Raw genomic sequence first — 60,329 nt, forward strand, 5'->3', positions numbered from 1 at the left:
TTTTTTTTTTTTTTTTTTTTTTTTTTTTTTTTGCATATTTTAGGATATAATTAGCTTCTCAGTTAATTTTGAACCACTATTAATTAAAATTAATAGTGTTTGATTAATCAGATTTTTGTAACTATTCTAAAATGTTAAAATTAAAATAGTTATTCAAAGTAATATTTTTCTTCAATTTTTTAAAAAATAAATCACCCACATTTTACAATAATAAGTTATTTGCTAACAATCAGCTTAGTCAAACCGACTAGCTTAACTCCATTGGTGTTTTTGTTTACTAAAATTCCCAAAGTTCAAACCCGGAAACGTCGTTTGTGTTTAGTTCTATTCACAAAGTTTAAACCCGAAACCTGAGAATCATTGTGGTTTTCATCTTCTTGTAGGTTCCACTCGGTGGCATATCTCCAGCAAATCTGGTGGTTTGAAGTCGACGGGGAGGTGGAGTTTCCATTTCCGGCGGGATCTTACGCCGTCTTCTTCAGACTGCACTTGGGTCGTGTCTCCAAGAGATTTTACGGTCGAGTTTGCAACTCCGAGCACGTTCACGGGTGGGACAAAAAGCCGGTGAGGTTTCAGCTTTCGTCGTCGGACGGCCAGCAAGCGACGACGGAGTGTTACCTGAGTGAAGCCGGGAAATGGGTTTACCAGCACGCCGGAGATTTTGTGGTGTCGGATTCTGGGAAAACGATGAAACTGAAAGTTTCAATGACTCAGATTGATTGCACGCACACGAAAGGCGGCCTTTGTGTAGACTCTCTTCTTGTTTGCCCTGCCGAGTATAAACCCAGGTTAAAGCGTTTGTAAATTTTGAGGTTAGCATCTTCTTTTTATGCGTGCCATGGCCTAAACCTGTGTATTTTCTGGGATTTCTCGGCTGTTTGGTTCAGTTTTCTATTCTCTTGTGTATTCTCTGTTTTTTAATGAGAAAAATTATGACAGTATCAAGGTAATTTTCCTCTTTTAATTTTAGTCAACAAAGGACTACAAGAGTCAAGAGGTAAATCAGCCTAGTTGTTATAGTTAATATAATTGACTCAAATTAAAAAAAGTTACGGAGTAATATATTGTCGAAGTTAAACTTGTGACATTGCAATTACCAATTTAGCTAAGTTGCCCTTTTGTTTTCTATTTATTTATGATAGTGAAAAATTCATAGTCACTATTCAAAGGTTGCATTGAGTAATTCTAGACTTGTGATCCCAGCAAGTAAAGAACCATAAAAGGTAAATTAGTCTAATTGTTCATAGCTGACCAATTCAAACTAAGGTAAATTAGTCAATTAGTTTAGCATCTGTTCAAACCAACTTAATAAGTCACCATAGTTAAATTTGTAACATTATAATTACCAAGTTATCACAATAGTTAAATTTGTAACATTATAATTACCAAATTATCAGCATGATCAACTTGGTTAGATTGCCTCACTGTTCTCTAGTTTTGATTCTCAGAATAATAAGAATAGTTATCTAACTCAGAATAATAAGAATAGTTATCTAACATCATTATTAAACTTGTAATATTGTAATTACCAAGATAAGAATAGTTATCTAAACTTGTAATATTGTAATTACCAAGATAAGAATAGTTATCTAACCTTGTAATATTGTAATTACCAAGATAAGAATAGTTATCTAACTCAGAATAATAAGAATAGTTATCTAACATCATTATTAAACTTGTAATATTGTAATTACCAAGATAAGAATAGTTATCTAAACTTGTAATATTGTAATTACCAAGATAAGAATAGTTATCTAACCTTGTAATATTGTAATTACCAAGATAAGAATAGTTATCTAACATCATAATTAAACTTGTAATATTGTAATTACCAAATTAATAGCACAACCAAATTTGATTCTCAGAATAATAAGAATAATTATCTAATATTGTAATTACCAAGTTAACAGCCCAACCCAACTTGGTTGGGTTGTCTAGCTGTTCTCTAGTTTTTATTCTCAGAATTGTAAGAATAGTTTCGGAATCTGACATACCTTTGATGAAAACCATGAACTATGAAGAACATTTAGCTTTAGCCTTTAGGCAACATAAAAACAGTACTATGTAATTTTGTCTATGTCATTCTGGTAATAAAAATGGTATGAACATTTGGAGTAACTCCGGTTGTCCTTTAAATCTGCTCCTGAAACCTTGGCTCGACCTTGACAGACATCTTTACCTTCGACGAAGAGCTGTTGAAGGCAGCCTTGCACATCTCGGGGCCGCTTAGTTGAGCGTTGGCTATTAGGTTTAGGTTTGCTTGCGCGATGGCCAGCACGGTTGCATTCTCACCGAAATTCATAGCGTTAGCTAGCATGATGGTGTCGCTTATCTGAGGCCAGGCGCCACTCGTGGCTGTTCCACTGGCTTCGCTCCCTGTCCCCGCGCTGATAGCGTTTCCCAAACTGTTTGCTCTAACGGTAGCTTCCTTCGTGGAAAGCAGCTTATCAACTGTGTGTTCTATTGACTTCATGCGCTCATTGACGGTGAGCTCATTGGCGGTGAACTGCAAGAAGGGAAAACGCGAAATTGGAGTTATACAATGTCTATAGAAGCAAGTAGGGGAAACACGAAATGGATGTTATAGACTGTCTATAGCAAAGTTTCTATAGCTGCAAGAAGAGAACACTCGAAATGGAAGTTATAGAATGTCTATAGCGAATTACTCTCTCTGTCCCATTTTACATGTCTTGAAGACTCTTTGTCCCATTTTACATGTCTTGTTTACTTCAGCTGAGCATTGTTAACCGAATTAGACATAATATATTTTACATGTCTTGTTTACTTCAGTTGAGCCTCGTTAATCGAACTAGACAGAAAATGGGACAGAGCCTCGTTAACCGAACTAGACAGAAAATGGGACCGAGAGAGTAATAGAATGTCTATAGCTCAAAGAAGGGAAAACACAAAATGGAAGTTATAGAATGCCTATAGATGAAGACCCAAGGGTTTAGAGCTGACCTCGAGTTGGCTGGAGTTAGCGGTAGAGTACGACGGTTGCAGTACTTGTGTCCTTGCAACTGAACTACGAGGGCCTTGTCTGAGCAGTCGAGAGTAACTGTTATCAGCTGCCAGCCCGCCATCATCGGTGCTGGTTACCACACTCTGAGTCATGCTTAGCTCCTTCATTTCCTTCAACCGATGATAGTTCTTTAAGCTCTCTACAAAAAAGTTTGTATTGACATAAACAATGTCAGCAAATACAATGTATATGGAAAAACAAAAGAAGCTTTCGAGATTGCGTCTCCATATATATACCAATTGGTCCAACACCAAGTTCATGGCTGATAGTGATTAAATCCGTCATGCTACCGATGATTTCAGCTATCTGTTGATCCCCGAACAAAACGATAATTATCGGATACTAGTTCTAGTTTGCACAAACAATGGTTTTGATTTGAAAACGAATGAATCTTAAATACCTGTAAACACCTAAAATGTTTCTTGGAGAATCCTAACGCGTTAACCAATGGCAGATCCACATTCCTTGCAAGCTCGAGCTCTGCTTTTAGAAACCTATGCATTGACATTGACAAAAGACGAGAGTGAATCGTTTTTTCCGTATCTACGAGAGTTCAAAGGTCACAGCTACTTTGAAATAGCAGTTTGGGAAGAGGGGAAGAAGGTTCACTAATCACTATCCCGACTCACATATCGCAACATGATTGTATGCCCTCTGAAGTAGCCCCGGCGGAGTTAGTGATAGTACTTCTGTATTTTTCAGCCGCCTCGACAAAATGGTCAATCTGCACATTGGAAAAAGACTTGGCAGATAGATCCTATATATAATATATGTCCATTAAAACGATCAATTGGATTATTGATTCCAGGCATTGGTCACACGCACTAATGAATTTCAATTCTCGTTTTCACTATCAACAGGCAATATATATGTTCTTTTGTATGAATTTGAACAATTTATCTAGTTTTAGCGTGTGGAATTAATGAAGATCAAGTCATGTATCAGGCATACACGTTCATCGCTTCTATCAAATGCCCCCGGGATAGGATATGGTACCTGTCTAGCAACGGATTGATACTGCAAAAGCTCTTCATGGCGTTGTACACAGAATTCCCAAGAAAATATCTGAGAACGTAGAGGAAAATAAGAATACGACGGGGGAGACAAATACACACAACACAACGAAAAAATTGTGATTTTTTTTGAACGCAATTCCTACTAGCTGTAGAGCTTACCTTCAAGTCAGGTCTGAAGATCACACGAAGTATACCTTCATGAACAATGCGAAAATTTTCATAGATACTCTCCTGAACCACTTTGCCATACTCCAACAATAAAAGCCCAGAAGGAAATCTATGCTCCCGAGGCCACCCCAGGAATAAGACCTCGTCCAGGATGCTGCTCTCAAATTTGGTTTTGAAAAGCCTCGGGAGAGTTTCATATATTACTTCTGGTAAAGGTAGAAGGAAAACGACCCATTAGATTAACATCAACGGTGGTATTTAGACACACAAGAATACTCGAAAGCAGTTTACTTTGATACTGAAGGAAGAAATTCAAATAACCGAGTGCAAGTGACGCATAAGCATGTGAAAGTTATCATATGAAAATAAGAAATTATGAAGTTCTTCATTACATAGAGAGCAAGAATCCTATATATGATAAGACTTGCTTAATGTTTAGATCACACAAAACTTACCAAATCCTCTTGATGATTTCGAAGCACAAATACTACAGCACCAAGATTCCTGCTTATTAATTAAGAACAAAAGGTTAATTAGTATCAGAGTTACCAGCCATACTTGCATCAAACAAAATTCTAAGTCTGTATGGACTAACCAAGGCTGCCTCGGTGAAAAGATTTAGAGCTTGTTGGCCAACATTATCACATGTAGAAAAACACAACCTCTGCTTAGCACAAGGAGCATAATATTCAGAAACAAACTTCTTCCAGTAAGTCATGTCATTATTCTGCAGAAAAACAATCCCGAGTTTGATGTTCCACAATGCTTATTATAGTATATATGAGATAAAATTTTCATTTTTGGTTTAAAAAACTAACAGTTGGGCGACTCCTCATATGATATAAGTACTGAGTTAGGCGTCGGTTACAGATACTGGCATCAAGGCAAGGCAGAGAAGAGATTTGGGCCTGATTTTGCGAAAGCTCCCATTGGTCTGGTTGAAACTGCTGTCCCAGCGCGTCCTCGGTGCCCAAAAGAGAAAGCTGTTTATGCAGCTCGTTCTGCTGTCTCTGCTGCTCCAGCAGCATCTTCAGCACTGAATTCTTTTCCTGCAATTGCAGGAGGCTCTTGTCGAAATGCTGATTAATCTCGGGGAGCAGCAACGCATCCTTGGTAGCATCCAGTCTGGGCTTTTTCGATAACTGAGTCTCGGTCTCGATTCCAATCCCCATTTGGTAAACATCAAACCCTGCAGGTTCTGCTCCAGCAAAACTCATCATTGATCCTAATTGTTGCCTCTTACACCCTTGCCTATGGCTCTGATTGGAATGGGACGAAACCTTGTTCAGCCCGGGATAACTATCCCTCATTCCAGTATTAACTAAACCAGAAGGATAACTATCCCCTATTCCAGAATTAACTAAACCAGCGGGATAACTATCCCCCATTCCAATACCCAATAAACCATTGTTATTGGGTGCAAACGAGAGAAACCCGGGGTCACTATCATGAATGCCGGGAATTTGCAAGAATGCAGTGCTTGGCAGCAGCAAATTGGCATCATTGACAACATAATTAGCACAAAAACTCGGCACCAACGAATCCAATAATGATTTATTCACAACTGTTGTGTTCACTTCATTATAATCCAACTGTACATTATTCCCCTGCAACATGGCTGTAGAAGTTGATGATAATAAGCTTCCAAATGAATAACTTAAAGGCTCCACCTGGTTCCTCGAGGAGCTCTCTGACACCCAAGACTCAAGAAAATCTCCATATCCATATGAACCTGATGAGCTTCCTCCCATTTCCATTTCTCACTAACTTCCACACAAATAAAAAAAAAATCCCTGCAAATTAAAAACATTCATCAAACCCCAGAATGGTGAATAAATAGTACAAAAACCTCATTCAAAAAAAAAAGTGTCTTCAATTTATACCAAGAAGGAATGAACCCAAGAAACTATTTACTATTATATGGAAATGTAACTTAGACTAGACACTAGCATACGCAAACAGATTAAAAAGCATCCAATTTTTTCAGCTTCAAAGCTGACAAGAAAGAAAGCAGGCTAGAATGCCATAGGCATGACATTATTGTCTAAAAATAGAAACAAAAGAAAAAGGTTAGTAAAATTTGGGAAAAAAGAAATGGGTAAAAATAGAAAGAAGGGAAAAAAAGGACATTTCATTTTCATATCACACCGTACGATGTCACGACGTTGCAGAATTCATGTGTGTGTATATGCATGTATAGATATACCTAAAGATAAGAAGTACTCCATGAAATGTCAATCAAACAACAGTTTCAGAATCATGATAGATTTTACAGAAACTAACAGCAAAATCAAAGAAGCAAAAAGAGAGAGAAAAAAAAAACTATATATATATATGATCGTCGGCAACTAACATACATTCCCATTTGATTAATTTCATTGAAATGTCGAAACCGAAGTAATGATTCGCCCACTCCTAGAGTGGGAGACAATCAGAGATAGAAGCAAAACCTCAAATTACTACTTTTTCACTGTTGAAAACAAGAAAATTTGCCAACTTGATGATGATGATCACACCACTCTAGCTAGATTTTCCCACCCACACAACAAATCCCAAAACCGGAAAAAAAAATCTTCTGTTTTTTCCCCGCCGAGGGACTGAAAGGTCTGAAACCGGCCGGCCGCCGGACGTTAAATCTGCTCGGAAAAGCAGCAAAAAACAGCGGATTTCGTGAATTTCCGACCAATGCACAAGACAGAAAGGGAAAACAGACAGAGAAGAATGCATGTGAGGAAAAAAGAGAGAAACCCAAACCCTAAAGACAGAAGCTTTAGAGAGTTTTCGGCTTCGGAGTCGCCATTGCTGCGATGGAATTGCTTAGCGAAGTCGAAGACTGGAAGTGATGTTTTCCAAAGCACCGTACCGAACGTTTTTATTTCGGGCTCGCGGGGGAGAGTGAGTGACCGGGGACAGCCGGTAACCGGGCCCACATAAATGGACACGCGTAGACGCCAGGTTCCACCGTGTGTGAACGCTGCATGCAGCGGTGCGATGACGCCATTGTTTTTGGTGGGAATCTTTCCGTTTCGGAAGTGACGTCATCCGCCATTAAACTCATGATAAATTGCTCAAATCTTGGTTGTAATCTCACTGTAATTCTATAAATTTGTTTAAAATTTTGTTTATAATTTAAAATTGATTATATATGATGTTTTTTTGGGAGTTTTATTTTAAATTTTTATTGTATAAAGTAGACATATTTATACATTATATTTATAAAAACAAATTGATTTTAAGATTTTTTTTTAAATAATTAGTGTTTAATTTAACAAAGCCAGATTATGTTAGATTTCTGGAATTTGAAAGTAATTGAATATAATTGTTATAAGATGCAAAGGTTTTTGGAATTAAATGGTCAAAGTGTCAAACATTAAAAGTTTGGAATAATTTTGATGCATAATGGGATATAATTGTTATAAAATATAAAGATTTAGTTTATATTGCTAAATTTTAAAAGATTGAATATAATTGTGGTAAAGTATAAATTTAAGTTTTTCTTAACTAATAAGAATTTAATTTTATTCATTAATTTTTATCTTAGTATACCTTCGATTCCTATGTGGATAATAAATTTCATGTTGACTTTTAACTTACACATCTAATAATTTTATGTTAATCTATCAAGATTTTGAGATGAGTTTTAACTCATACAAACAAAAATTATATTATAACACAAGTGAGAGTAGAGCTAGGTGCACATACATTATGCTAGACCTTGAGGACAGGAAAATATACAAGTGGCGGATAGCTACATTGAATGCCTAAAACAATGGTATAGCATTATGTTACTTTAGTTTTTGTTGTTCCTTATGACTCCATTCTCAAAAATGCAAGATAAGAACAACTCCAATTAGGAGTTTTATTTGTTTACACAAACATCCCTAATTCCCTATTGAGGTTTTTTTTTTCTTTTTTTTTTTTTTAAGAAACAAATTATTTTTTTATTATCAATATAAAGTTGGGTTTTTTAGGAAAGAAAAAATTAGGTTATTTTATAAGAATAAAGTTTTTGGATTAAGAAAAAATATTGTGCATGAAATACATAGATGGAACCTAGCAAGTGCGTGCATCGTACGTGCTTGTTAGGTGCTTAGCGTGGTCATTAGCTTGCTAACCATGCCACTTCATTCCCCATTTTTCCTCTCCCTTTTCTGTTTCATATTTAATGATTTCTTGAAACAAAAAGCAAAGATCATTCCTTAAGATTGTTTTGATGTAAATTTATAGATTAATTTTTATAGTATATTATTTAAATTCAAATTTTTTAATTTTTTAATTTAAGTACAAATTATAATTAAATTTATAATTTTTTATATTTGACGATTATAAATCAAATATTTTTTTAATTTAATTACAAATTATAATTAAATTTATAATTTTTTATAGAGCAAATTGCCATTTTGGTCCACTGACTATAGGGGTCCTCTTAATTTCAGTCCACGACTTTCAAAAGTGTTAATTGCATATCATGACTTTTCAATTTGTATCAATTTTGGTCACTCCGGCCAAATTTAGCCGGGAAATTTTAAAAGTTAAAATAATGAGGGTATTTTAGTCATTTCACATTTTTTTCTTTTTCTCCGGCGAATTTTTCTTCTCCGGTGACTTCTTCTTTTCCGACGATGCAAACTTAGGTTTTTTTTAATCTTGGTTATTCATCCATGTGAAATGACTACCGTCGCCGCCGCAGAGCACAATAACCGGGTTAAATGGCGAGCGGTCACCGCCGCCGTTCCTCCGGCTCCTCCTCACGCTTGGACTAGAGGGCGGCGCGTTCTGATCCGAGCTCTACATCACGAACGCAGCCGACGCTGCGAAACGGCTTCGGCGAGACTCCAAGAGCAAGGATCGGGTCGGAGTATCGATTTCCTCGATAAACCCACTGAAACAATCCGGGCAAGCCACGGAATCCTCCTGGTCCCACACTCGCACAAACCTATCGCATCTGTAACACCAATACGTAAAAGACACCGACATCTCCATTTATCAAGTGAATTCAACACACAAATTTCAGATTACAGAAATAATTCCTCAAATTCAGGCCTCAGATCTTCAAATCACAACAAATTTTCAGTAAATCCAATCAAAAACTGCAGAGATCAGTGCAAAGATCTTCAAATCAAAACAAATTTAAGCACCATGCCATTTTAGTCATTTCACATGGATGAATAACCAAGATTAAAAAAAACCTAAGTTTGCATCGGAGAAGAAGAAGTCACCGGAGAAGAAGAAGAATTCGCCGGAGAAGAAGAAAAAAATGTGAAATGACTAAAATACCCTCATTATTTTAACTTTTAAAATTTTCCGGCGAAATTTGGCCGGCAATTTGGCCGGAGTGACCAAAATTGATACAAATTGAAAAGTCATGGTATGCAATTAACACTTTTGAAAGTCGTGGATTGAAATTAAGTGGACTCCTATAGTCAGTGGACCAAAATGGCAATTTGGGCTCTTTTTTATATTTTACGATTATAAATAAATTATAATTTATAATAATTATTAATATAAAATAGAAAGACAATAAATAAATAAAATAATAATAAATGATACCCACTATGTTGCTAGGGAGGCCTTTTTCTGTGTCAGGTTGTGATGAGTTGTTTGATACCCCTCAGCTCCTTTGTTTTTTGTTGACGTTCTTGTTGATGATTCAATGAATTAAGTTTTTCTTCTAAAAAAAAGAATAATAAATGATAGTTGATGTGAAATGGGCACGGTGGATCTAGAGCAAATTGAGAAAAAACTTTACCATTGAAAAATGTTGAATGAGTGAAAAAGTTTTTTGAGATAGTGGTCAATATTGATATAGAATATTAGGGCCTACAAATATAAGAAAAAAAAAAAACACTAACCATTGGGATTGTTCTAATGAAGGAAAATATTGGAACATTATATTGCTCAACTTCAAAAAGTTTGAATATAATTTTCAAAAGTATGAGGATTTTAAGTTTTTTTTTTTTAAAAACCAAATTGAACTTTAATTTTTTTTCAACAATTTTTATCTTAGTTGGGATGGCATTGGATCATTTTTCGAATAAAAATATCTATTGGACTTTTAAGTATACATTTCATAGCTTTCAAAAAAAAAAGTATACATTTCATAGATTTATCTTAAGCTATTGAGTTTTATTAAATTTTCCATTGGAGTTTTTGAAGAGAGAGAAAATTTGATTAATTTGACAAAAATTAAATTTTGGGGAACAAAAGTCACGTATGAAATTCACATAGGGTACTAGCAAACGCGTGCGATGCACGTGCTCACTAGTTGCGTGGAGTGGTCCACTCCCTATATCTCCTTCCCTTTTCCCATTACCTTTCTCATGATTTATCGGGACCCAAAGCAACTACATTTTTCATTCAATTTATTGCTCAAAGCTCAATTACTATAATCTCAATGTAATTCTATAAATATGTCTAAATGTTTAAAATTTTATTTATAATTTAATATAAAAATCGGTCTCTTGTAGTAGTTTTTTTTTAGTTAATTCTAATCGTATTTATTACACTACAAATAATTCAATTTTTTTTATTTATTTATGTGTTAATGGGTAACTATAATATTCAAAATTGATTATATATGATGTTTTTCGGGAGTTTTTTTTTTTTTTTAAATTATTGTATAAGGTAGACATGTTGATACATTATATTTATAAAAATAAATTTATTTTTAGATTTTTTTTTGAAATAATTAGTGTTCAATTTAACAAAGCTAGATTATATTAGATTTTTTTAATTTGATATATTAATTGAATATAATTGTTATAAGAAGAAAAGATTTTTGGTATTAAATGGTCAAACATTAAAAGTGGATATAACTATGATGCATAATAGGATATAATTTTTTATAAAATATAAAGATTTAGTTTATATTTCTTAGATTTCAAAAGTTCGAATATAATTGTGGTAAAGTATAAAGATTTTTTTTTTAAACCAATAAGAATTTTGATTTTGAAATTGTATTGTGGGTCTTGAATGTACAATTTAGCTAAAAGTTCCAACTTTATTTTAAAGGAAATATTTATCTGAAAGAAATAAACTATAAAAAACAGATAAATAAACAACAAGAAAATAAAGCGATAAAAAGGAACCAGACACCAGAATTGATCACGCAGTTCGGAGCTCCACTCCTACATCTGCGGGGCACTTCACGTCAGCCCAATCCACTAGATAATCACAAGGGTTACAAGGAGTCACACAACAACCATCCTACACTAATGGTTACAAAAAGATACTCCTAGCTAAGCCTTCCTCATCTTTGAGCTGACACTGTGCAATTCATCAAGATTCACCAACACGGCTGTCTTCAAGCAACCGGGACAAGAACACGTGAAGAACTTGTGAGAAACCAGAATAAAAGCTTCTTATAAAGTCTGATTCGAGAGAGTAATGAAATAGGATTAGAATAGTAATCAAACTTGTCAAGAATCCCATGTGATTGAGCTATATTTATAGCCAAAATAATAACCAAACTTTCATCAAGATTTGCAGCTGAAAACCACTCAAAATAAGGATCAACCATAAGATTAGATCTGAGTAAAATGAGAATCATGATGACTGAATTCTGATTTGAATAAGTCCCGTCCACTGGACTGCTCGCTGGCGCTGCTCCAGAACTGTTCCAGCGAACTGACAAAACCACCTAATAAAAGAACCTATGTTTTTGACTAATAATTAAGCCAATTAAAGGTGGTCCAAATGTGTATCATTTGTACACTTACAGATTTTATTCAAAACAATTTTTTATCTTAATTTGCAAGGAAGTTACTATTGATCCCTATGTGAATAATAAAAGTTAGGTTGACTTTTAACTTACACATTTAATAGGTTTGTGTTAATCTGATCTATCAAGATTTCAGTTTGAGCTTTAGCTCATACTGACAAAAATTACATTATAACAGAAGTAGAAATAGAGTTGCGTGCACATACAATACGATAAATCTAAAGGGCAGTAAAATATACAAGTGGCAGATAGCTACATCGAAAGCCTAAAGCAGTGGACAACTTTAAACTTATAAGTGAAAGATATTGTATAACAGTTCGTCACGTTAGTCTTTAATTTTATTTTTGTTGTTGTTCCTCGTGACTCAATTCTCCAAAATGTAAGATAAGAACAACTCTAATTAAGAGTTTTATTTAGAGTTAATTCCAGAAATAGTCCTTCAACTATTGACTTTTACCAATTTTTGTCTTCGATTTTTAATTTTACTAAAGTTGGTCCCTTAACTATTGATTTTGTACCAATTTTGGTCATTCTGTTAAGTCTATGTTAAATAGGTGTTAAAATTGAGGGCAAAAATGTAAAATCAAATATTTTAACCTTTCTTCTTCATTTTGTTTCCCCTCCTTCATCGCAAGATTATATAGGGAAAAATGTGAGTCAATATAATTTTTTTTTTTTTTACATTTTATGTTAAATTGTTTCAAGTAATCAAATTTTTTTCCTGTATTTTTTTTTTATTTTTTTGGTTAACTGCAATGTAATATATACTCTGTAATATTTTTTATTTTTATTTTTATTTTTTGTAAGTTCTCTGGATGTGGAGTGTTATTTTATATTTTATTGTTGTATTAGGTGTTTTTTTTTATTTGATAGCAAAAATGGTAGAAAAAGGCACCACTAGGAGGGGAAACAAAGTGAAGAAGAAAGGTTAAAAATATTTGGTTTTACATTTTTCCCCCAATTTTAACACCTATTTAACATAGATTTAACAAAATGACCAAAATTATATTGGTACAAAATCAATAGTTAAGGGACCAATTTTGATAAAATTAAAAGTCGAGGATACAAATTGGTAAAAGTCAATAGTCGAAGGACCATTTCTGGAATTAACTCTTTTATTTACTTACACAAACATCCTCGTTGAGGCCTTTTAAAAAAAAATTAGAGTTAATTCCATTTTGGTCTTAGATTTATAGGTGACAATCCATTTTTAGTCTCTTTTTTTTTTTTTAATTTTTTAATTTTTTTAATCAAAACATCTTCATTTGGTCCTAGTATTATTGTGGTATGACCATTTTTTGTCCTTCGTCAAGAAAACCATTAAAATGTCGTTAAATACAATGACATTTTGATCTTTTTTATACAAAATAGTTTAACCTGCTATATTTTTTATGTTTATTTATTTTTTTTGGAAAAAGTCAAAATTGAAGACTGAAATGCTCTTGTATTTGACGAAATTTAAACTATTTTATTGAAGGATAAAAAATGATCATGTCACAATAATACATTAATACTAGGACCAAAAGCAGATGTTTTAAAAAAATGACTAAAACTGGACTGCCACCTATAAATCTATGACAAAAGATGGAATTAACTCATTTTTTTATTATCAACATAAAGTTGGGTAATTTAGGAAAGAAAAAAATTAGGTTATTTTAAAAGAATTGAGTTTTTGGAGTAAGAAAAAAATATGTGCATGAAATATATAGAGGGAACATAGCAAGCGCGTGCGTCGTATGTGCGCACTAGGTGCTTAGCGCGTGGTTATTATCTTGTCAATCATGCCACTCCGGCCATTTCGTATTTTTTATCCCCCTTTTCCGTTTCATTTTTCATGATTGCTTGAAACCAAAAGCAAAGACCAATTCTTACGATTGCTTTGGATTAATTTTTTAAAATTTTACTTATTATTAATAATAACTATAGATTAAATTTTAATAATATATTATTTAAATTCAATTTTTATAAGTTTTAAATTTAATTAAAAATTATAATTAAATTTATAAGTTTGAGGTTTATAAATAAATTATAAACTATAATAATTATTAATAGAAATTAGAAATGATAATAAATAAAAGAATATCAAATGATAGTTGATGTGAAATGAGTGGATCTAGAGAAAATTGAAAAAAAAAAAAATCTTTAACCATTGAAAAATGTTGCATAAGTGATTTTAAAGTTTTGAGATAGTGAATACTGATATAGAATATTAGGGCATACCGAAAAGAGAGAGAAAACACTAACCATTGAGATTGTTATAATGAAGGATAATATTGAGACATTATATTGCTAAATTTCAAAAAGTGTGAATATAATTTTCATAAGTACAAGGATTTAAGTTTTTATTATACAAAAAAAAAAACAAATTGAATTTTAATTTTATTCAACAATTTTTATCTTAGTGAGATGGCATTCGATCATATTTCAAATAAAAATTTCTATTCGAATTTTAACTATACGTTTAATAGATTTATCTTAAACTTTTGAATTTTATTAAATTTTTAATTTGAGTTTTTGAAGAGAGAGAAAATTTGATTAACTTAGCAAACACTTAAATTCTTGTGGAACAAAAATCACACATGAAATTCACATGAGGTACCAGCAAACGTGTGTGATGCACGTGCTTGCTAGTTGCGTTGAGCGGTCGCTAGGTGACTACTCCACTCCCCATATCTCTCCCCTTTTCTCATTATCTTTCTCATGATTTATAGACAAAAAAACAACTATCATTTTTCATTGCTCAAATCTGTCTGTAATTCTATAAATATGTCTAAATATTTTAAATTTTATTTAAAATTTAATATAAAAATTGGTCTCTTGTAGTTAATTCTAATTATATTTATTTAACACTAAAAATAATTCAATTTTTAATTTATGTATTAATGGGTAACTATAATATTCAAAATTAATTATATATGATAGATGTTCTTTGGGAGTTTTATGTTAAATTTTTTATTATATAAGTAGACATGTTGATACATTATATTTATAAAAATAAATTGATTTTAAGATTTTTTTTTGAAATAATTAGTGTTCAATTTAACAAAGCCAGATTATGTTAGATTTTTTGAATTTGATATAGTAATTGAATATAATTGTTATAAGATGAAAATATTTTTCACATTAAATGGTCAAACATTAAAAGTTTGGATATAATTGTTATAAAATATAAAGATTTAGTTTATATTGCTAACTTTCAAAAGTTTGAATATGATTGTGGTAAAGTATAAAGATTTAAGTTTTTTCTTTAACCAATAATAATTTTGATTTTATTCAACGATTTTTGGCTTAGTATACTTTTGATCCTAATGTGAATAATAAATTTCAGATTGACTTTTAACTTACACATACATTTAATAGTTTTATGCTAACTAGTATTTTCGCCCGTGCGTTGCATGGAATATATTTGCTATAATATTTTAAGAATATTTAGATCGATATAAAATTATATAAATTATAACATTAAATATTATATAGCGCAATTGATGAAATTTGTTGGACCGATTATGTTTTCTGATGTTTTCTACTTTTCCTTGAATTAGAGAAAATAATTGTCCAATTACCCGTGCGATCCACAGATAAATTTTTTATTATATATTTAAATAATAAAAATAAAGATAAAATTATAAAGAAAAAATAATATTGAACATGTACATTTATTTGATTATAAGATTTGTGCATATGAAAAAGTATTACTCAATTAATTGAATAATATATGACTTGTTTGTCTACAATTATCTTAAAAAGATCAATATGTAATATGACTTATGTAATTATATTATTACTAAAATAAATATGGGAAAATTTAGAAATAATTTAGTTATAATTATTATAAAAATAAATTCAAAGACCAATGTTTAGTTTAATTATCATAATAATTATTAGGCAATTATTAATAGTCAATTACACTAATATATGTGTAAGTATACTTTTATAACTTAAGTATATTCATGTTCACTATATCGCATTGAGTTTTTTTCTTCCTCATCGATATTTGAATGAATTAATTGTAATTATTATAAATAATCTAACAACCCATGTTTACTTAATTTTTTTCAAGTTTAAATAATTTAAATTTTTTAAAAGGAAAGTGTAATTAACTTTTTCAAAAGTTTTTTTAAAATTAATTTCCAGTCAATTAGTAATGTCCTTTTGTAACCCCTCGTCTTTTCCGATAAGTTTACGGGTTCGAAAAATATATTTTTAGGCTATGACATTTATGAGATAATCTCTCGGTTCTTCAGAAGGATTTTTTTTTAGAGAGGCTAGTTATTAATAAGCTACGATCTACGTACCGGTCGCGAACCGTAAAAATTTTAAGGATTTATATACAGTTCGAATTTTCCTAGAAAATGGATTATTGAGTATGATACGATTAAGCGTGAACTTCCTACTCAGTTCAAGTGAGAATTTAAACGGACTGTAAGAGTGAAATTGTTACGGACCTTCGTACCTGTATTTCGCGAGATACCGAAAAATTCCCAATTTTAGCGGTTAATGACGGGATTATTTTTAGGATAATTTTGGTGTTAGAATTTTCCCGAATCAAGTTATAATCCTCCGAACTTTTATCTGATTTAATCCCTAACTGGCAAAGGAGTCTTATTCTACAAGGCACACCATGGAATTTTGACAAGTGGCATCATTATTTACCACATGGTAATAAATAATTAATTAATGGGAAGAATGTGGGATAGCTAGCTAAGAAAATTGATCTCCAAGTCTTGCATTTCCTTCATCTTGGCCGAAAATATTAAGGGAAAGGAGAGAGAAAATAGATCTCATCTTCATCTTCATTCTTTGTTCAAGAACTCCATAGCCAAGTTCTTCACCAAGTTCTTCCATCCTAGGTAAGACTTTGGATTTTATTCGGTTAAAAGACTAGAATCCTTTCGCAGAACTTATTGTAAGCTAAGAATTCTTGGAAATATTGCTGTTATGGTGATTTTGTTTAGGATCTTCGGTGAAAGGTTTGAAGGAGTAGATCACCATCTTTCTACGGTTTAAAAAGATCTACTTGGGAGGTAAGGAATCCCTTAAGTTGGNACATTAAATGGTCAAACATTAAAAGTTTGGATATAATTGTTATAAAATATAAAGATTTAGTTTATATTGCTAACTTTCAAAAGTTTGAATATGATTGTGGTAAAGTATAAAGATTTAAGTTTTTTCTTTAACCAATAATAATTTTGATTTTATTCAACGATTTTTGGCTTAGTATACTTTTGATCCTAATGTGAATAATAAATTTCAGATTGACTTTTAACTTACACATACATTTAATAGTTTTATGCTAACTAGTATTTTCGCCCGTGCGTTGCATGGAATATATTTGCTATAATATTTTAAGAATATTTAGATCGATATAAAATTATATAAATTATAACATTAAATATTATATAGCGCAATTGATGAAATTTGTTGGACCGATTATGTTTTCTGATGTTTTCTACTTTTCCTTGAATTAGAGAAAATAATTGTCCAATTACCCGTGCGATCCACAGATAAATTTTTTATTATATATTTAAATAATAAAAATAAAGATAAAATTATAAAGAAAAAATAATATTGAACATGTACATTTATTTGATTATAAGATTTGTGCATATGAAAAAGTATTACTCAATTAATTGAATAATATATGACTTGTTTGTCTACAATTATCTTAAAAAGATCAATATGTAATATGACTTATGTAATTATATTATTACTAAAATAAATATGGGAAAATTTAGAAATAATTTAGTTATAATTATTATAAAAATAAATTCAAAGACCAATGTTTAGTTTAATTATCATAATAATTATTAGGCAATTATTAATAGTCAATTACACTAATATATGTGTAAGTATACTTTTATAACTTAAGTATATTCATGTTCACTATATCGCATTGAGTTTTTTTCTTCCTCATCGATATTTGAATGAATTAATTGTAATTATTATAAATAATCTAACAACCCATGTTTACTTAATTTTTTTCAAGTTTAAATAATTTAAATTTTTTAAAAGGAAAGTGTAATTAACTTTTTCAAAAGTTTTTTTAAAATTAATTTCCAGTCAATTAGTAATGTCCTTTTGTAACCCCTCGTCTTTTCCGATAAGTTTACGGGTTCGAAAAATATATTTTTAGGCTATGACATTTATGAGATAATCTCTCGGTTCTTCAGAAGGATTTTTTTTTAGAGAGGCTAGTTATTAATAAGCTACGATCTACGTACCGGTCGCGAACCGTAAAAATTTTAAGGATTTATATACAGTTCGAATTTTCCTAGAAAATGGATTATTGAGTATGATACGATTAAGCGTGAACTTCCTACTCAGTTCAAGTGAGAATTTAAACGGACTGTAAGAGTGAAATTGTTACGGACCTTCGTACCTGTATTTCGCGAGATACCGAAAAATTCCCAATTTTAGCGGTTAATGACGGGATTATTTTTAGGATAATTTTGGTGTTAGAATTTTCCCGAATCAAGTTATAATCCTCCGAACTTTTATCTGATTTAATCCCTAACTGGCAAAGGAGTCTTATTCTACAAGGCACACCATGGAATTTTGACAAGTGGCATCATTATTTACCACATGGTAATAAATAATTAATTAATGGGAAGAATGTGGGATAGCTAGCTAAGAAAATTGATCTCCAAGTCTTGCATTTCCTTCATCTTGGCCGAAAATATTAAGGGAAAGGAGAGAGAAAATAGATCTCATCTTCATCTTCATTCTTTGTTCAAGAACTCCATAGCCAAGTTCTTCACCAAGTTCTTCCATCCTAGGTAAGACTTTGGATTTTATTCGGTTAAAAGACTAGAATCCTTTCGCAGAACTTATTGTAAGCTAAGAATTCTTGGAAATATTGCTGTTATGGTGATTTTGTTTAGGATCTTCGGTGAAAGGTTTGAAGGAGTAGATCACCATCTTTCTACGGTTTAAAAAGATCTACTTGGGAGGTAAGGACATCTTTCTACGGTTTAAAAAGATCTACTTGGGAGGTAAGGAATCCCTTAAGTTGGTTTAGTCACTTGAATTGGGAGGTAAGGAATCCCTTAAGTTGGTTTAGTCACTTGAAGGTGTTCAAATGCTAGTAAATTATGGGACTAAGTCACTTGAAGGTGTTCAAATGCTAGTAAATTATGGGACTAAGATTTTTATTTAAAAATTACGTGTTAAGTTTATAGATCTACAAGTTAGCTCAAGAAACTACACTTTGGATTTTTGGTAATTTTTATATGCATGTTCATAGTTACTTTATGCATGTATATGTTGTGTTTATGTCCATATAGGCTTATGCTTGTGAAAATGGTGGAAAATCGGGACGTTACAACCCCGTTCTCGCGGCCCGAACTGGGCAGAATCGGATGGATGCGGTAGTGGACGCGCGTTCACCGTGCGTCCATCGCGGAAGAAGGCTTCGGCGTCACGGCCGAAAGGCCGGACGCAACCACGGACGCGCGTCCGCTGCGCGTCCGTGGCTTCCAGATTTCGGCGACAAATGCCGAACCAGCGGACGCGGCTCGGACGCACGCGTCCGCTGCTGCGGGCAATCGCAAGTCCGCGCGTCGCGGACTCGTTTTCGACCGAACTTTTCCCCGATGTTTTTGCTCCCGAGTATTATGGTGTTTGGAAGGCCTACGGGCAACCAAGTCAATTTTTGAAAGCTCAAATATTATTTTTGTAAATTATGTTCATTAACTTGGGGAAAAATTGTGTTTTTAAGAAATAAACGTGACTCTTGTCACTTGGATTTTTATGGTGAAAAATCATTAACAAGTATGTGTATTTTGGAAACACATTTGGATAAGTATGATCGTGTGAGTCATCACACGAATATACTAATTAAACCCAATGATCGTGTGAGTCATCACACGAATATACTAATTAAACCCAAAGATCGTGTGAGTCATCACACGAATATACTAATTAAACCCAAAGATTTGAAAACCTTAGTTTCTGGATAATGTTGTTGAGACATTGACTTCTTGGGAGGCTTGTGAGCCGGGGCCCGGAAGTTAGTGAAATGTTTGACTTTGTGGGAGGCCTGCGGGAGCCGTGGCCCCAAAGTTATTGAAGTGTTTGACTTTACGGGAGGCTTGCGGGAGCCGTGGCCCGAAAGTTATCGAGATGTTTGACTTCTTGGGAGGCTTGTGAGCCGGGGCCCGGAAGTTAGTGAAATGTTTGACTTTGCGGGAGGCTTGTGAGCCGGGGCCCCAAAGTTATTGAGATGTTTGACTTCGCGGGAGGCTTGTGAGCCGGGGCCCCGAAGTTATTGAGATGTTTGACCTGGGGAGGCATGAGTGCCGCGGCCCGAGGTTCTTGAAAACGTTCTAAGATCACCCTACACTTATCCAGAGAGAAACTAAGTAATTTTACTAACTATGAAAAATCTAGTTACTCCGTAACTAGATCGCAGAATAAAATGTCACGAGTTCTGAACAGTAAAGTGTGTGTTGTTAAACTCTCTATTTTGAGTTAAATGATGGAAATTCTCGGAAATGAAAGTTTTGCAAACTTGTCTGAAAGGACATGAAAATGTTTTGAGCGGCAGTTATGCCATTGTATTTAACTGAGAAAACTTTACATGATTTAACTCGTATACTCTGCTATACTTTCTTTTATTGATAATATGGTTACAGGTAGATTTTCAACTTATGGGAAGAGCTACAATTTTCTGAGTATTATGTTGTTTTGAAACCTTTGTTTACTTTCGAGTGACAATGGATTTCCTTACTTAGCCGTCGCGCTAACTACACTTCGATGTGTTTACAGATGTTGTCTAGTATGGGCTCCTGAAGCCCGATGAGCTCTGAATAGGATGGAAGTTGAGGTTGAGGACTACCCTATCCTAGAATAGACACCCTGGAAGAATTATTTCCATACGTACATATTTGTATGTTGACATGGTTATTTGAGGTTGTAAATTTAGCCTTAGCGTTTGGGTATAGGAGAGATACCTAAGCGTGGCGGTAACACCCAGTTTTCTGCTGGTTAGACGCTTCCGCAATGTATTGTATTATTAGGGATTTTGTAATAAATCCAAGTTGTGAAAATTGGGGTGTTACACCTTTTTATTTCCAATTTGCCTACTTTCCATTTCTTTTTTCGTTCGAATATCTTTTTATATTTTTAATCAATTAGTAAAATCAGTTTTCTTTTCCATTTTATCTTTGCTATTGTTTGGATGGAAATTTCACAAAGGATTATTTTATATTTATTATTAGTAGTATAGATATAGAAGTATAGATAAGTATTTGAATTATTATTATTGGTGTAAATAATAATTAATAAATTATTTTTTCTTATAAAATTAGGCCGAATTTGTTTTCATTATTCTCACAATTATAATGGTTTAATTATTCTCAGAATTTGGTAAATAAAATTTTGTTACCAATTAAACTTTATTAATTTTTTTACCAATTAATTAATAATATTAGTTTGTGCAGTATAGAACAAGTATAGTACAAAATTTTAAGAAGAATTTACCAAATAGTTGATTGCTATCCACTCCTCCGGGAGCCTTTAACGATCCAAAATCAATTATAATGGTTTAATTATTCTCAGAATTTGGTAAATAAAATTTTGTTACCAATTAAACTTTATTAATTTTTTTTACCAATTAATTAATAATATTAGTTTGTGCAGTATAGAACACATCCAGTATAGTACAAAATTTTAAGAAGAATTTACCAAATAGTTGATTGCTATCCACTCCTCCGGGAGCCTTTAACGATCCAAAATCTTTGAATCTGAACATGTGTTTGTAAATGGATGCAAGTTCCCCAAGGAAGATCATGAAATTTAAAAAACCAAGCAAAAAGCTGAAAAAACTCAAAAAAAAAAAAAAGCATCATACTAACAACATAAAAAATGCATAACAATAAATACAAAATAAAGCAATATGACCAAACATGACCATGATTTTATTTCTATTAAATAAAACAATATACAATTAAGCAATATTAAATAAAACAATATCTTGATCGCAACAACATAATTTGAAGATTTAAAAGTGGGGAGGTCTGGAATAATTGCACTGCGTTCTGCGTTTCTCTTTTAAAGTTCACAATATAGGATTAGGCGATCCAAAATCTTTGAATTTGAACATGTGTTTGTAAATGGATGCAAGTTCCCTAAGGAAGATCATGAAATTTAAAAAACCAAGCAAAAAGCTAAAAAAACTCAAAAAAAAAAAAAAGGTATCATACTAACAACATAAAAAAAGCATAACAATATATACAAAATAAAGCAATATGACCATGATTTTATTTCTATTAAATAAAACAATATACAATTGAGCAATATTAAATAAAACAATATCTTGATCGCAGCAACAGAATTTGCAGATTTGAAAGTGGGGAGGTCTGGAATAATTGCACTGCCTTATGCGTTTCTCTTTTAAAGTTCACAATATAGGATTATGGATTTATATAAGGTTGTATCTTATTACGATAGAATTGTAGTATGATAGGAATTGTGATACAATAGGAATAAAGATTAAAGTGAGGATTTTGTTTTTATATATATAAAGATTATATTATATTATAGATAGATTATAGATTATAGATAGATATAGATTTTATTGTTGATTCTAATTGATGACTGCATGTATACTAATACGAATGGGGGGAGTATTATAACAATGTACTAATCCTAATGTATAACAATGTTTTGATGCTATAGGATTTCGTGTTTTAATATTATTGCAGTTTTAATATTATTTTATTGTTTTAATTGTTTTAATGTACAATATTTTGGGCGGGAAATAGGATTTTGTTTTGGAGGATTTTGTTTTTATATATATAAAGATATAAAGATTATAGATTATAGATAGATATAGATTTTATTGTTGATTCTAATTGATGACTGCAGGTATATACTAATACAAATGGAGGGAGTATTATAACCAATGGCGGATCCAGCATGTGGGCAGTGGAGGAGCCCCCACTCCCCCACCCCATATATATAGTATATATACTCAGTATATCAATATTTACACAAAGGTTAATTTGTTTAGATGGTAAGGCTTGACTGATACCAAGTGAAATGGTCAATGTTTGAATCTTACCATTGGCATTGAATTGTGTTTTCTAAAATTTTTAGTATCAATAGTGAGATTTCAGTGTTTTCTAAAATTTTTAGTATCAATAGTGAGATTTCAGTGTATATTGTTCGAGACTATAGCATTAGCATTGAATTTTGTTTTCAATTTTTTTAATATCAAATAATTCTAATTGAATATTTTATTTATAATATTGTGAGTTTTTTTTTTATTTCTTAATATTAATAGTGAGATGAGTGAAAATTTTGTTTTTATCATTTTTTAAATATTAATAGTGAGAGTTCTAATTGAATTTTTTATTTGTAACATTGTGACTTCTTCTCTCTTTTTCCTTTTTTTTTTTTAATATTAATAGTCAGATGAGTGATTTATAATGTGTTTTCTATTCAAACTATTGTATCTGCTTAATTACTCCATATGTTTTATATTTTGTTTAAAATATTTTTTATCTTGATGTATTTTGATTTTTCATATCTAATTAACAATATTTATGACTCGATCTCTAAGTATTTTGTTTTTTTTTTTCATAACATCTCGTTAGTTTATATTTCGCCCCCACTGAGAAAATTTTCTGGATCCGCCACTGATTATAACATTGTACTAATCCTAATGTATAACAATGTTTTGATGCTATAGGATTTCGTGTTTTAATATTATTGTAGTGTTAATATTATTTTATTGTTTTAATTGTTTTAATGTACAATATTTTGGGCGGGAAATAGGATTTTGTTTTGGAGAATTTTGTTTTTATATATATAAAGATAAAGATTTATCAAGATTCCGATTTGAGTTTTAACTCATACGGACAAAAATTATATTATAACACAAGTGGGAGTAGAGCTACTATATGTGCACGTACAATATGCCAAACCTTGAGGACATTGAAATATACAAGTGGCGGATAACTACATTGAAAACCTAAAATAATAGACAAATTTAAAAGTATAAGTGAAAAACATGCAACTATATAGCACTCTATCACTTTAATCTTTTGTTACTTTTTTTTTTTTTTTTTTTGTTGTTCCTTATAACTCCATTCTCCAAAATGCAAGATAAGAACGAATCCAATTGGGAGTTTTATTTGCTTACACAATAAACATCCCCATTAAAGGGTTTTTTTTTTAATAAATATTTCTTTATTGTCAATTTAAAATTAAGTTTTTTAGGAAAGAAATATTAAGGTTATTTCATAGGAATTACGTTTTTGGATTAAGAAAAAAAATTGTGCATAAAATACAAAGAGGGAACCTAGCAAGCTAGTGCGTGCGTCATACGTGCTCGCTAGGTGCTTAGCGTGGTAATTTTTTGAATATCATTTTTATTCGAATTTCAACTATACATTAAATAGATTTAACTTAAGCTATTGAATTTTATTAAATTTTCAATTTAAGTTTGTGAAGATGGAGAAAATTTGATTAATTTAGCAACAAGTTAAATTTTTGGGGAACAAAAATCGCACATGAAATTCACATAGGGTACCAGCAAACGCGTGACATGACGCCATTCTTGTTTGATGGGAATCTTTCCGTTTCGAACGTGACGTCATCCGCCCAATAAACTAATAATACATTGCTCAAATCTGGAGTATAATCTCACTGTAATTCTATAAATTTGTTTAAATGTTTTAAATTTTATTTATAATTTAGAATTGATTATATATGATGTTTTTTTATTTGGAGTATTATTTTAAATCTTTTCTTGTATAAAGTAGACATATTTTTACAATATAATTATAAAAACAAATTCTATAAATGTCTAAATGTCTAAGAAAAAAATTTGTGCATAAAATACAAAGAGAGAACTGTCTAAGAAAAAAATTTGTGCATAAAATACAAAGAGAGAACCTAGCAAGCTAATGCATGCGTGCATCATACGTGCTCGCTACGTGCTTAGCGTGGTCATTTTTTGAATAAAATTTCTATTCAAATTTTAACCATTCATTTCTATTAAATTTTTTATTAATTTAGCAAAGATTTAAATTTTTGGGGAACAAAAATCACACATGAAATTCACATATGGTACCAGCAAACGCGTGAGATGACGTCATTCTTTTTTGGTGGGAATCTTTCCGTTTTAAACATGACATCATCCCCAAATTAAACTAATGATACATTGCTCAAATCTTGAGTGTAATCTCACTGTAATTCTATAAATTTGTTTAAATGTTTTAAATTTTATTTATAATTTAGAATTGATTATATATGATTTTTTTTATTTTAAATCTTTTATTGTATAAAGTCGACATATTTATACATTATATTTATAAAAAAAAATTCTATAAATGTCTAAATGTCTAAGAAAAAAATTTGTGCATAAAATACAAAGAGAGAACATAGCAAGCTAATGCATACGTGCATCATACGTGCTAGAGAACATAGCAAGCTAATGCATACGTGCATCATACGTGCTCACTAAGTGCTTAGCGTAGTCATTTTTTGAATAAAATTTCTATTCGAATTTTAACCATACATTTAATAGATTTAACCTAAGATATTGACTTTTATTAAATTTTAATTTGAGTTTGTAACGGAGAGAAAATTTGACTAATTTACCAAAAAGTTAAATTTTTGGGGAAAAAATCGCAAATGAAATTCACATAGGGTACCAGCAAACGCGTGAGATTACGCCATTCTTGTTTGGTGGGAATCTTTCCGTTTCGAACGTGACGTCATCCGCCCATTAAACTAGTGATACATTGCTCAAATCTTGAGTGCACTCTCACGGTAATTCTGTAAATTTGTTTAACTGTTTTAAATTTTATTTATAATTTAGAATTGATTATATATGATATTTTTTTTTGGAGTTTTATTTTAAATGTTTAATTGTATAAAGTAAACACATTTATACATTATATTTATAAAATAAAATTCTATAAATGTCTAAATGTCTAAGAAAATTTTTTTCCATAAAATACAAAGACGGAACCTAGCAAGCTAGTGCGTGCGTCATACGTGCTTAGCGTGGTCATTTTTTGAATAAAATTTCTATTCGAATTTTAACCTCACATTTCAATTGAGTTTTTGATTAATTTAGCAAAAATTTAAATTTTTGGGAAACAAAAATCGCACATGAAATTCACATAGGGTACCAGCAAACGCGTGAGATGACGTCATTCTTGTTTGGTGGGAATCTTTCCGTTTTAAACATGACATCATCCCCCCATTAAACTAATGATACAGTGCTCAAATATTGAGTGTAATCTCACTGTAATTCTATAAATTTGTTTAAATGTTTTAAATTTTATTTATAATTTAGAATTGATTATATATGATTTTTTTTTATTTTAAATCTTTTATTGTATAAAGTAGACATATTTATACATTATATTTATAAAAACAAATCCTATAAATGTCTAAATGTCTAAGAAAAAAATTTGTGCATAAAATACAAAGAGAGAACCTAGCAAGCTAATGCGTGCGTCATACGTGCTCGCTAGGTGCTTAGCGTGGTCATTTTTTGAATAAAATTTATATTCGAATTTTAACCATACATTTCTATTAAATTTTTGATTAATTTAGTAAACATTTTAATTTTTGAAGTACAAAAATCGCACATGAAATTCACATAGGGTACCAACAAACGCGTGATATGACGTCATTCTTGTTTGGTGGCAATCTTTCCGTTTTAAACGTGACGTCATCCGCCCATTAAACTAATGATATTTTTAATTTAGAATTGGTTATATATGATGTTTTTTTGGAATTTTATTTTAAATCTTTTACTGTATAAAGTAGACATATTTTTACATTATATTTATAAAAAAAAAATTCTATACATGTCTAAATGTCTAAGAAAAAAAAACTGTGCAGAAAATACAAAGAGTGAACCTAGCAAGCTATTGCGTGCATCATACGTGCTCGCTAGGTGCTTAGTGTGGTCATTTTTTGAATAAAATTTCTATTCGAATTTTAACTATACATTTAATAGATTTTACCTAAGCTATTGAATTTTATTAAATTTTAATTTGAGTTTGTGACGTAGAGAAAATTTGACTAATTTACCAAAAAGTTAAATTTTTGGGAAAAAAAAATCGAAAATGAAATTCAGATAGGTTACCAGCAAACGCGTGAGATTACGCCATTCTTGTTTGGTGGGAATCTTTCCGTTTCGAACGTGACGTCATCCGCCCATTAAACTAGTGATACATTGCTCAAATCTTGAGTGTAATCTCATTGTAATTCTTTAAATTTGTTTAACTGTTTTAAATTTTATTTAAATTTAGATTTGATTATATATGATGTTTTTTTTTGGAGTTTTATTTTAAATCTTTAATTGTATAAAGTAAACACATTTATACATTATATTTATAAAATCAAATTCTATAAATGTCTAAATGTCTAAGAAAAAAATTTGTGCATATAATACAAAGAGGGAACCTAGCAAACTAGTGCGTGCGTCATACGTGCTTAGCGTGGTCATTTTTTGAATAAAAATTCTATTCGAAAACCACACATTTCTATTGAGTTTTTGATTAATTTAGCAAAAATTTGAATTTTTTGGGAACAAAAATCGCACATGAAATTCACGTAGTGTACCAGCAAACGCGTGAGATGACGTCATTCTTGTTTGGTGGCAATCTTTCTGTTTTAAACGTGACGTCATCTGCCCATTAAACTAATGATACATTTCTCAAATCTTGAGTGTAATCTCACTATAATTCTATAAATTTGTTTGAATGTTTTAAATTTTATTTATAATTTAGAATTTATTATATATGATGTTTTTTTTGGAATTTTATTTTAAATCTTTTATTGTATAAAGTAGACATATTTTTACGTTATATTTATATAAAAAAAATTCTATACATGTCTAAATGTCTAAGAAAAAAAATTGTGCATAAAATACAAAGAGGGAACCTAGCAAGCTATTGTGTGCATCATACGTGCTCGCTAGGTGCTTAGTGTGGTCATTTTTTGAATAAAATTTATATTCGAATTTTAACCATACATTTAATAGATTTAACCTAAGCTATTGAATTTTATTAAAATTTAATTTGAGTTTGTGACGGAGGGAAAATTTGACTATTTTACCAAAAAGTTAAAATTTTGGGGTAAAAAAATCGCAAATGAAATTCACATAGGGTACCAGCAAACTCGTGAGATTACACCATTCTTGTTTAGTGGGAATCTTTCCGTTTCGAACGTGACGTCATCCGCCCATTAAACTAGTGATACATTGCTCAAATCTTGAGTGTAATCTCACTGTAATTCTGTAAATTTGTTTTAATGTTTTAAATGTTATTTATAATTTAGAATTGATTATATATAATTTTTTTTTGGAGTATTATTTTAAATCTTTTTTTGTATAAAGTAAACATATTTATACGTTACCTTTATAAAATCAAATTCTATAAATGTCTAAATGTCTAAGAAAAAAATTTGTGCATAAAATACAAAGAGGGTACCTAGCAAGCTAGTGCGTGCGTCATACGTGCTCACAAGGTACTTAGCGTGGTCATTTTTTGAATAAAATTTCTATTCGAATTTTAACAATACATTTCTATTGAATTTTTGATTAATTTAGCAAAAATTTAAATTTTTTAGGAACAAAAAGCACACATGAAATTCACTTAGGGTACCAGCAAACGCGTGAGATGACGTCATTCTTGTTTGGTGGGAATCTTTCCGTTTTAAACGTGACGTCATCAACCCATTAAACTAGTGATACATTGCTCAAATCTTGAGTGTAATATCACTCTAATTCTATAAATTTGTTTAAATGTTTTAAAATTTATTTATAATTTAGAATTGATAATATATGATGTTTTTTTTTGAGTTTTATTTTAAATCTTTTATTGTATAGACATATTTATACATTATATTTATAAAAACAAATTGTATAAATGTCTAAATGTCTAAGAAAAAAATTTATGCATAAAATACAAAAAGGGAACCTAGCAAGCTAGTGCGTGCGTCATACGTGCTCGCTAGGTGCTTAGTGTGGTCATTTTTTTAATAAAATTTCTATTCGAATTTTAACCATACATTAATAGATTTAACCTACGCTATTGAATTTTATAAAATTTTCAATTTGAGTTTGTGAAGAGAGAGAAAATTTGATTAATTTAGTAAAAAATTAATATTTTGGGAACAAAAGTCGCACATGAAATTCACATAGGGTACCAGCAAACGCGTGAGATGACGTCATTCTTGTTTGGTGGAATCTTTCCGTTTTAAACATGACATCATCCCCCCATTAAACTAATGATACATTGCTCAAATATTGAGTGTAATCTCACTATAATTCTATAAATTTGTTTAAATGTTTTAAATTTTATTTAGAATTTAGATTTGATTATATATGATTTTTTTTTTATCTTAAATCTTTTATTGTTTAAAGTAGACATACTTATACATTATATTTATAAAAACAAATTCTATAAGTATCTAAATGTCTAAGAAAAAAATTTGTGCATAAAATAAATAGAGAGAACCTTGCAAGCTAATGCATGCGTCATACGTGCTCACTAGGTGCTTAGCGTGGTCATTTTTTGAATAAAATTTCTATTCGAATTTTAACCATACATTTCTATTAAATTTTTGATTAATTTAGCAAAAATTTAAATTTTTAGAGTACAAAAATAGCACATGAAATTCATATTGGTATCAGCAAACGGGTGAAATGACGTCATTCTAGTTTTGTGGGAATCTTTCCGTTTCGAACGTGACGTCATCCGCCCATTAAACTAATGATACATTTCTCAAATCTTGAGTGTAATCTCACTATAATTCTATAAATTTGTTTGAATGTTTTAAATTTTATTTATAATTTAGAATTTATTATATATGATGTTTTTTTTTGGAATTTTATTTTAAATCTTTTATTGTATAAAGTAGACATATTTTTACATTATATTTATAGTAAAAAAATTCTATACATGTCTAAATGTCTAAGAAAAAAAATTGTGCATAAAATACAAAGAGGGAACCTAGCAAGCTATTGCGTGCATCGTACGTGCTCGCTAGGTGCTTAGTGTGGTCATTTTTTGAATAACCATACATTTAATAGATTTAACCTAAGCTATTGAATTTTATTAAAATTTAATTTGAGTTTGTGACGGAGAGAAAATTTGACTATTTTACCAAAAAGTTAAAATTTTGGGGAAAAAAAATCGCAAATGAAATTCACATAGGGTACCAGCAAACTCGTGAGATTACGCCATTCTTGTTTAGTGGGAATCTTTCCGTTTCGAACGTGACGTCATCCGCCCATTAAACTAGTGATACATTGCTCAAATCTTGAGTGTAATCTCACTGTAATTCTGTAAATTTGTTTAACTGTTTTAAATTTTATTTAAATTTAGAATTGATTATATATGATGTTTTTTTTTGGAATTTTATTTTAAATCTTTAATTGTATAAAGTAAACACATTTATACATTATATTTATAAAATCAAATTCTATAAATGTCTAAATGTCTAAGAAAAAAATTTGTGCATAAAATACAAAGGGGAACCTAGCAAGCTAGTGCGTGCGTCATACGTGCTTAGCGTGGTCATTTTTTGAATAAAATTTCTATTCGAATTTTAACCACACATTTCTATTGAGTTTTTGATTAATTTAGCAAAAACTTAAATTTTTGGGGAACAAAAATCGCACATGAAATTCACATAGGGTACTAGCAAACGCGTGAGATGATGTCATTCTTGTTTGGTTGGATTCTTTCCATTTTAAACATGACATCATCCCCCCATTAAACTAATGATACGTTGCTCAAATATTGAGTGTAATCTCACTGTAATTCTATAAATTTGTTTAAATGTTTTAAATATTATTTATAATTTAGAATTGATTATATATGATTTTTTTTATTTTAAATCTTTTATTGTATAAAGTAGACATAATTATAAATTATATTTATAAAAACAAATTCTATAAATGTCTAAATGTCTAAGAAAAAAATGTGTGCATGAAATACAAAGAAAGAACCTAGCAAGCTAATGCGTACGTCATACGTGCTCGCTAGGTGCATAGCATAGTCATTTTTTGAATAAAATTTCTATTCGTATTTTAACCATACATTTCTATTAAAATTTTGATTAATTTAGCAAAAATTTAAATTTTTGGAGTATAGAAGTCGCACATGAAATTCACATAGGGTACCAACAAACGCGTGAGATGACGTCATTCTTGTTTGATGGCAATCTTTCTGTTTTAATCGTGACGTCATCCGCCCATTAAACTAATGATACATTGCTCAAATCTTGAGTGTAATCTCACTGTAATTCTATAAATTTGTTTAAATGTTTTAGATTTTATTTATAATTTAGAATTGATTATATATGATTTTTTTTATCTTAAATCTTTTATTGTTTAAAGTAGACATATTTATACATTATATTTATAAAAACAAATTCTATAAGTATCTAAATGTCTAAGAAAAAAATTTGTGCATAAAATAAATAGAGAGAACCTAGCAAGCTAATGTGTGCGTCATACGTGCTCACTAGGTGCTTAGCGTGGTCATTTTTTGAATAAAATTTCTATTCGAATTTTAACCATACATTTCTATTAAATTTTTGATTAATTTAGCAAAAATTTAAATTTTTGGAGTACAAAAATCGCACATGAAATTCACATAGGGTACCAGCAAACGCGTGAGATGACGTCATTCTTGTTTGGTGGCAATCTTTTCGTTTTAAACGTAATATCATCTGCCCATTAAACTAATGATACGTTTCTCAAATCTTGAGTGTAATCTCACTATAATTCTATAAATTTGTTTGAATGTTTTAAATTTTATTTATAATTTAGAATTGATTATATATGATGTTTTTTTTTTGGAATTTTATTTTAAATCTTTTATTGTATAAAGTAGACATAATTATACATTATATTTATAAAAAAAATTCTATACATGTCTAAATGTCTAGGAAAAAAAATTGTGCATAAAATACAAAGAGGGAACCTAGCAAGCTATTGCGTGCATCATACGTGCTCGCTAGGTGCTTACGGTGGTCATTTTTTGAATAAAATTTCTATTCGAATTTTAACCATACTTTTAATAGATTTAACCTAAGCTATCGAATTTTATTAAATTTTAATTTGAGTTTGTGACGGAGAGAAAATTTGACTAATTTACCAAAAAGTTAAGTTTTTGGGGAAAAAAAAAATCGCAAATGAAATTCACAAAGGGTACCAGCAAACGCTTGAGATTACGCCATTCTTGTTTGGTGGGAATCTTTCTGTTTCGAACGTGACATCATCCGCCCATTAAATTAGTGATACATTGCTCAAATCTTGAGTGTAATCTCACTGTAATTCTGTAAATTTGTTTAACTGTTTTAAATTTTATTTATAATTTAGAATTGATTATATGTGTACGTACAATACGCTAAACCTAGAGGACATTGAAATAAACAAGTGGCGAATAGTTACATTGAAAGCCTAAAACAGTGGACAACTTTAAACGTATCATTGGAAAGCAACTATATACAGTCTGTCGCTTTAGTCTTTTATTATTTTTATTTTGTTGTTGTTTCTTATAACTCCATTCTCCAAAACGCAAGATAAGAACAACTCCAATTGGGAGTTTTATTTCCTACACAAACATCCCCACTGAGGGATTTTAAAAAAATTATTTTTTATTATCAATATAAATTTGTGTATTTTAGGAAAGAAAAAAAGTAGGTTATTTTATAAGAATTGAGTTTTTGGATTAAGAAAAAAATTGTGCATGAAATACATAGAGGGAACCTAACAAGCGCGTGCGTCATACGTATGTGCTAGGTGATTAATTAGCATGATCATTACTCATTAGCTCCCCAACCATGCCCCTCCATACCCCATTTTTCTCCCCATACCCCATTTTCTCCCCCTTATTTTTTGTTCCTTCTTTCATGATTTCTCGAAACCAAAAGCAAAGACCATTTCTTACAATTACTATGGAGTAATTTTTTTAATTTTACTTATTATAAAACAATAATTCTAGATTAAATTTCAATAATATATTATTTAAAATCAATTTTTATAATTTTTAATTTAATTACAAATTATAGCTAAATTTATAATTTTTTATATTTGACGTTTATAAATAAATTATAAATTGTACGGAGTAATAGTTATTAATAGAAATTAGAAATGACAATAAATAAAAAATAATAATAAATGATAGTTGATGTGAAATTGGTGAATCTAGCGACAATTTAGAAAAAAATTTGAACCATTGAAAAAAGTTGAATGAGTAATATCGTTTTTTGCATGGTTGCAATAGGCGCTAGTCGCTACTTGGACGGTAAACTAGGGCCTAGGCAGCCTAAACAGTGACCTATAAAAACAAAAAAAAAATAGTAAATATGTGTGGGTGCATGTCATATATTATATTATATTATATATAATAAAAAATTAACAAAGCCGACTCAGCCAAGTTAACTCGACTAACTCGACCGTGTTAGACGAGTTAACTCGGTCGAGTTTGCTGCCAACTCGACCGAGTCGATTGAGTTAGACGCTAGGTAGGCGGCCGCCTAGAGAGTGATTCGCCTCGGCCTAGGGAAGCCTAGCGTCCAAGCGGCCGCCTAGGCTGATTTTTGCAACTGTAGTTTTTTTGAGATAGCGAATATTGATATAGTATATTAGGGCCTACCAACTAAAAAAAAAATTAAAAAGAAAAAAGAGAGAAAAAACACTAACAATTGGGATCATTAATTTTCTGAATAAAAATTTCTATTGGACTTTTATGTATACATTTAATAGATTTATCTTAAGCTGTCAAATTTTATTGAATTTCCAATTTGAGTTTTTGAAAAGAGAGAAATGTTGATTAATTCGGCAAAATTAAGTTTTTGGGAACAAAAATCACACATGAAATTCACATAGGGTGCCAACAAGCGCGTGTGATGTACGTGCTCGCTAGTTATGTGGAGTGGTCACTAGGTGACTAATTCACTCCCCTTTTCCCATTACCTTTCTCATGATTTATTGGAACCACAACAAGCAACTACCATTTTAATTTCATTCAATTCATTGTTAAAATTTTTGTATGCCTATTATACATTCATTGTAATTTGGTTATAATTTATATAGTAATCCAATGTATAATGTTTATATATTATTACCATGAAGAAGATAAGAAAATATATATTTAAACATCTCAATAAAATCTTTAAATCTTTATAATTTATTTCTAATAATATAAAATTTTTAAAAGGAATCAATTGGCAAATAAAAATTAAAAATTCTACACCAAAATGGTGTAAATGAATAGTATTATACCATATTTAGTATAAAATTATTCATTTACGCCATTTTATGTAGAATTTGGTGTCTTCCTCGGAGGAAGGTTGCACCAAATTTTTACACCAAAATGGTATTTTGGTGCCTTCTTTGGATATTATGGTCTAAAGGCACAATTTATGTAAATTATGAAACGAAGACGTTTTGTATTAGGTCCATCTTACAATGTGGATTATGATCAACAATATAAGGATTTATTTGAATTTGAATGTTATTTAAGTTGTACTAAAAACTATAAACACTTGTATTCCGTGTAATTACAAATAACAGATAATGAGTGTATTGAATTAACCGTTGGTTACACTGGAGAGGTTTACAGATAATAACATAATAAACCTACTCTACATAATAGGCTAAAGACTAGGTAACTATACAACAAATAATACTTAGTCTCATACAGATATATTTGTATTTAATATAAAAAAAATATTAGTGTCAATTGAAACTTTAGAAAATTTTATATTTAATACTTGGAATAGAAAAGTTTGTTGATTTCTCTTCAACAAAATTTAAAAGGTTATATCTTGTGACAATTATGTCCAAAATTTTAAAACTTAACAGTGTATAAAATATCACTTCGTAAACTAGAAATTGGAACGATAAACTATTTATTCATGAACAACAAAGTATTTAAAAAAAAAGATTTTTTTTTTAAACAACTACAACATTTTATTAAGAGTGGAATATCAACTGGAAATTAATTAATTTATCTTTTTTAGCGAAACAATGGGGTTTTTTTTCAGAAGCAAAAGCTGAAGATTTTGTTGAGAGTGGGATTTGAACCCACGCCCTTTCGGACCAGAACCTTAATCTGGCGCCTTAGACCAACTCGGCCATCTCAACTCTTGATAAATATTATTAGTATGGTATTATATATTGTGTGTACGTTAAAAACTTTAATGGGTTTTTTTGGGTGTTTGCGTTAATATGTCAATATGTGGACCTTTGGTTCACGATATAAATTGCGCACAACACAATAAAGAATTTAAGTTGTTGATGAATCTGAAAAAATAGGACACATATATGATGTAATTAATTATATTTGTAAAAGCTAGGAAGGAATTTGCCATGAATCCCATCCCCTTTGATTTTGCTTGTTTTCTTTTGAAGACAGCTGAAAGAGTATGTTACTTGGGAGTAGGAAAAATATAAAGGAAAAAGTGTCAAATAGGTCACTAAACTTATCGCTTTTGTGCAATTGGGTCATTGAACTTAAAAAGTGTGCAATTCAACCATCAAACAAGCAAAATTTGTGCAATTGGACCATTTTTACAAAAATTTTTAATTCAATTTGAGTTAAAAACATTTCAATGTTGACTCCCAACTAGTATGGTAGAAGAAAATGACACTCTTAATACATATATGTTAGTAATATAATTGAATTTTACCAGAAATTTTTTGTAAAAATGGTCCAATTGCACAAATTTTGCTTGTTAGATGGTTGAATTGCACACTTTTTAAGTTCAATGACCCAATTGCACAAAAGCGATAAGTTCAGTGGCTTGTTTGACACTTTTTCCAAATATAAATCTGTGTAGAATGACTCTTTGTCATTTTATCTCGTGTATATTTATATCTTTTTTTTTTTGAGTGTATCTTTATATCTATTATCTCAGATTTTCTACATTACTTAAGTGAGGTTGGGAGTGGGATGAATAATCTCAAAAATCCGAATAAGGTTGATCCCTTATCTCAAATTGACCCCACCAATAGGGCAACAATTCTATTATTCTTCCCGTCTCACACAAATTATGAAATTTGAATAAATCAAACGATTGTTAATAACATGACTTTTTCGCTTTTCAACTTTTTAATTTTTATGATAATAAAGCGTGTTTGACTAATAAATCTTTTAATTTTATAGCGGTGAATAAAGTAAAATGCTTGACTAAATAAATAAATAAATAAAAATATAATATGATTAACTCACAAGCTGCACAATAAACGTTGTGTTTAGTTGGCATGAATTGTAATTCAATTACAATGAAATTCAACAGATGTGGAAACTATATTGTTTGATTGGAGGGAATTGCAATCCCCTCAATTAAATGAATTATGTAATCAATGCATCCTTCATGAATTGCAATTCATTATGAAAATGAAAGGAAAAGAGGTAATTGGAATTCAATCGAATTGCAATTCCCCCAATTTAATGAATTACGTAATTCATACCTCCCCATATGAATTACAATTCATTGCAAAAAAGAAAGGAAAAGAAGAAAAATCTATTTAGCTTTTGATGATGATTATTATTATATTATTATTGTGATTATTATTATTGTAATACAGAGCATTTTAGTATTTATAACTTTTTCCCTTCTCATTCCCAACTAATACAATAGAATTGTTCTTCTAATTCCTTCTACCCAACTAAACGCATTGTAAAACGTGAAATCCCAAATTTTGTGATCTCTGAGAAAGGAAAGTGGGAAAAGTCATGCTGTTTCTGTTTCTTGTAATCTCATACCCAAATCCAGTAGCTTTTTTGGTTGTCATTTTGGTGCCTACTCATCAAATTAAAATCGCCATTAACCTTTAACAAATACACATAGGCTAGGCTGGTACTAAGAATGTCTGCTGGACCACCAAAAATTGAATCTGTTCATTCATGAGAACATCAATTAGGCAACCCAATCCCAATCACTACCACATATTGTGACAACTTCCAATAAAGAGTAATGAATGATTTTTATTTTTTTTTCATGTTGAAATAATGAATGTCATTAAAAATCAAAATTGAGAATGTACTAAACAATTACAAGGTTGTCACCCAGAAATCCCTCACAAGCCACAATAGCCTCCTAGACAGCCAGCAAAATATTAGGGTGTGTTTAGAAACCGGAAAATGACTTTTGAAAATAAGTCAATTTTTCTAAAAACACTTTTCTTTTTCAGTGTTTGGTTACATTTAAAAAAAAAATTCTTAGTGTGTTTAGTTCATTTTCTGAGCAGAATTGTATTTAAAAATCAGTGTTATTTATAAAATAATAATAATAATAATAATAATAAACAATAGTTTCATATATATTAAATTAGTTAATATGGTATGATTTCATTGACTAGTTTTCAACTAAAACAAGACCAGATTATTTGGTTTCCATTGGAAACCAGATTAAAACTAGACCAGATTTGTCTGGTTTCCAACAGAAACCAAATAATCTGGTCTGGTTAGTTTTCGTCCGGAACCAGATTTCTAGTTCTCGACGGAAACCACCGGAAGATATGGAGAAGGTTGCAACTAAACCCTAGAAAATGACTTCCTAAAAAAAAGAGAAGTCATTTTTCAGATAATTGGCCTTGGTTTCTCAAAAATCAATTTTCATTGATTTTAAATTTTCGTCCTTGCCAAACACGGGAAACCCAGAAAATGATTTTTTTTTATGTTTCAGAAAAAAAAAAAAAATTATTTTTCGGGTTTTCAAACCCACCCTTAGTGGTGCCTAGTCAAAAAATTAACAACGTACAAAACATGAGGTGTGCAGAAAAATTGAAGATAATATTACCTGGGGACTGCAGGAAGAAGCAATATCAGTGGCATTCATGATCTGTGCAGCTAATTCATTTAGTTACAGTTGCCAAAGAATCTATGCAAGATAAAATTCAAGCTAGACAAGGCTTGTGCATCAGAATGTTTACCTTCAAGCCTTTAACATGCACTAATTGCTTCTATCATTCTTCACAAAGAAAATTCCTTTTCTTTTCTGTTTTTTTTTTTTTTAACCTCTTGGTGGCAAGAGAAAATTCAAGACCAATTGGACAGAGCTTGTGGGCATGGGGGGAGTAAACAATAAACTAAAAGCATTTAACAGCAATGAAAATATCAATGAAAATAGAGTTTCTCCTCTTCTCTGTTTTGTCATAATTAGTAGCTACCTAATCTTCAATTGGCATGCCTAATTTCCTGACAAAACTAGAACACATATTAACTTGATCACAACAAGTAGCCTAATTTCCTGACAAAACTAGAACACATATTAACTTGATCACAACAAGTAGCCGGTTATATAATATGAAGAGAAATAAAACCACTTTGATTGCACATGGGAGGAACCCACTATTAAGTTAAGGCAGAGTATCTGAATAATGCACAATTAGAACAGGATAAAGAACAAAACAATGAAAATAAGAGTACAGATATGTCAATGGCCAATGATAACATGTATTGTAATGAGCTGAAAACATTACATTAGAATTAATAATGATGAAATATTAAGATCTTGCAGATAATGATGAAATATTAAGATCTTGCAGATCTCAACCTCTGTTTAAGTTCATTACATGATGAGCTAAGAAAATATGTACAAACATTCAAACATAGCAGGAAAGGCAAAAAAAAACCTTCACACAGTGCAGTGATCTTGCAAAACTTGCCTAGAAAGATCAAATGCCCCACTTGCCTTGTAAATTAGGTGAAGATTGTAAGCTGCTTCTCTGCGAAGATCGCAATGACCAGGCTTTCGGATTTGGGCACACTGATTTTCATACGGAAAGCTTGGAATTGGGCAATCCTTTTCCATCGTAGTTAACACATTTTCATAATATGAAGCTGCAAGAGATACAAGGCCAACTTGTTGATATGCTCGAGCTATGTTGTATAACGCTTCTTGGCTATTTTCACAAAGCTGCAAATTGTTGTATAAAAATGCCAAGCCTTGTAGCACACATTGATGCTTATTCTTCAGCCTAATATCAAAGGCTAAGTTAATCAGTGCAGTGCCTATGCAAAGATTAATTAAAGGGCAATTTGGTAGAAGTTTGTGAGTTTCCAGGTATTCCCTAGCTGCTACTTGATACTGGCCGATTTCACAAAATTGATGCCCTGCAATGATGATAGGTGGGATACAATCTTTCTGTTGATTGCGAGCATGTAGTAGAAATCTATTGTTTGTAGAAGGAGCAATCTCTAGCTTTGATAGTGCTTTATAGTAGTAACTCCATGCTGCCATTTTTGAAGGATGCTGATGAAGGAAGTGCCTCAGAAAGCTGCAACCACTCTTTGCATCTTGGATTTTACATGCCAATTGGGCACCAAGAGTTGTAACACTATCCCTCCTTTCGTTAGATAATATATCGGAAGCAAACCTAAGAGTCAGATTGCAAACATCAAATGCTTCTTCATATCTCCCTAAAGATGCCAGAGCTTTGGTCAAGTCCACAAAGAGTTGATGATTCTCCTCATCTTTTAGGAGTTTAGGAGTGGGAGGTTTCTTTTTGTGCAGTGATACCCGAAATTCATCGTCTGAATCTTCGCTCTTCCAATCCAGACCAGCTGCTAAAGTTTTTGTTTTCTTTTCTTCCTTCAATTCAGATCTCCGTTGAAGGACCCTCTTTGCTCTGGAAGCCTTTCTTCTGTCAGTTACATTAGCCACTGGTTTAAATCCTTGCAATGGATTGTCAGTCTGATCATTGTCTAACACTTTGGCTCTTTCAAGAAGCACTCTCTTTGGAAGCTTCTTACCTACCTTTTTTGGACCTTCAGAGGTTAATGACCGATAAACCAAGGGATAGAATGTATCAACAAATTCTTGAATCATATCTTTATCTCGGTAGATGTTGGCAAGCCTGAGTTGCACTTTCTCTTCATGCCACCATTTTTCAGGTATATTACAAACAGTTTGCAACCCAAACTCTGAATTTGGAGGAGAAAGGAACGATATTGCTTCTTTATCTTTCTCTTTCTCGAGAAGAAGGGAAGCTAAGGTCAGCCGAGTCTCAACACTGTTTTCAAGCAACGGTATAGCTTTGCAGAAGAATGTAATTGCTTCGTCCATTTTAATCAATGATAAGTAACATTCAGCAATTTTCAAATTCAGAGTTCCACTGATAGGTCCCAACTTTCTTTCCAACATCAGGTAGTAATGTAAAGCAGATTCATAATGCTCAAGTTTCTTAAATGTGTCCGCAATTTCAATGATTGACTCAGTAAAATCATTTGCATTCTCTAAATGGAATGCCCCAAAAAGAGCTTTTGCATTATCTAAATCTCCAAGATGAAGGTAGCAAATTCCTGCCTTGGCTGTTAGATCAAACGACAATTCTTTTCCTGAACAATCTTTTCTAATATGTTGAAGAGCTCTAGAGTATTCACCATTTTCAATGCATATGCTAATTAGCATTGACTTGATTCTTGGATCACCACCAGTTGGGTAGTGGCTAAGATAATTCTCCAAAGAAACTAGTGAACATTCAACTTTACCGCACTGCTTATACAACTCTGCTGCCGATATGCAAGCATCAGAATTATCAGGACAAAGCTGATGTATTTGTTCATATAACTTAGCAGCTTTCTCATGCTCTTGAAGTTCTGTATAATGTGATGCTCCGAGGAATTTAAGTGTAATATCCTCAGGGTCAGCAGCTATTGCCTTGGGAAGGTAATAATTAACAGCAGCGGAGTTCCCTAGATCTAGAAACCATGAAAGAAGCGACTTCCACAGAGATGTTTCCTTAGGCCTAGTTACACTTTTAGTGGCAAGCATGTAGGCATAAATAGCCCTTTTCTTATCACCCTTTGCATTGTAAACAAGGCCGAGTGTATGATATGCATCATGCATAGGATTTCGCCTGATACATTCAGTCAGCAATTTTACAGCCCTTTCATAATCCCCAGTTGCATAACACAGTGTGGCCTCCCCTAACAATTTCTTGGCTACAGGATCCCCGTTACCTCTAGACCCTTTAGGCCTTCCTTTTTTTCTTTTTCTCCTCCTTGATTTCCTTTTACTTCCATAACACATGGCTTCCATAATTTCATCAAAACTAGCACCTAACACCTCTGTCTCCTTCTGTTTTTTTGAAGGCCCTTCATTTTGGTGAGCTGCAACTGCTTTTCTCTTTTTCTCAGCCAGTGCTTCATAATTAGCATCATCCTCCAGGAAACTAAAAGGTGTTATCTCCTCTTCTGACACTTCTTCTTCTTCACTTTCACCACTATACCCATCATCACACTCATCATCTGACCCGCTTGCTCCTTCACTGCCATCTAACTCCACATCTTTTTCAGAACCTGCATTTGACACAAACTTTGCACCGTCTTCAGAAGAACCAACTTCGTTTGTTTCTTCACCCATTGCCTTCAATCCACAAGGTACATATATGCACTTGACTCAGAAATATGAATACAAATCCACAGAATTGCTTCCACCTGCAAATCTGTAGCACTTTCTTCAGCCAGGAAAACAATTGAACCGTTTACATCACGTAATCAGGTAGTAAAAATAATATGATCACAGATGTTTAAAGTGCATATGGGGCATATCTACAGACAGCAATTTTACCTAAAGTAACAATCTTAGACCCAAAAAAACAAAAACAAAAACAAAAACAAAGACAAACAAACAAGTGGCGCACACACAAATTAGCAACAATTAGAAGTAACTGAATTTAGTTACAATAGCAGAAATTTCATATTTACCCCAAGATTATATACTTTCTACTTTCTTGATACACATACCTATAGAGAACTATACAAGCACATATATGCATCAAGAAAAAACTATTTAGAATGTTGAGAATCAGTACTCGAAGAATCAGAGCTATATATAAAATTATAAATGGATCATTATCTACATACAATAGAGTATCAGCACATTATTTACATATGCACTGGAATTCCTGGAAAGAAAGTAGCATAATTGCCTAAACAAATTATCTAGAGAGGGTTAAAGTCATAATCCACAAATCCACAAATCATAAATCATAAGCATTAAGCCACAAATCCACAAATCCACAAAACTATGAACTTACCCACGGGCGGTTTAGCAGGACAAATTATTTAGAAAAAAATTCAAAAAATAGAACTGTGAACTTACCCACTGGAGACTGCACTGCTGCCCGGAAGAGTGGAAGTTACAGCCAGCACTTCATACAAATAAGAAGTCAAAATTTTGAATTAAGGAATTAACCAATAATCATACATTATGACATTATGTACTTTGAAATTGCTAGTGCAATATAGTATAGCTATTAGCTTCTCTGTAACAGACTGTAAGCCATTAAAATTAAGTAATTAACCAAATCATTTTTCAATGTAAAAAACATACACAGAGGCCAGAGCCGCACAGAGCTAACAAACATAATAAGTAGTTAATTACAATTAACCTTTTGGAGTTTTGGTACAGCAATGATTTCAATTTTCAAATGGTCTGGACTCTGGAATGTAGCGACGGCGGTGGGCGTCATGCGTCGGCGATGGGCAGGCGGCGGCGAGCGGCAGGCGGTTGGCGTCGACGGCGAGGGGCAGGCTGTGAGCGACGAGCGATGAGCAGGTGTCGGGTAGCGGGCGGCGGACTGCGGTGAGCTGCTGGCCGGCGGACTGGGTGAAAACCGTGAAATTTGGAGCGGGAGAGACGACAGTGGAGACTGAAATTGTGAAAAACTGAAAATTATAGACTTACAATATAAAATTAAACAAATTTCTCTATAGACTTTTTTTTTTTTTTTGACTACTACTGACTCGGTTACAATTTAGTATCTGTTCTCGAACTTGCTCCCTCCAACATGGGGAGCAACCAAATGCCACTATAGGATACAACTAAACCACAAGGCCATTGGCAATTTCTCTATAGACTTAGTATTTTTTTTTTAATACAACTAATCAATTCGCCTCATCTGAGGCTCGATCTCATGACCTCACATGGGAGAGTCACTACATGTCATCTGAACACAATGTGCTTGGCTACAGACTTAGTACTTAGTAGTTACCGTATAATAGTATAAAACGGTATAAAATTTTTTTAAAAAAATTACAAACAGACTTACAGTATAAACTTAAAAGAAAATTATCTGACTGGGCGACTGAGCGATTGGCTGAGGGCTGAGGTAGTGAGGCCTAACTCTTGAGCCTCAGGGAGGTCGTCAGCCGGAGAGCCAGGAGGAGCGACTGAGCGAGGCCGGGGACGGAGAGAAGCGGAGTGGATTAGTGGAATCAAGAAGCAAAAGCGAGAACGGGGTCTTAAGTATGTGCAGCTCACCGGCTGTGCCTCTGTGGTCAGTGGACTTTGGAGGGGAATCATGGAGATTGGAGAAGCCGTCAAGTATTCGAGGTCTCAAGCCAAGAAGGAGAGACCGAGAGAGTGAGGGTGAGTCGGTGAGAGTCTGGTCTCTACCCCTCTGGCAGCGACACTGCGTTGTTATTTTGTTAAAGGTTAGCCGTTAAGGAATTAGGAATAGATATTGGGAGATTGCGGGCAAATTATTGTAGAAAAATTCTTGATGTATTCTTAAAACTTTACTCCCAACTTTTACTCTCACTTGTGTTTAAATTTGATTGGAAAAAGAAAAAAAAATGAATGGATAAACATCATGGTCCCTACTAAATTGAGCAATCAAAACATGTCAAACCATATGAAGTATAAAATGGGAGTATAAATTAGGAGTATATGTAGAATTACTCATTATTGTATGAATCATGGTTAACGGAGTACTATGTGGACCATAATAAAAAGTACATTATTCGTGTACTGAATGTATATTATACAAAATAATGTATTTTTAGTAGTAAAAGAATGTATTTTCCATGGATACAATGTACATTTTTAATATATTAAAAGTACAATATTTGTATACTGAATGTAGATTATTTGATAGTATGGTCCACACAGCTGTGTGGACCATGATCCACACAATAATGATTGGAGATTGGAGATTGGGGTATTGGGCTTATATATTGCTTATCAACTTGGGTCTTAGGCTAGTGGGCTGTGGGCAGACGGGCAGTGGGCTTAGCTAGTTATATACTTATATAGTTATATTTCACTAATATATATACTACTAGTTTTATACGCGCATTGCGCGAGTGAGTTAATGCCCAATGTTTATATTTAAATAAATATTTAAAAGTATATCAATGCAAGATTATATAGGAGAAGTTTATACATGGGTAATTGAATGTCGAATTTTTTTATTTAAATATCTAACTCAAAGTATATGAATCCAAGATAATATAGAAAATTCATTATAATTATTATTAAAATAAATATTTGCAACCTTGTAAAATCGATAGTCTAAATATTTGGTCTAAAAATGATAGTCTAAATAAATACTACTTTTAATTTGAATTTTTCTAAGTTTTCTTAATTCTCTTTTGAGTAACATTGTCATTGTCTTCATCTTTACTATTTGTTCTCTTCCTTTTTTGTTGGTAGTGTGTTATTTGCAATTCGGTTATTGTTGGTAGCATAGATGACAACGCAATGCAATGATATTATGATATAGGAGCTATGGGCTTTCCTTTAGGTGTTCTGCTTGGGGTTCATTTGGTTCAACCATTATTGTTGAATGAGTTATTGTGGATAAAGAAATCCCCAGTTTAAGAAAAATGATTAAATAAATTAATAAAAATTTGAAAATTTAAAATATTATGTATTCCAAAGATATTAAAAGGAAGTTTCTCGCTTCAATTTGCTGGGTAATAGGTTATTTGAGTACCTTCATTGTCAACAAATCCCCCAAGTAGTTAATATGATTGGTTTCAAACTATTATTTTTTATTTTTTTCATGGTATTAAAGAAATACATATGTATCATTTTTTGGTGTAACTACTAATTTATTTAATTCAATAAGAGTAAAATAGAGTGATTCCGGTTCAATTTGTTGGGTTATTTGAGTACTCTTTTGTCAACCAATCCCCAAGTAGTTAATATAATTAGCTTCAAATTATTTTTAAAAAAAATTATAGTATTAATAAAATACTTGGTAAATAAATATATAACATTATTTTGTACTATAACTTTGATATTTAATTACAAGGTATTGAAAAAATAAGATAATGGACAATGTAATGAATATCAATTGATAAATTTGAATGTAAAGAATCTTTGCATGAGAGAAAATAAAGACAATATAACTAATGAAATTATTTCTTTTATTTAATTTAAGTTTTTGATAATGAATAAGTTTTTCAAATAAAGGTATTGTAGACACATAATTCTAAATTAAAGAAATACATATGTATCATTTTTTGTTGTAGCTACTAATTTATTTAATTTAATAAGAGTAAAATAGAGTGAGAAACTTAATTATGTCAAATTTGATTGAGATGAGATTCGAACCTAAGACCTTTCTTATAGAAATTAATGGGTAAGTTAAAAAGTTAACGGAATGCTAACGGAGAAGAGAATATTTAACGGAAAACTTAACGGATAATCATAAAAATAAGGTTAAATTAGGTAATCTCTATTAATAATTTTAATCTGAATTATCTTAACTATCTATTTGATTAAATAGTTCATCTGAACCATCCATTTGATTAAATAATTTGACCGCCATTTTTTCTACCCATTTTAGGCCTAACTCTCTTTGGCTCTTATTAGTATAGTAGATATATGTTGGTTATCGGTTACCCAATCGAAATCAAACCCCCAAAATCGTAAAATAATCAAAAGACTGAAAAATTGATTTTTTTTTTAATATCAATAACCGAAATTGACCGATAACTGACTTTTTTGGTCAGTTCGGTTTTTAGTTTTCGGTTATCGGTTGGTTAACTGATATTTTGCTCACCCCTAATGGTGATTTTAGTTGATAAATTTCTAGTGTTTCGATTCTCGATGCTTTGTTTTCAATCAAAGGTTAGGTCGGAGGTGACCGGCACAAGAATTGTCGTATGCCGGTTTGCTATTAGGAGAAATTGATTTGTTATATTTTTCCTGTGTACTCTTTCCGGAACTATTCCTTGTATTTCAAAAAGTAGTAGCATACTAAAACTTTCAAAAGACATTCTCAAAAGTCTCCCCTACCGCCAAGTCTATCTTCCACATCGTCATCGACGTCTCCTCGCCATCTTTCTCGTTATTGCTTTCCCGCTTTCCCTTGCAGCCGGCGAATAGCCAGGACGAAGATGTGTTGGAAGCTGTGGAGCTGAGTTGTGAGTGAAGAGAGTCGAGTGCGCTTTTGTGTAAACTTCATAAAGGATATGTGATGGATGAGTTTTGTTATGTAGAAAGCTAGGGTTAGGTTTTAGGATTTTTTTGTGTGTGTGCGTGTGTGTGTGTGTTTTGGGCTAATGGAAAGGAACAACAAGTGTATGGGTGAGGCCAGCTATAAAGTTACGGAGTATATATATATATATATATTGGGTTTATCGAGGCAAACCCCACTCCTCAGGGAGGTTAACCAGCCTAGGTTGCCCATAGCTGACCGGCTCAAACCCGGGTGGCAGACGGTTTCGAACTCAGGACCTCACGGCCGTGAGCGTCTTGGTCTTGCCACTCAGGCTACCCTTACGGGCTATATATATATATATGGCGCTTAGCACTCCATTAATTCCACTTTGTTTTGATTGAACTAACTTCACAATAATCAATTCAAGTTAGTGCTTAGCACTCCATTCCCTGTGAACTGACACTCGAAATACTTCCGGTGTCTATAAATTTAGTTGACCTTAATGCTACAATCAGGAAGCACTAAGGAGTAGGACAAACCACCAAGGCGTGATGGCGTTTGCAGAGGCTCAGAGGATTTATCTTGGCTTACTTTACCAGCAAAAATGTTATTGGAAGCAAATGGCAAAAACATTCTAGCTCAAGGGGTGACTCCAATTCTAATTTTTTTTTCACAACACGGTTTGTAAGAGGTGAAGTACCAATAGGAACTTATGAATTTGCGACTGGCTGGTTCATAGCTTTCAACTCCTTAACAATGATAACATGTGTCATATTGTCATGCTTTGTTGGTTCATTTGGCTGGCCAAGAACAATAAATTGTAGTGACATGTATCTATACCAGGAAGAATTCTTGTGGAAAGGGAAAAGACTTATATTAGGTGCTAGAAAATAGAGGCAACGCCAACTAAGTCTGACACTCTTGGAAAAGGAAAACAACTAAAGTAGAAGATGAAGTCTATGCCGTGTTACAATAACACTGCCTTAAAAGCGTCATTCGCCCAATAACGGTGTAGTTAAGGATCCCGGCACGCTTCTACAAGTTACACAGACTAGCTTAGCTAAGCTTACACCAACTATAGCCCAAGCGAACCTCACTTTGCTCAGACAATGAGACCGAGGAATTAAAAAAGAAGGAAGTGACTTTTTTGGCGTGTCTTTCTACTGAATGGGAGATGAGCTTTTATACTTTGAGCTTCAAGTTATCCCTTCACGTAGACCACACAATTCACACAAATTAAGGGGATGTGGCGTTGAAAGTAACAAACAAACTGACTAATCCTAAAATTAATGAAAGGCTAGCATTCTATTTTGAATGCTTCTCAACAATCCCCCACACGTTCAAAAAAGAAGTATAGAAATGACAATGTCTGAGCAATACGAACGTGTTGACTTTAATGTCAGTTTTTTTATTCTTGAACTGACATGTACGACCCTGAGTAATTTTCTTCTCAAGAGTGATATGAATGTTGAACTCATCGGTTAGACAAATTTTCAACTCAAGACACACATCAATTCTAACATGCAGGTTTTATGAAAGTCAAACTCTTTGACTGCTTATGATGAAACCTTAATATTCAAGTCTTTTGTGTCTATCTCAATATAGACCTTCAACCTTGTCAAGTCTATCTCAACATAGACATTTTAACCCTGTCAAGTCTATCTAAATATAGACATTTAACTCTGTCAAGTCTATCTCAATATAGACATTTAACTCTGTCAAGTCTATCTCAGTATAGACCACATTTAAAGGCTACAGAGTAGTTAAAGACATAAACATGGTAGTTCACTAAGAACATCATGCTTCTCATATATTTTTACTCAATTGGACATCTGGATGCCAATGAGTGCTCTAGAAAGATAGCTCACTGCTCATTATCTTTCAGAAAATGTGGTTAACCTTTTTCACTTAAGTAGGTGATTTCTTTAAGTATATCTCAATATAGATTACCCAAATTAGGGTGTGAAATCATTAAGAGCATCTTATTATCACTTTCTCAATTATTAAGTGGTGAATTCATTAAGTCCGTTTCAATAGGACCATCCATCTCATAGGGTTATAAATTCATTAAGAGCTGTAGCTCAACCTCACTAGTGCACAGATCATTGAAATGACCAATTAGTGTACTACTTTGTGATTCTTTCCATGGCTATATTTGACCACACAAGTGGATCCACCATGAATTCATCACCTCTTGGGATTTAATTCATTTCATCAACAATTCAACAACTAATCTCATAATTAGTCTTCACTATTAAAATAAGTTGATCAACTCCATCAAACTTGCGTACACTTTGACTAGTACTTGATTTATTCATAAATAATACCCTAGAGATTTTCATGCATAACATGAAACATTCTCTTTTACCATTATCCTCGATAAAGTAAAGAGACTTATAGAAAAGAAATATAAAGAGCTGATTACCCCCACAATGCAACGATTACAAGTATTCTTTTCAAAAGTACTTGATCTCTTACTCAGATTGATCATTGGTGCTCAACATTGGCTCATAAGCTGATCAATCTATGCAAGCTTTATAGCAACCCTGCACTTGGTATATACACTCTCAATAGTGGAATATATTTCAACCAAATTGGTTACCTTAAACCATTGAGAATAGTGGAATATATTTCAACCAAATTAATATTTTAAATCATATATACAAATGCTCGTTACCAGTAAGCCACAAAGAGAATGTTGTTTGCATGTTACATGTTGCTTCAAGTGAACAACATAATCATAAATTTCACATACTTTCTTGAAAAATGTAGATCTCATATTCAAAGATTATATCCAAACTAGCATTTATTAGAGAAAAATTTATCTACATAAATTTCATCAAGATGAAATTCAACATCTATAACTTTAGCATTCAATTTCAACTTCACAATTTTCCCTTCACTACATAACTCAAATATAGCATTGGTATAATGCAAATCAGTACACATTTAAATTTATTCTCAAGAGAATACATAGTACACTTTTGTTAATAAAAGGGTAGTTTAAATCAACTTAAGCAATGCCTATTACAAAGCTTCGATAGCATGTGAAAGCCGATCTCATTTTAGGAGAGGGTTAAGTAGCGCTTCAACTAGCCTGCATGACCAACACCCTACTTCTTAAAAACTCCCAGGGCGAGCGGTGAAATCGAAGTTTACTTAAAAACCACATTCCTAGACAGAGTATTCAAGAATGATGACTTTTTCCATGCCACAAACACAAGGTGAAAAATTCTTTGATATATGCTTATCACGCTTGACAAACAGTCTCAGTACACAATTCAAATATTTCAAACTATGTGACTGTATCTCATCAAACAGTTCACTTATCTTTGTGCACGTTACTATTAATTGTGTCTATTAATATGCAACAATGTCATCAGCATTCAACACATTGAAATGACAAGCACTAAATAGGCATTTAAAGTTTACACAAATCAACTAGTATTCAATATTAATAATATCTCATTTTATGCGAGCTCTTAGAAACTAGAGAAAATAAGGGTTACTCAAAATAACTATTAAATAAAGGAATGCTATACTCATCTTGCTCCGTAAGATTGACTTCTATGAATTTTACCCTTGCAATGATAGCACTGGTATGCTCGGTGTCCATGCTTACCGCACACGAAACATCCTCTTTTGAGTTTTTAACTTTTTCACTTCTTTTGTTGTTGTTTTTGACACTTTGATTTCCAGCATCATTGGCACCATACTTTTCTGATAGCATTTTCCAAATAACTTTTGCCGAGTCTTGTTTGACATAGATGTCAAACAATTTGTCATTCATTTGTGATAGAAGGTATCATCTGGTTGCCATATTGTCATTTGTAAATTGCACCAGAGTTACGCCCGGTTCTTGACCAGGAGGATAATCCGGTTCAGGACTGATTTCTCTTGGTTCTTGAAAGGGGAACCTTAGTGGAGCAGGTTCAGGTGGATCACAGAACATCACATAGACTAGCTTTAGTTATTCGAAGAGTATTAACATTCTTTGTGCTCACCGCCTGTAATTATTACCATCGAGGGCGGTTATCTTTGATAAATTGTGTATAACAGAAAGAGCCATCGTACCGAAAGGTTGACTATTGCCCAAAGAATGCTTTTAACTGTTGGAAAATAGAGGCAACGTCAACTAAGCCTGACACTCTTTAGAAAAAGGAGAACAACTAAAGCAAAAGATGAAGTCTGTGTCATATTACAATAACACTACCTTAAAAGCGTTATTCACCAGTAACGGTGTAGTTAGGGATCCCGGCACGCTTCTACAAGTTACACAGACTAGCTTAGCTAAGCTTACACCAACTATAGCCCAGGTGAACCTCACTTTGCTCAGACAATGAGACCGAGGAATTAAAAAAGAAGGAAGTGACTTTTTTGGTGTGTCTTTCTACTGAATGGGAGATGAGCTTTTATACTTTGAGCTTCAAGTTATCCCTTCACGTAGACCACACAATTCGCACAAATTAAGGGGATGTGGCGTTGAAAGTAACAAACATACTGACTAATCCAAAAATTATTGAAAGGCTAGCATTCTGTTTTGAATGTTTCTCAACATTAGGAACTAGAAATAGGTCAATGCAATTGATGTTTATCACTCCCATGAAGATCATGTCTTGATAGAAAAATTAAAAAAGCTTCACTAGAGGTAGCTCAAGTAAAATGTCGATGCTACATATGATAGGGACAGATGTAGGATGAGCTTTAGGTAGATTTTGCGAGATGAGGCAAGGACCTTTAAAGCTACTAAGAGCACACCTTGGAGGGGAACACATTCACCAAGAAAGGGAAAGGCCATTGTTATAAGGGAAGCTCTCAACTGGCTAAAGGCGCAACAACTTGAGAAGGATCATGTGGAGACGAATGCTCAATTGGCTGTTTAAGGATTGAGTTATGATATGAGTGTGTCTCCTTTTGGTGGTTTGTTGCTTAATGTAAAAGATTTGTTAAGTACTTTAACTCAAGTTGATATCTAATTTGTTAAATGCTCTGCGAATCGATCTGCACACACAATTATTTTTAGAGTGATTTTCTCACCCTCTTTCCTTTGTAATATTTTGATGGATGACATTAATTAATTGTAGTTTTTTTTTTATAAAAAAAAAAAAGAAAAAGAAAAGAAACTTCGACCACCCAAATTATACTTGAACAATTTTAAATTAAAAATATGAGCAACAAAGTAAAAATAAAATAAAGAAGAAGAAGAAGAAGAAAGAAAGAAAGACATATTCCACATCTATTTTCCATATTAGAATACTACAACAGTACTTACTGCAGGGAGTGCTTGCACGACTTGCAGAATATACAAATATTCCGCGTTGGTTATCTCGATCGCGTGCACGGAGCCTTGAGAATTTGCGATCCAGGAAGAGACAAAATCACTAGTCGTTGAACGGAGAGGTCTCATCCGGAGATATGGAGCTGCCGGAGATGGAATTCATGGCGTCGGCGATCGGGATATCAGTGCCGGTGCTCAGATTCCTCTTATGCTTCGCTGCCACCATTCCGGTAAGCTTAATCCATCGCCTTGTTCCCGGCGGCGCAACCGGGAGGCACATCTACGCCGCCGCCACCGGCGCCGCTCTCTCCTATTTGTCCTTTGGGTTCTCCTCGAATCTCCACTTCTTGGTTCCCATGCTCTTGGGCTACGCTTCGATGCTTATTAACCGTCCTTATTGTGGAGCCATCACTTTCTTATTGGCCTTTGGCTATCTCATTGGATGGTATATTTTCTGTCCAGCTCCCTTGGTTTCTAAAGATTTCATCTTTTTCTGATTTTGTTATGTGTTTGAGTGATTTTTGATGCATGGGTATTAAAATTTTGAAACTGCATTTATTTGATGTAAAAATTAATAATTCAGGTAAAGTACTTAATTTCAATTGCAATTCTATGATTTTTGTGCATTCATTTATTGAAGGTTTAGCTTTTTCATCTAGTTTTACCTTAAGGAAAATAAGAAAAAAATGTCATGTTAATTCATATTTTTTATAGCTATTCTTTTCAATGCTATTGGAACTGACTGGGATTCATTCAAATTCAGCATCGAATGCTAGGAGCAAGAGGGAGTAGATAAGGGGAGATTTCAAAATATGGAATCTTTTGCATTTTACCTATAGTAATAACGAAACAATTTCTATTTCATGAAGTTAGAGTTCATTTTTTTTTTCTTCAAAATATTCAAATTCTTGACTGAGTATATTATACATGTAGTCACGTATACTACATGAGTGGGGATGCATGGAAAGAAGGAGGAATTGATGCTACAGGTAAAAACTACCTCTCTATCTACCAATCTTGAGTCTGTTTGGTTGTAATGGAATTATTCCTTGAACCATCTAATTTGTTTATTTATTTAAAAATATTTTAATGGGAGAATCCTACATCCATTTTTCTTTAGTTTGGCTAGAGTTACAGAGTCATTAAAGCCAAAACAGCTCAAATATCATAGGGCATTTAGAAAAATTAACATTTTCACATTGAACATGAGAGAATTCACTTGATGTCCATGATGCAGCAGTTTCAAGAGATTTTAAACCTAGTAGGAATAGCATCAGGCCATCAAAAGCCTTTCATTGAAACAATAGCAATACCAACCGAGTTAGACTGGTATCACCTGGCCACCTCCGAGTGCAACGCTACTAAGTTTTAGCATTGTGTTTCCGTAATTTAAGGATGTTATATGTGCCATAGCATTGATGAATAAAAGAACAAGTACTTTGCATTTTGTGTAAACAGTGCACTTTTCTTGCAATATTTTGAGGTATAGATCCTTCTGTTTACAGAGAAAAACTGTCTTCGGTAATCATCCTTTTTCTGCCTTCTAATGGAATTTCTTTAGTTCTATATTCTGTGCACTTGCCGTCAGTGGTAGGAAAAGCTGCTCGAATAAGCTTGATGTTCATTTCATCATCTTAGAAACATATTGTTCCTTATTTATTTATTTATTTATTTATTTTCTTTTCATTCTTGTTTTAACTTTTGCATCTCGTTCTTTGGAAACACTGTTGTAATATATAAGTATTGTGGTAAACTCAGTTAGAATTTATATCTACAGTTAATTTCAATCAAGTAGATTCTTATTTACTTTTTTTTCCCCCCAATTTTTAGGTGCCTTAATGGTAATTACACTGAAAATCATTTCATGTGTGATAAATTACCAAGATGGATTGCTGAACGAGGAAGATTTACGCGAGGCACAGAAAAAAAACCGTTTGCTCAATCGACCATCATTGCTTGAGTACATTGGTTACTGCCTCTGTTGTGGAAGTCATTTTGCTGGTCCAGTGTATGAAATAAAGGATTACCTTGAGTGGACAGAGAGAAAAGGCGTAAGTAAAGCATGTTGATGTTTTCATTCTGTATTATGATTTCATCATGAAGAATAACTAACTTTTGCAGTTTTGCTCCTGCATTAACTTGACTAGATCTGGAAGCCTTCCGAGAAAGGGCGTCCGTCACCTTTTGTGCCAACCTTAAGGGCTATTCTTCAAGCTGGATTTTGTATGGGATTGTATCTATACCTTGTCCCTCATTACCCTCTTTCCAGATTTACTGATTCAGTATACCAAGGGTGGGGATTTTGGAAACGGTTGGGATATCAGTACATGGCTGGCTTCACTGCACGTTGGAAGTATTACTTTATTTGGTCAATCTCAGAAGCCTCTATCATTATTTCTGGTTTGGGTTTCAGTGGCTGGACAGATTCTTCTCCACCAAAACCACGGTGGGACCGTGCAAAAAATGTTGACATATTGGGTGTTGAACTGGCAAAGAGTTCAGTTCAAATACCTCTTGTATGGAACATACAAGTCAGCACCTGGCTGCGGCATTGTAAGTCAATAGTCCTTATAATTTATACATCCCATTTGGATAAAATTGCATTGAAAGTGCTTCACTTGTGTAGTTGTGGTGGATGCTTGCTTCTTGCTTGATTAGATTGATAAAACTTTACTACTATCACTATGGCATTGTAAGTCGCTTCTTAAAAATCGTAAAACCTAGCACTGACGTAATCATTCTACCATTTAGTCTTGGTGTTTGGGTAGTTTGCAGATCAGACTAGACTCCTGCCTACTTAAAGTTTGTGCTGGAAACTATGAAGAACGACATTTGTATTGAATGGCACTACTATGCAAAACCTTGGTCTGGAGTTATATAATGAATGCATAATTAAAAATCAACTAAAATTTATTCTTTATTGAACTTTTAGGACCACCTAATCCATGGAAATTAAGAATCTCAAGCTGGTAAATAGCAAGTTATTGCTCACTTTCATCTGGGTAACTTGTACATGTTTTTATCTGATACAGTGGTTTAGGATGGAAGTACTTTTTATTGGATTGACATGCTTGCTCTATGATTAAACTCTATGAGTGCTATGGAGTGATAACCATGAAATCTGTGATACATTTAGTCATGGAATATTGATATAGGTTGTCAATAGGATAGGGATTCGTTAGGCGCCAAATGTTTCACTCAGGAACTTATTATATTGCATCATCTCCTCACAGTGGGGATGGGGACTGGAGAAAAGCCACCTCAGAAAAGAGGACAAAAAACATGGTGAAATATGAGTTTGCCTGGGATACTAAGAAGTGAAAGTTATGGGCTGAATATTATATATAAATATCCTGTAACTCTGCAAGTTGAAATGGAAATGCACATTTAGAGCAGCCAAGAATCATGCTGTGATTTTCTAACATTTCATACTCTGTACTTCATTAATATATTGTTTTAATTGTCTAGATGTCTATGAGAGGCTCATTCGCAAGGGCAAGAAGCCTGGTTTCTTCCAGTTGTTGGCTACTCAGACTGTCAGTGCTGTGTGGCATGTAAGTGAAAATTTTTACCATAAACTCCTTGCTTATCCCTCTTCCATGAGCTACTTGAATTATTAAAAGTAATGGCATATTATATTTGCTAATTTTCAATGAATAGATACAGCAAATCTTTCGGAATGTGCTGACATCTTCTTGATATAGTTTGGTAACTCAAATGTAATTATTATGTCATGCTGACTGGCTGATTTGTATTTTTATTTTTATTTTGTTTTGACATCTTCTGTTTATCACTTTATTGCCACTATTTCAGGATGAAATAATCCTTTCTTTTCCTATTATTCTCTCCTTCAGTTATGGTTTTCTTCTTAGAGTTTTTGGTTTGTAATCTGTTTACTGCTTTTGCTCTTAAATTTATGTTCCTTCCTTCTCAATTGCTCCTCACATTGGTATTTGATTTCAATTTTTTATCTCAAACTACAAATAAAGTTTTTTTGCCCAATTCTTTTAACAGTTTTATAGACTTGCTTGTCTAACTAGTGGTTCCTCAACATTGCAGGGCTTATACCCCGGGTATATTTTTTTCTTTGTTCAATCTGCTCTTATGATTGCTGGTTCGAGAGGTAGTAATTTAGCACTCTCTCAGATTGTAATTAACATAGCTGAGTATTTCTGTGATTGCTTGCATCTAATCTTGTGTGATCTATGAACAGTCATTTACAGATGGCAGCAGGCTATTGGTAACGCTTTCCTTCGGAACATTCTAGTGTTGATGAACTTCGCCTACACTGTTCTGGTTCTCAATTACTCTTGCGTTGGTTTCATGGTAAAATTCCTGCCTTATCCAAGACTGATTGTTTTTAACGAATAATGCGTAATCTTTGGTAGCTTTATTGTTCACGTTTTTCAGGTATTGAGCCTCCATGAAACACTTGCTTCGTATGGCAGTGTATATTATGTTGGAACGGTTATACCTATTGCATTGATCCTACTTGGTAATGTAATTAAACCAGCCAGGCCAACGAGATCCCAGGCTCGGAAAGATCAGTGAGTTAGGGATTGTTTTTCAAAGATTGTTTCTGAGATTAGAACTTAGATCTTATATCACTTATTTGCTTTGCGAGCATGTGTAGCCCCCATTTGAACGATAAAGATTCTTTGCCCTCGTTTTATTGGCATTGGGATTTTCATTTTTTATTACAGTCAACAACAATCATTAGCCCTAACTGTATTACTGATTGAAAGTTTCGGTGCTGAAAGGATTTGAAATGATTGTGTAATACACAATCCATTAAAATTCTTCGCCCGTGCTTGATGTGAAGTCAAAGTGTACTATTACTGTATTGTCCTCTTAACTTGTCTTCTAGCTGATAGGATGTCACATGCTGCCCTTTCCCTCATTTTATTTATTGCATTAGGTGTGGAAATGAAACAGTGAGGAGATGGGAGAACTGGAAAAGGGGGATGAAGGGAACAGAAAAAAACGAAATGTGTCTTGGACTTTGATCATATGTGTCTTTCACAAACATGTACCTTGATATCTGGTTCATCATAGTACCTCCTAGGAATCTAAGTGGTTCACAGCTGTTTTATGGACCACGAACTAATCCAATTGCACAAATGTTGTCTTGGTTACTGGTGGAAGTTTGTCCCCGAGCCTTTAGCGTTAGGCATGTTTGATATCAAAGATCCTTTGTGCTATGGCTTCTGCATAGTTGATTGAATACTGATTCCTTTTGTTCCTTTTACTGTACATGGCTAGTTCAATGACTTCTTTCATGTTCAAATCTACGGTTTGCTACAAATAACTACAAATATTTGCTACTTTGCTAGTTTCGGTTTCATCGGTCTCCTGTTCTGTGTATTGTGCTAAGTAGCAATTCTCACGGTTCTCGTTTTAGTTCACCTAATTTTGTCATCTTATTGTGTATTCATAGCATTTATGTGTTGAACCCCTATATGTTGAGTACTTGTAATGCATGATGATAGTTGACCTCCACCACACTGCATATATTTCTTTCCTGCAAATGCACACCCACACTTCATTGGCATGCCTTGTTCTTCATGGAAATTTGATTTGTTCTCAATTAGGAATTGTAGGCCTTATGACCCTGCCTAGCCCTCGCGACATAATTTAACTGGTTGACCAATTCAAAAAGAGTTAATAATTTTGTTCTTTGGCAGTCACAGAGTGTATGGTTCAATTCTTACAAGGGGAGGTAGACTTTAGGGAACAGTAGATCTTTGAGACACATTTTGCGATTTACCTCCTCAACCAAGACTCTAGGACAAGTGGAGGTCCTCAAGATTCACAGTGTAGGGTTCGATTCCTACAAGGAGAGGTAGACTTTAGGGAACATGTTGATCGTTGAGACACACATTGCAATTTACCTCCTCTACCAAGACTCTAGGACAATTGGAGGTTCTCAGGATTCACAGTGTAGTGTTCGATTTTTACAAGGGAGGGTAGACTTTAGGGAACATGTAGATCCATGAGACACATTTTGCGATTTACCTCCTCAACCAAGACTCTAGGACAAGTGGAAGTCCTCAGGATTCACAGTGTAGGGTTTGATTCCTACAAGGGGTAGGCTTTAGGGAAAACGTAGATCGTTGAGACACATCTCGCAATTTACCTCCTCAACAAAGACTTTAAGAGGTTCTCAGGATTCGGGTGCAATCCTTTTAATCATGCTTAAAGGTAGAAGGCATGCTGTTCTAATCGGTCATCCTCCAAAAGAAACACTGTTGTCTATAAATACTGAACTATTGCTTTTCAAGTACCGGGCATTACTTTTGCCATGTTTTAAGATGCTGAATTCTAAGAAATGAACTGGCTTCTGCCCCCACCACCTGATAATATCCCTTCCAGGAAGACTTGTGACTTGTTTATACTGACAGGGATAAGCTGAAAAGCACTTCACTTGAATCTTTTATATTATTTTAGGGCATTCCCCACACAATTATGTGCCCATGAAAAAAGCCTCATAAATTGTCGCAAAAATAACTATTAAATTCTGTATCTGTACTTGACATATTCTGTACTTGTAGCTGTCATATTATGTGTCGGCAATTATCAAGTTATTTGTTTACATGTACAAAAACGGTTAACTGTAAGTACAAAATATATTAACTGAAAATACATAATTTTTGTATCAGGTTCACGATACAATATAACAATTTTTCATAGCCATGGCAGGTTGTTCTGTTCTTACATGTGCCCATATTGCCTTAAATTAATACTGCAACTTGCAGACATTGTAACATGCACTTTAGGAAGGCTCTATCTGCTATAATGTGATGAAGTGACATTAATTTTGATAGTTTATGCAGACTTCATTATCTGTTACATGTGTCATCATACTTTTGCTTTAATGTAGCACAGAGGAAAAAATGTGGTCCAATCATGTGGTCTGTGAAGGCATGGCATTGTGGTTTGGTGCAAACTGTTACACTACATTCTGGAATGTTTCATTTGCTATCATTTGTTGGTATTGTGTTCTGACAAAGGAACAGGCAGTGATGTTAGCTGCAGAGATGGCAAACCACCTGCTGTGTTTGCCTCAACTAAGAAGTGCAATCATTGCCCATCTAAACTGACTCATAACAAACTAGATGGAAAAATCACTTAGAGCATCCCAACAAACACAAAATGGTTTTTTTTTTCCTACTTTCTGGGTGAGGTGGAAGGGAGAGTGGATAAGAGAGAGGATACATGGTAGTAATGTGGGCTTTGTCTAACTTTGTGGGTCCCACAAGAAAAAAGAAAAACAAAAAACAAGGTTGGTGCGTGTTTTCTGCACCGGCTGCGTTTAGTGGCCACGTTGAGGGTGACCACCAACTCCGATCACTCTCCTTATTTTATTTTATTTTGCTATTTCTTTTCCCGATGACAAAAAACCTAGCGATTTCTCAACAGTTGGGGTTGTTCTTATTGATGAGTTTTTTATTTAATTTTTATTTATTTTTTGTTCGATATAATGATATGATATCATTAATAAATAGACATTAAACATTTATTATATGAAAGAATGATAATACTTTACCTATGTACGGAAACATTCAAAACTTGTCTAAACGTGTCTCTGTGTAAAAGTTCTCGAAAACATTTTTGAAATATTCTATAATAAAATTGAAGTCTGAAATGTGTTTTTAGGGTCAAAATAATAAGGAGTAATAAAATTTTGGGTCAAGGTGAAATTCCAAAAAGTTGATGTTTAACTTAGAGCATCCTCAATAACACTAGTTTACAAAAGAAAAGCAAAACAAAATCTGAAAAAAAAAAAAGAAAAGAAAAAAGAAAGAAAAGTTTCAGATTAACAAGTGCATGCGCTTGACTGGGTGCTTGTGGTGCGCCTCATGTGACCAGAATGTAATATTTTTTTATAGGTCCCACTATGGAGACAAAAACTATGATTTTATCCCAGAATATCAAATCTCCTCTCTCCTTTCTCTTTCACTTCAGCAAAAACATCCTCAAAAACCACCCAAAAACTATATTAGTGTTGCTCTTAAAGTCGTAACTTTGTAGACTTTATTTTCTTCTCTAACATGTAATTTACCATTTTGCCCCTTCATGTTTTTCTCTAATATGTAGTTTTCAGAAATTTGTTAAGCTTTTCCCCTTCAATCCTGGATAACATTCTGCCAAATCAAACAAATTATGGGACCATTTTCCTTGTTTGGCACAAGATATTTGCCTAATGCTGAGGGAGAGCTAGGACTTTCTAAAACTTCCTTGCGAGATTCAAGTGAGATTTATATCAATAGTTGTTGAAGGAATGCTTCTTTTTATTCTCTAACATAACGGGTTAAGAGTAGATGAAATATAAATTTACAAACTATACTATTACATTTTTTTTTATGATGAGGAAACTTGTAATTAAATTATTACTCGACGGTGTTAATTAATTGAGCTAGCAAACCACACATGAGAAGTAAATCGCACTAGGGAAACTCTGTGGGATAATTCGATTGAGAGGGAGTTGGCAAGAATCGGACTAATGACATTTTGATATGAAAATGATTTCCACTTACAAGGACACCCCTTCGAAGGCTTATTACACTCAGAAATAACGGTTAGCTATTAGCGGATTGTGGCAGCAATCAGTAGATTATATTAGCAGCGGCATATTGTGGCAGCAATTGGTAGACAACTCTAAGATGTCTGGTCTTAGCTGATGACGAATTCCATTAAAGTCACAATGCTAAAATTTTTGTAACTTTTATTTTTCCCCTTAGTATAGATTTTTTTTTTTTATTTTAACCAAGAAGAAGAAGAAAATTTTTTGTAACTTTTATTTTTCCTTAGTATAGACTTTTTTTTTTTTTTTTAACCAAGAAGAAGAAGAAGAGACTTGAAGGAGTTTCCTTGAGGATACATGGATGTTCACAAAAGCAAGACAATTCATTTCGAGCTTTAAATTTACAAAAAAAAAAAAAAAAAAAAAA

The 60,329-nt window shown here is 32.6% G+C and overlaps 4 protein-coding genes and 1 non-coding gene across 6 annotated transcripts in view; 2 read left to right on the plus strand and 3 right to left on the minus strand.

Annotated features, from left to right (window-relative positions):
• Nucleotides 1-950, plus strand: part of LOC116001104 (F-box protein PP2-A11-like) — a 6,583-nt gene extending 5,633 nt beyond the window's left edge. The window contains exon 3 of the mRNA XM_031241002.1: nt 356-950. Coding sequence (XP_031096862.1) covers nt 356-804 — 449 coding nt within the window. The 3' untranslated portion in view covers nt 805-950. The remainder of the gene's footprint in view (nt 1-355) is intronic.
• Nucleotides 951-2,131: 1,181 nt separating this feature from the next.
• On the minus strand, nt 2,132-5,963 carry LOC116001105 (probable transcriptional regulator SLK3). Its single transcript, XM_031241003.1, has 10 exons — nt 5,025-5,963; nt 4,802-4,933; nt 4,662-4,710; nt 4,198-4,412; nt 3,974-4,087; nt 3,652-3,746; nt 3,423-3,516; nt 3,259-3,328; nt 2,962-3,161; nt 2,132-2,506 (listed from the first exon to the last, which is right to left on the minus strand). Exons 1-10 carry the CDS (start codon nt 5,961-5,963, stop codon nt 2,132-2,134), a joined length of 2,283 nt encoding a protein of 760 aa, XP_031096863.1.
• A 29,016-nt stretch (nt 5,964-34,979) lies between these two features.
• Nucleotides 34,980-35,060, minus strand: TRNAL-AAG. The gene has a single exon. It is a non-coding gene; the product is annotated as a tRNA-Leu (tRNA).
• Nucleotides 35,061-38,354: 3,294 nt separating this feature from the next.
• Nucleotides 38,355-42,571, minus strand: LOC116002868 (general transcription factor 3C polypeptide 3-like). Of its 2 annotated transcripts, none has more exons than XM_031243052.1 (3): nt 42,318-42,571; nt 42,029-42,043; nt 38,355-41,369 (listed from the first exon to the last, which is right to left on the minus strand). In XM_031243052.1, the coding sequence occupies exon 3, from the start codon at nt 41,285-41,287 to the stop codon at nt 38,558-38,560; it is 2,730 nt and encodes a 909-aa protein (XP_031098912.1). In that variant the 5' UTR covers nt 41,288-41,369; nt 42,029-42,043; nt 42,318-42,571; the 3' UTR covers nt 38,355-38,557. The 2 variants fall into 2 exon arrangements, with proteins under 2 accessions (XP_031098912.1, XP_031098911.1); XM_031243051.1 differs by having other exon boundaries at nt 42,029-42,077.
• An 8,751-nt stretch (nt 42,572-51,322) lies between these two features.
• Nucleotides 51,323-56,230, plus strand: LOC116002768 (lysophospholipid acyltransferase 1-like). The gene is made up of 8 exons (XM_031242931.1): nt 51,323-51,823; nt 52,312-52,367; nt 53,209-53,429; nt 53,526-53,931; nt 54,847-54,932; nt 55,438-55,501; nt 55,592-55,704; nt 55,789-56,230. The coding sequence occupies exons 1-8, from the start codon at nt 51,516-51,518 to the stop codon at nt 55,927-55,929; spliced, it is 1,395 nt and encodes a 464-aa protein (XP_031098791.1). The 5' UTR covers nt 51,323-51,515; the 3' UTR covers nt 55,930-56,230.
• The last annotated feature ends 4,099 nt before the right edge of the window (nt 56,231-60,329 follow it).

Source organism: Ipomoea triloba, chromosome 13, assembly GCF_003576645.1.
Source record: "Ipomoea triloba cultivar NCNSP0323 chromosome 13, ASM357664v1".
NCBI classification, from domain to species: Eukaryota; Viridiplantae; Streptophyta; class Magnoliopsida; order Solanales; family Convolvulaceae; genus Ipomoea; species Ipomoea triloba.

What these genes read in the sequence shown, in the direction of transcription:
- LOC116002868 (XM_031243052.1), bottom strand. Translation starts at nt 41,287, where the DNA reads ATGGGTGAAGAAACAAACGAAGTTGGTTCTTCTGAAGACGGTGCAAAG.
- LOC116002768 (XM_031242931.1), top strand. Translation starts at nt 51,516, where the DNA reads ATGGAGCTGCCGGAGATGGAATTCATGGCGTCGGCGATCGGGATATCA. An exon ending in CAGCACCTGGCTGCGGCATT is followed by an intron (nt 53,932 to 54,846) that starts GTAAGTCAATAG and finishes TTAATTGTCTAG; the next exon opens with ATGTCTATGAGAGGCTCATT. An exon ending in TATGATTGCTGGTTCGAGAG is followed by an intron (nt 55,502 to 55,591) that starts GTAGTAATTTAG and finishes ATCTATGAACAG; the next exon opens with TCATTTACAGATGGCAGCAG.
- LOC116001105 (XM_031241003.1), bottom strand. Translation starts at nt 5,963, where the DNA reads ATGGAAATGGGAGGAAGCTCATCAGGTTCATATGGATATGGAGATTTT. An exon ending in ATATGAGGAGTCGCCCAACT is followed by an intron (nt 4,934 to 5,024) that starts GTTAGTTTTTTA and finishes GTTTTTCTGCAG; the next exon opens with AATAATGACATGACTTACTG. An exon ending in AACATTTTAGGTGTTTACAG is followed by an intron (nt 3,329 to 3,422) that starts GTATTTAAGATT and finishes GGGGATCAACAG; the next exon opens with ATAGCTGAAATCATCGGTAG.